The sequence below is a fragment of the Ipomoea nil genome, unplaced genomic scaffold, assembly GCF_001879475.1.
Source record: "Ipomoea nil cultivar Tokyo-kokei standard unplaced genomic scaffold, Asagao_1.1 scaffold0688, whole genome shotgun sequence".
NCBI lineage: Eukaryota > Viridiplantae > Streptophyta > Magnoliopsida > Solanales > Convolvulaceae > Ipomoea > Ipomoea nil.
The window spans coordinates 593,012-655,989 of record NW_017617116.1 but is presented as its reverse complement, the minus strand read 5'-3'; the positions used below and the strand labels follow the sequence as shown (position 1 = coordinate 655,989).

Sequence of the window (62,978 nt, the reverse complement as noted above, 5' to 3'; positions counted from 1 at the left end):
TTCTAATAACATGGGTAGAGTAAATGTATAAAAATTATATGTAGTCATAGTGGTGAATATGTAGTTCATATGAATAATGTGGTGATGCTAATTTGTAGATATAGGTGGTGACAGAGTATGTAGGTGATGATAGATGTATATTGGTAGGTGGTTGGAAAGATAATATGAATAAATAGATAAATGAAATTTGTATGTAATAATAATAGTGATTATAAATGAAGTTTATTTGCTACATATTTTATAATTCATGCATACAAAATGTTTTGTATGATTATAAAAGAAGCTTCAACATACCACACGAGCTCAACCACAAGCTCGTGTGGTTCATTTCTTTTGGGTGGCCATGAATTGTGTGCATACTTTTGATAGCTGTTATGAAATTTCCCAGTCAGGTACATATGATGAAAAGAGAAAAGGGTAAACTTAGATTGGTAATTAAGTTGGAAATGTTGATATTACACTTGCTTTCTTATTAGTGAATATTTTTTAATATACGAGTTTTAAAAAATTGTCTATAATATAGAAAACTGTAAGTCAAATGCATCAAACTCAACCTGAACTTGAACAAGCAATTGCTTGGTATATATGAGGCGGCAGGTTGTCTCAAGAAAGGAGGTTATGTGTTTGGGTTTGGATCATATACCCAATACTACTTCCCCAAGGTGGCGATGTAGAAGAAGTCGAGATATGGAGAATCATCCTCACATACAGCTTGTGAGGAAAGAATTAAACAATTAGAGCAAGATAACAAGGGCATTATAGAGCAAAATAAGAACATTATGGACTTGCTTCAAGGTTTATGTATTGCACATCCAGAATAGTTCCCATTTGTTGCTCCTACGGGGCCTACCGCCAATTGGGCTAGATAATCTCAAGATGAATGATGATACACAATCTCGCGTGTAATATTCTCAATAGTTCAATTTTTTACTAAGTAATTTTTAGAACTTGTAATGCTACTTGTAAATATAAATGTAGAAATATTTAGAATTGTAAAGTAGCTACTACTTTTTGAAATGTAAAATAGTTACTACTTTATAAATTGTAAAGTTAGATAACCTTTACATGCAATTAAAATTGCTACTTTTTGGTGTTGTTACATTGCTATAAAACTACTATTGCATAGTGGATAATATGCATTAAATCAATAGAGTAGTGAAATGTAATTTTTTTTGTAATTCAATTATTTTTTGAATGCCAGTGGTCGGAAAAGTCACTCTGTATTATTACGGTTTAATATTTGTGGTCAAAGTGGTGGTTGGAAATCATACTCCTTAATAATACGGAGTGCCTTTTCTGACCACCAAGTGGTCGGAACCTCATGAAAGCCTACATTCTCATGCAACGAATTTTTCTGACGCTTTTATTTTTTTAGGACGGTATTTCCAACCATTATATGTGGTGGTCGGAAATACCTACGATCATTTTTGCAGATCTGAAAAGTGGCCCGACAGAGCATTTTGGGAGGATGTAAATCATGGTGACTCAACTGAACATGAGAGGTTGCTCCCACACTGCCGCTGGTAAAACTCGATCCCTGGTCATTATTCCAAAGTTTCACCTCTATGACCAGTTGAGCTACCCATACGAGCTACTCTCATTACTCAAAAAATACAATATAAGGGGTACTTTGTCTCTTCCAAAGTTTATGTTTTTATCTTTACATATTTTCCTTTAATTATCATATTTAATTAAATCGAACCCTGAATTAATTAATTCCATCGATTCATAATTCATAGCCATTGGCCACAAAGCTAAATAACAAATACGCACATGAAACATAAGTTGGCTTAGAACTCAAATCGCTATCGAATTTCTTGAAACAATTTGCAACCAAAACCTTGGGAACATGTTAGAATTAACATTTTTTTTTTTTGAAAGGAGAAATTAACATTAATAACATGTGATTACGAATCCTCAATTTCTGAATTTCCTGCGTGTGAATTAGATTCCAATCCTTCTTTATTTGTGATTTTATCGGAAGACAAAATCTTCCAATTGGATAAATCCAACTTGTTTCTCTACAACTCATCAGATGCCTTCAGGAAAGCTACATTACATAGGCAATTTATATCATGGACCAAGGTATACATAACATTAATACATTATGGATCCTGTATCGAAACGACAAGGTACAAAATTCATACTCGTAAAGTATAAAATTTCATAACACAAGATACATACACATATTATATATTTACTTATTTTTTAAATCTGATTTAGTTACATAATTTGTGTTAATAAGCACAGAATTTCACAACACAAAACACACAAATTCATAACATAAGACACAATTACTAATTTGTTTTAAGTACATAATTTATACTGTTAAGGTACAGAATTTCATAACACAATACACAAAAACTCACAACATAAAATACATACACATGCACCAAGATCCACATTGCACTATAAACCTTGATCCATGGTATAAGGATTGAATTACATAAGAGAAAGCTAAAAAAAATATGCACTATTCAGCACGATAAATAATTGTTTTAATAAAGGTATGTCAAGATCAAACGCTTACTAATCAAGAGTTATAGTTACTAATCAAGATTTATATATGTAATTTTTAATTTAGTTTTATTCTCTTGAATATTTAAAAAATAAAATAAAAATTGGAGTGATATCGCCTATCGGACTAATCTATTCGAAACCAAGTAAAATCGATCTATGCTTCATCATCCTCCACATTTTAGGTGCTAAAGCTCATCACTCCTGCAGTCCTACGTAATATGCGTGTTTGTTTTTGTGTTTGATTTTAATTCGAGACATGTGAAGGAGAAAATTAATAATCCGAGTGTCTGAAATAATTAATCAAATAAGATTAATAAAATATGAATGACAATGAATGTATTCAAAGCCAAGCACCTTGTGACTTGTGCTCAGATGACATGTAGTAACCTCTTTCATGTAGGAGGTCATAAGATCAAGTCTCAATGGAGACGTTGGTAACTCTTTGTACTTTATTAGGTGGATCTCATTCAATCTTTGTCCAACTAAAAACTATGTTGGTCGACCTCCATCAATGCTAACCCCATCGGGAATCCTCGTGGCCCCATGGTTAGCTCTAGTTTGCATGTTTTGCCATAGGTCCACACCACATCTCTTGGGGGGTCAAGTCTAATATATTCATGATCATCAGCCCCCACCCACTCCCTAAGTTGCAAAAATTTGACAATGAAAGGGAGTATGGTAGTTGACCTCACTATTTAGCCCGATGGATGAGCCCGGTCAAGAGCAAACCCTTCTAATTGGGTGAAGATAACCTTGCATAGAGACGCTATATAATAGTTGAGGAGTCACAACCAGTCCCCCACCCCGCAAAGAAATAAAGAACTGATTTGAGGGTGAAGATCGAGAGATCGCAAGCCCCTTGGTCCAAGTTTTTCACTTAATGCCACCTTAATTGCTTGAATGGAATAGTCTTGGCACTAAGTGCAATCTCAACCTAATACCACATATATAAATGGGCATGGTGAACCTCCTTCATTTGATTGCCTGGGTGGATATATTAGGGTTCATCAATGTTTGAAGGTTTAGTAAAAAAAAAAAAAAAAAAAACAAAACAAAAAACAAAACAAAACAAAGCCAATTTTATAATTATTGAAAACTTTTAGTATTTATAAGAATAATCCCACATTTTCACTTTATTTTCTTGCAATAACTATCTACCACTGATCTACAGAGATAGATAGATTATATTAGTCATCACTTTTTACATAAGAGCATATATTCTCACTTGAATTCTTCCCTCTATATATATATATATATATATATATATATATATATATCATACTTACATAGAATATAGTATTATATTTTAACTAAAAAATATTACATGATTGATATCATACTAAAGTTACTCAAAACCAAAAGATGTATTTATATCTTCTAAAATATTCATCCCCTTTTGTAAAATATAGAAGATTAACTCGCGTAGAAACAACAAATTAATAAAAGTTCTACCAAATGTAATATAATATAATATTTACAACTTTACACCAACAAAATTTAATTTAATTTAATTATTTTCTGTAATCATATCTAAAACATAAATACTTTATTATTATGGAGTGTTTGGTAAATATATAGTTGTTAGCTGATAGCTGTTAGTGGGTTTGACTAATTGATAATATTAGTTTATTGTAGAAAAATGTTTGGTAAATTAATTGTTAGCTGATAACTAATTACCTGCAGAATGACTTTCTAAAAAAATTTATCGAAAAAGTGGTTTTGAGCAGCTTTTTGAATTTTAACATTTTATATCAATAAACTGTTACAAAAAATCTAATCAATCAAACATTCATATTGATTGTTTAATCAAGTCAAACAGCTAATAATAATCAAATAAGTTAAAATTAGTTGATAAACTAACTATATTACCAAATCGGGGCTATATAAAAATGTTTGTTGATTACTCCTATCTTATACTTTCGGTGGTATAGAATATATATGATAAAATAAAACTCCATATATTTAAAATAAAAAATAAAAGAGCATGGAGACGTCTCGATCAGTTTCCGTAAATGCAAAGAATCGTCGTCGCACGACATATCTATCTTTATAATTCTGTGTTTGTGACAACGTAAATCAATCGCTATCACTCTCCAAATCAAATCTTGACTTAAATAAAATAAAATATATATCCATATGAAGATCTCAAACGTAACCAGGCTATAAATACGCCTCCCTGCTCTCATTATTTTTTCATCAGATCAGACAAAAACCCAAAGATTTCCTCATAATATAATCCTCCAAGGCTCAAACCTTAATCAAACAAAAACCAATCAAATGGAGAGCAGTGTGCTAAGAATGGCGAAAAAGAATCCGGTGGTGATCTTCAGCAAGAGCTCTTGCTGCATGAGCTACAGCATCAAGTCCCTTTTCTCCGACCTAGCTGTCTACCCGGCGGTGTACGAGCTCGACGAGATCCCGACCGGCCGGGAAATCGAGCAGGCTCTGGCCAGAATGGGCTGCAACCCCACTGTTCCTGCGGTGTTTGTCGGCGGCGCGTTGGTCGGGGGAGAAAGTGAAGTTATGAGTCGTCACCTCCAAGGCTCTTTGGAGCCCATGCTCAAAAGGGCAGGAGCTAAATGGGTTTAACGTACTCTATTATTTACTTATAATAATAATAATAATAATAATATTAATAATAATAATAATAATAATAATAACGAAAAAAATTTACAATAAAAATGGTGTCTTGTACTGATATAAGTACAGCATCATTGGATAATAGTTGTGGATTTCTTTTAGTCACCTAAAAATAAAATAAAATAAAATATATGCAAGTATTCTAGATGATATTATAGTGATACTGTGAGATATATGTTGGACTAGATAATGTAAGTTTTTAAGGTCAGATGATTAAGCTAACTGGTTATTAGCAGAAATTTATGTACGAGATAATGCATGATTATGAGAAAGGTTATAGTAGATGCAGCTACAGCTACTAAATAATTTGTACTACAGTGGACATACAGCTTCTCTTTTGGTATTGCAAGCTGTTATTGAATGTAATTAAGTCCTTTTTGGTTACTAAATAATAAACTTTGCTTTATTCTTATGCCTCCTTTTCTTTTTGGCAATTTCATGGCAAAATTAATGATTTTGGACTGCTACAATTTCACTATTTTTATTAGATCCTTATATTTTTAATTATTGAAATATAATATTACTTCAATTACGCTAATTGTATTTCATTCAAACAACTTCTGGAAAGCAGTTAGAGAAATGAACTGACTGGCCTGGTCTTCTAATTGCATGCACCAAACAATATTACACAAATAGTCCATACGAGTTAATTGATTGTAAACTCAGTGTAATTAGAATATGAATATTTTGTTTGATAACCATTTACATATCATGATTTTTTGTTACAATATTGTAATTATTATAGAATACTATTATTTAAAAACTTATATAATGATAATAATATTATTATTATAACAATAATAATAATAATTATTATTATTATTATATACTTTTTATATTTTATATAAGGTATTTATGTCTTTTAGAAACATGTTTCATTTCTATTTCTTGAACCAACTAAACATTGTAATAGCATTCCCAAAGTCTATTCATTCGGCGAAGTAAACAACATTAATATAATTAATGTTCTGATCTGTTACTTGTCTATTTTATTCCCTATGGAATAACATTATTATTCCCTCAAAATTTATTTTGTGAACCAAAAATGTTGTTGTTATATTAATACTTATATAAAGTCATAATTAATGATATAATTATTAAAGCTTGTAAACATATATAATATGATTAATTTAACTATATATAATTTAATTTATAATTATTTATGTCTACGCATAAATCGATTACATGATCATGAATCATATCATTCAAATATATAATCATGGAATTTAACGTATGTAATGATAAAATATATAATATTTTAAAATGATTTATATAAATATATTATCATACAAAATATGTACAACATGCTAGTGGGTTATGATAAGGATATATTATATTATGACGGGTTACACAAATTATTTTGTGGATCCGAGTTCAAATGTTCACAATTTATCTTTTAAAAATTTACAATTTGTATATTACGAACACACAATGTTAACATATATATAATTGATGACTTTGTTTTGTATTCACAAGTTCTTTTCAAATATTGCAGTCACACAATATTAACATATTAGGATTTGATGACCTTGTATTGTATTCACAAATTTCCTTCTATAGTTGTTATGTGTTTTGACTTAAAAATACAATTTATATTTTAGAAGTTCATAATTTCAATATTAAAAATACATAATTTATACGTCGTTGAAGACCAGAGTCCACCTTGTTATAAGGTGGACCCTAGTCCATGGTATAACAACTCGACAAGATAGACATGCTTTGACAGCTCTAGTTTTATCAACCTTAATCTATCAATATCTTGTATATGATAGATTCAAATTTCATTAGTGCTTGTACTTTCATTTTATGCTTACCTTACTTATTATTGACATGATTAATAATATGCTTACTTTTATCCTCTAAGGGTGTGTTTGGAAACCCAGAAAATGATATTTTGGTATAAAATGAAAAAAAGTGAGTAAAAAAAAAAAAGATTGTTTTGTCTAAGAAAAATATCATCAGTTTTTGGAAAATCACTTCACTTTCTTTTTTTGGGAAGTCATTTTCTAGTTACCACACCACCACCACCACCCAACACCACTACCACCACCATCACCACACCACCATCGCCACCAACACCACCTCCACGGCTCCACCACCACTACATAGGTATGCCAACAGTTCGGTTCCGGTTCTGAATCGGAACCAAAACCTTGTAATAGGTTCCACATATTTTTTGTTTTTATTTGATTTTTTTTTTTTGTTTTTTGTTTTTTTGTTTTTTTTGTAAATTATATTTGTTTTTTTTAATTGTCCAAATTCAACAATTTATTTATTTATTTATTGAAAATTTTGAATTTTAAAATGTTTTTAAAAGATTATATGAAATAAACAAAAGGGTCAGATAATTAGCCCTTGAACTTTACTCATAAGGGCAATTAGGTCCTTGAACTTCAAAAAAGTCAATTAAACACTCAAATTTATTATTTTAGTGCATCTAAACTCAATAATCGATAATTTACTTGAAATAACTAGTCATCAAGAATCCGGCAAGAATTCTGACAATAATTTCGGCAACAAAAAATTTTCCGGCGACTATATTTAAAAAAAAAAAAAAGTTCAGCAAAGTCACCGTTCGTCTTCTCCGGTGGAGAAGACGAACCATATGGTTGTCTCTTCCATGGAGGAGACGACCAGATCTGGTCCCGGAGATTAGAAGGTCATCTCCTCTATGGAAAAAACGACCGGTCTGGTCATCTCCTCCATGGAGGAGACGACCAGATCTGGTCTCGGAGATTAGAAGGTCATTTCCTCTATAGAGAAAACGACCAGATCTGGTCCCGGAGATTAGAAGGTCATCTCCTCTATAGAGAAAACGACTGGTCTGGTCATCTCCTTCATGGAGGAGACAACCAGATCTGGTCTCGACGACCAGAAGGTCAGCTCCTCAATGGAGAAGACGACCAGTCTGGTCATCTCCTTCATGGAGGAGACGACCAGATCTGGTCGCTTTCTCCAATAGAGAAGGTGACCAGAAGGTCGTCTCCTCCACGGAGAAGACGATCAGATCGTTTTCTCCACCAGAGAAGACAACCGCTCGGGTCGTCTTCTCCGGTGGGGAAGGCCGAAAAATGGCACCGGTAAGTTTTGTTTATTTTTTCCGATCGTGAATAGTGGTCAACGACTAGAATTTAACGGTAACTTGTTGGTTACCGGTTAATCTGACATAATTGACTCATTTAAATAAGTTTGAGTTTTTAATTGATCTTTTTTGAAGTTTAAGGGTCTAATTGCCCTTCTAAGTAAAGTTTAAGGGTCTATTTGACCATTTTCTCTATGAAATATTTAAACTTCAAAGTTAACCTATACAAAAATTGTTAAACTTTAAAATATTATTTAAAGTTCAAATTTAATAAAATCATAGTTAAAATTTAATAATAAAAAAAATTTCGGGTTATGAACGAGAACCTTATGGTTGGAGTCGCTCGTATGGTTCCGATTTCGGTCCGATTCTAAACGGTGCACGGTTCGGTTCGAATCAAACCGAACCGTGATCATCCCTACCACTACCCCACCACCACCACTGTCACTACCACCACCATCACCGTACCACCACTACCATCAGTGGTGGATCCGGAAAATAATGTGAGTGGGGGCGTATTTAACTCCAGATCTCACTTCTAAGAAAAAATTGCATCTTTCATAATTCTGTCTGAAGATTTTGCCACGACTTTAGAATTGTCAATGATAAAATATCAAACATCTATAATATGGTCCAAATACATTATAAATTATAATACAATATTTATGATAGACTACAAGATAGTTAATGACCTAACCAAAACTGTACTTGGATAGGATGAAATTTTAAAACACTTCGATATGTTATAAAAATATTTATGATAAAATATAAATCATAATAATTAGATAAAATAGTTCGAATAGAAAAGACATTATATTCATAAATACTTTAATTTTAATTTTCTTTTAATTAGATCAACTTTAAATTATTCTAAATTAATTTGAATACGATGAAGTATAATATAAACTTGTTGACTACATTAAGTAAATGATTCACAAAAAAAGTAGACTTAAAAAATATTTAATTTATTGAATGGTAAGAAGAGCTAAAATAAAGATAAGAAGCTAAAATAAAGAAAAGAAGCTAAAATAAAGAAAAGAAGCTAAAATATACATGCAAAAAAAGTAGAATTAAAAAGAATACATTTAATTTATTGAAGAGTTAAAATAAAGATAAGAAGCTAAAAGCCTAAAACATATAAAAATGCTATTAGTAGGTTTCAGACCTGAGACACTCCATATCATATGGAAGTTTCAATCCACTAATCTATTGAGCACTTTTGTGATTTATACATATACTTACATATTAGAACTAAGTAAGGATTGTGTGTGTGTGGGGGGGTGGGGGGGGGGGGGGGAGGGGGACCACTGACTACAATTACCACTACCACACTACCACCACCACCACCACAACACTACTACCACCACCACCACCACAACACTACTACCACTATTACACCACCACTTCTTATTATTATTATTATTATTATTATTATTATTATTATTATTATTATTATTATTATTATATAACAAATAACACCACCACCACTACCACCACCATCAACACCACTATCACTACCACTATCATCACCATCACCAACACCACAGTACACCACCACTACCACTACCACCATCTTCACCACCACCACCACCACCGCCAAAAAGATATGATAGATATAAGTTTATAGTAATAATGATGGAGGCATTAATGTTATAATTAAATATTAACGGAGTTATAACGGTGTAGGGGTAGTTTTGTCTAACAAGAATGTAAGTAGGAACAACTTTGTCTAATAAAATTAAAGTGTACAATATTTAAAATAAAATGTATACATTTATTAGCATACAAAAATGAACATAACTGAAGAATATAAATTGGATTGAGACTTATTATATTTTGATTATAGATTTATAGATATAGATTAGATAGATAATAATCTTTAAAGAGCAAATACCAATTTTAGTCCCACGAGTATTAGTAAAATGACAGTTTTGGTCCACATGTTTGATTTCTACCAATTTTCATCAACGACTATTGTTTTAGTGCCAATTTTCATCCAAGACTATTGTTTTAATACCAAAATTCATCACGCCGGTCACTCATTCGTTTAAGACATGCCGAAATATGAAATTATTAAGGGTATCTTCATCTTTTTCAAATTAAGATCCCAATTTGAATATGAATAAAGAGATTTAAGCCCTAAAATCGATCCCAATTCGCAATTCTCCTCCTCAAATTAAAGTAGGATGAGGAAGAGAACTGCGAATTGAGATCAATCTTAGGGCTTAAATCCCTTTATTCATGCTCAAATTGGGATCTTAAGTTGAAAATAATGAAAATACCCTTAAAATTTTTAGATTTGGGCATGTCTTAAACAGAGGGGTTACCAACATGATGAATTTTGACACTAAAAAAATAGTCGTGGATGAAAATTGGTACTAAAACAATAGTCGTGGATGAAAATTGATAGGAATTAAACATGTGAATTAAAATTGTCATTTTGCTAATACTCGTGGAACTAAAATTGGTATTTTGCTCATCTTTAAATATAAAGTCATACTCTACCTAGTAGATCCGAACAAAGAGAGTAACATTTGGTTAGATGTGTACTTGTGTAGTTTTTTTTTTTTCCTCTCATTTGATGGCTACTTACATGAATACATGCTATGAGTATTACAAAAATACAATAATATAATCCCCTCAGAGCTTTCTCTCGTGGCTTCTTCTCTCCCCGTGCAAACCTTCAAAATTGAGCACCGAATCGATACAGTAGAGAGCTAGGGTTTTGCAGTAGAGACTGATGTCTCTGAAATCGTATCGGATTCCAGCTGCATTCGGGAGATAATTAGCAGAACTCGAATCTTCTCGATTCGGATCTGGATTTTCTGGAGTTGTAGCCAAAATGTACGGTAATTCTGGTGATGTCGAAGGCAACGACCCATCGGGGTCCCGGAAGGCTTCTCCGCCGTCCGCGATGCCATGGGTCCGTAATCTCCGACGTTACATTGGGGACGGGGCCGGTCTTGGCTCCGAAGCACTCATGGGTTAGTTCACTCCAAGTCTCCGATCTTATTTGATTGATTGAATTCCACATTTCTCTGCTTTTGTAATTCATGCCTATTTCATGTTCAATAATGTAATATGCACATATGAATGCGCATGTTCATGTGATAATCATGAAATGAAATTTGTGTAAACCTTGGGTATCGGATTCGGTGATATTGGTTTGATGGCTTCCTTCTTTTGATTTTAGTCATTTATGCTCAAAGATATAGGTCTCTTGAATGACTAATATTTGAAAATTTGGTCATATCATGAGCCAATTTGACAGTCTTGTACTCATCAATGTATTATCTTTCTGACTTCGTTGGCTCCTATTCCATTTTGTAGAGCTTGAAACAAAGAAGATCTTGCTTGATATTTTCAAAGAGAAACAACAAAAAAGTGCTGCAGCTGGCACAATTCCCAGCTTCTATAAGAAAGTAAGAGAAAAACGTTTTCCATGGTGTTACTGTGATAGTCTAACAGCCCTTAAATGTAACCAATTATTTATCTCTTTTATTCTGTGCTTCATTGCATATTATTCAGAAACCTGAAGATGGATCCATTAGTCATAGGGTTCAGAGGCTGGCAAAATATCGATTTCTAAAGGTATTGATTTTCCCTTGTTTAAAATTTTAATTGCAGTTATTACCAAAATTCTTTTAGCATTTTATAAAATGGTTTGTTCTCTGAATTTGGGGTTTCATTTTTGTACTTGATGTAATTTCAGCTTTTGTATTTATCCAATTAGAAATTGACTATTTAATAATATGCAGAAATTAGTTAAATATTTGGTTAATTTCTTTGAGGAGTGCAAGAAAATAAAATTAAGTATTTAGTCTTTTCATGCAGAAACAATCTGATCTTCTGTTAAATGCTGATGATTTGGATGCTATGTGGGTTTGCTTGAGAGAAAACTGTGTGATCGACGATGCAACTGGTGCTGAAAAGGTGTTCAATTTATCCTACATTTTTTATTCCAGATTGTTCTTGGAGTTAAGCATGCTACCTTTTTCAGAGCTGTTTCACTGCTTTTGTCCAATTGGAGCATGCTTATTTACATGAATGAGGTCACTTAATAACTCAATGAGCTTTCTTGTTGCCTGCAGATAACAACTCTTATCTTGTATAAATTAGCAGTCTTTCCTTCTTCTTAAATTGGATCTGTTTTCTGTCTTATGGTGCATATCCTTGGATTTTCTTTGGTGTTTATTTCTTTATTTATTTACATTGAAGCATGGAATTGTATTGAGTGCATCTTTCTTTTTGTAATCTTTTAGATGAACTATGAAGACTTTTGCCACATTGCCTCTGTCTGTACAGAACAAATAGGCCCTAAATGTCGACGCTTTTTCAGTCCTTCAAATTTCATGAAGTTTGAGAAAGACGAATCAGGCAGAATAGCTATTCTGCCCTTCTACCTTTATGTGATGCGCACGGTGGGTATTGTTAAGTTGTTTTTATTGAACTTCCCTTCTCCATTTCTTTGCTATTGTAACATTGTAGTTATGTTCAACAATGCTTGAGTTTTATTCCTGATATTTATGTGATTGGTGCTGCCCTTGTTGATGGGATTCACTATTTGTCCTGATCTTAATTGATAAGTATCTTCTATTTCAGTTTCCAGGAATTCGCATTGATGTATTAAAATCTGTTTATACCTAAATTGAGAGCCTAAAGATGATCCCTTTTGACTCTGTTCTCTGTCAATTTTATGGTGACATCCAATTTTCTTTCTTGATTACTTTTAGGTGTCACTGACACAGGCAAGGATAGATATGAGTGAGCTTGATGAAGATTCTGATGGCTTCCTTCAACCTCATGTCTGGCTCCTTGATCTTCCTAGCTTTTGTTTTAATCTTGGATTGTAGTCTTCGCTTCCTTATTCAGTTAGTGGTTACTTACTGTAAAGGTGCTTATGTGTAATGTTTGAACAGGAGATGGAGGCTTACATACGGGGCCTTATTCCTAATCTGGCACAACTACGTGACATGCCTGCAGCCTTTGTGCAAATGTATTGTCGCATAGCTGCACATAAATTTTTCTTCTTTTGTGATCCCAATCGACGAGGTTTGCCTCTTATACTGAGATATATGATGCTACTTAGGTTGGAAGTTTTTTCTTGTAAAAATGTTACTTTTTCAACTAAGCACACAAACTATCATGCTACAACAGGAAAGGGATGCATAAAGAAGATTCTGCTTAGTAACTGTCTTCAAGAGCTGATGGAACTACATCAGGTAATATGGCTGTATTGCTAGCTTAGTGACTAAGGAGCCATTGATAAATTTAGCATCTAGGAGTTGTCTCCTTGTAACTTTTTCAGTCTTTCAACGTAATATCATGTTTAGGTGTATCTGAAACTAGGAAGCTATATGCCTGTTCACAAGCACTGACATGGTTTTATCCCTTCTGATCACTAGGAAAGTGAGGAAGAAGTCACTGATGCTGAACAAGCTGAAAACTGGTTTTCATTGGCTTCTGCACAGCGCATATGTGGTAAGTATAGGGATCTCTTTATTGAGATAAATCCATGTTGATGTGTAGGTATCATTTTCTAGTTCTCCTCTATTTTGAATTTGCATCATTAAGCAGTGAATTGCATCCCATCTCGCCTTAATTTTCAATTGATTCTGATTCTTATAATCCAACACTTCTTAAGAATGTGAAATATAATGGTGAAGCAAGCTGGGTAGCAAGAAATTAGTCAATCTTGGTTTAATTAAACGCGAATTCACTTTATATATTTTCTTAAATAGTCTGGATGGTCTCTTAATCTGATGAAACTTTTTTAACCATCTGCATTAGAAAGAAGCAAAATAACTGTTTGTCAGTACTTCCAACCTTTGTGGCCCTTTGTGGATTGCAAAGTTCACCTAATGTTTAATTTCGAAACAGCTAGAGGATTTGATGTAATAATAGGATGAAGGTTGTGTAACATTCAGGGATTGCTTATACCACTTGACAATTTCTGTTTGTGAAATTAAAACATAAAAAACAATTTGTTTTCCTAGTTACACTAGCCTTCTTGGTCGTTCCTTCCCTCTTCACACTCTGGTGAGATTCACTTTAACTTAGCATTCTCCCTTTAATGAGAACAATTAATTAAATTCACTAATCTTATAAATGCATGACTCTAATTCTTTAAATATTTGCTATTAATATTTCATGCAACTGTTTACTCAACTATGTTCCAGTGATATTCAGTGCTCAGGTTCTTCATTAAATCTTGCAGATATGTTCCTTGCTCTTGATAAAGATATGAATGGAACATTGAGCAAACAAGAACTCCGAGAATATGCAGATGGGACACTGACAGATATTTTTATTGAGAGAGGTAAAATTTTATCATTTCTTCTAATGGTTAGGGACAGAAATGTCCAAGTGATGTCTGCAAATTCATATAGAGAGTGTTTGACACTAATTGATTGGATTTGCTATATGTAAAATTGTGGACCATTCTTGTCTTTTATATATATATATATATATATATATATATATATATTGTGGATTGGATTTGCTATATGTAAAATTGTGGACCATTCTTGTCTTATATATATATATATATATATGGAACTTCTATGGTGGTGAATGGCACTGGTGTTGTGTACTTGTGTTGTACTTTGTTTAATATTTTTTATTTGTCTTGCCCGTAGTTTTTGATGAGCATGTCCGACGTGGGAAAGGTGGAGGTGTTAATGGTCGTGAGATGGATTTTGAAAGTTTTCTTGACTTTGTTTTGGCCCTAGAAAACAAAGACACTCCTGAGGGATTGACATATCTGTTCCGGTGTCTTGATCTACACGGGAGGGGTTTCTTAACAACAGCTGATATTTATACTCTCTTCAGGTGAGAAAGTTAAAATAAAATCTATTGGATTTGACATATTGATACAGAACGCAAGGTTTATTTCCCAATTTAGTTAGTCTTTCATGCCTTCTTGTGCTTGATTGTATCAATGGTTGCTAGTCTATTCTGTTGGGCATTTATGACTTATAAAACTGAGCAAAGCAACAACCAAATGGAAGTAAAGAAGGGGAGTCTTGATAAGTTGAGATGCTCCCTGATTCAGTCTTCCTAAAAAGAAATTCTGGGATTTCCTGCTTGTGGTTCCTGAGCATGTTCTGTGAGTCTCAAGTTACCAGATACATGTGCACCCAATTAACAATCCTTTTGTATTAAAATCGCCCTGCCATTGTTTCTTTTGCTACTTGTTGATATAATGTTTTACACTTTGATATGGTGAAGTATTTATATGGAATGTGTTTTTGTGACAAACCAGAGATGTGCATCAAAAATGGATTGAAGGAGGGAACTATGAACTATGCATAGAGGATGTGAGAGATGAAATATGGGATATGGTGAAGCCTACTGACCCTTTGCATATAACACTGGCTGATTTGCTGTCATGCAAGCAAGGTGGGACTGTTGCAAGCATGCTGGTTGATGTCCGTGGTTTCTGGGCCCACGACAACCGAGAGAACCTTCTCCAAGAAGAGGAGGAGCCGGTGGAAGAAGGATAGAATGAATGATTTCCTCGTTTTGCACAGAAGAAGCTGGAGTAAGATGATGTTTTAAAGATTTTACAGCAATAGATTCTGATGTGTTGTTCTGTAATCTGTATGCAGAACACTATGGTTGTGTAGAGTTATGTTAAGTGTGTAAGCGGTAGAGTGTAACGGTCCAGAATTATATTATGTAAGTATAGCAGAAACAAAAGATGGGAACCTGTCTTGTATTCATCAACAAAGCCAAAGCAATAAGCTCTTTCCGAGTTGCATGCTAATGCTATTCAGTAAAATGCATATTGAAAACCTATAGCACACTCTGATCTGGTGAAAATGTCAATAATACCATCTGCTTTATTATTATTATTATTTTTTTTCATCCATGCATGCATATTCTATCAAATTTTTACTTTTTTTTAGCGTAAATATCTTTATCCGTTCATATTTTAGATGAACACGAAAATTTATTTTTAGAACACTAGGACATTTTTACAATTTTAACCAAACAAATATGGTAATCTAACATTTCTTAAAAGCAATTTTATTACCTGATTTGATTTTACATTTCCTAAACCAAAGTACGAAACAGTCCATATGTACTAAAGTTTTACTAAAGAAAAAACAAAATGAGTTCTAATACAAGTACTCCCAAGTCCCAAATCATACTCTCTCAAACCTCTATAAAATGTCTATATCAAAATTTTAAGTGTGGAAGTAAAAGTTGAAAATAAAGAATGAGTTACGAGAGTACATACATGCTATGTTTGGTAGAGCTTAGTTAGGAGACGCTCTATTTGGTAATGTTATAAGAGCTTATTTTGGAACGGTAGCGTTTCAAAATAAGCTAGTAGCTTCTTAACTTTGTTTTTCCATCTTTATCCTTATTATTTTAAAGAAATGACATCCTTTATCCTTCCCAATTAAAACCATTTTCTCTTCTCCTTTATTCGCAACTTTCACCGCTCGACAATCCCTTCATTATGAGATGCTAGATCAACGAAAATTTAAGTCAGGCCTCTATTGATATGAAGGAGATTCGCAACAATATTGTTACTTCGTTATGTGATGCTAGATCATGATTATGCTAATAGTTTTATTTCAAAATGTTAAATTTTTTTTGAAGACAAAATGTTAAATTTTAATATGTAAACAAACTAATTTAAATTTTATGAAAATGTCATTTTTAGTCTTGTTACATTTATTAGCTTATCAAAAAGCTACTTTTACCAACCAATATTAAACATCGCAGCTCTTCAGCTAGGTTTGCCAAACATAGTTATATAGGCCCTGTTTGATAAATGAATAGTTGTTAGTTGTTAACTGATTGTGTTAATTAGAAGGTATAACTAATTGATAACATTAGCTGGTAGAAAGATGTTTGGTAAATTAGCTGATAGCTGTTTAATATAATTTCTTTTCTAAAAAACTAATTGAAAAAATTGGTTTGAGTAGCTTTTTGAATTTTAACATTTTGAAATTACAAAAAACTAATTAATCAAACACTTATATTAATTTTTAAACTAAATTAAAAAATTAATAATGATCAAATAAGTCAAAATTGACCTATAATCTAACTATTTTACCAAACATAACCATAGTATTTTTCAAACAAAATGTAAAAGAAACAAAAATTTTGTAATACAGCACCACGTAGCAAGTTATCCGCCCATTTCCCTCTCGCCTTCTCAGCGGCGGGAATGCTCTGAGCTAAACATGGCGGCTGCCTCTCTCTCCGCTACTTCTCTATCCTACTTCTCTCTTCGCTGCCAGGCTCGAACGCCCAACCCTAAACGAGTGTTAACGAACACCAGAAGAAGAAAATCCAACCACCGCACTCTCAAGTCCGGTGAATTCCGGCCGCCAACGCCGCTCTCTACCTCCGCCGGTGACACCGCTACCACTTACACTCGACTACCTCCGAAAGAAGACTTCTGCGTCTCGCCTCCCCGTAATTCGGAGGAAATCAGGCTCTACGAGTCCAGCATTCCGTTCGAAGTGAAAGAATTCCGTTCAGAGGAAGATGCCGAATTCTCGGAAATTGATGAAAGTGAGGAGAATTCAGGGTTTGATTATGGTAAGTTTGAGTTGTATGAAGTTGATTCAGAGAATGAGTTTGATGGAAGTGATGATGAGGATGATGACGACAACGACGACGTAGTCATAGGTTTTGGGGATGGGGTGTTTGAAGGGGAAGGGGCGGAAGTGAAGGAGAAGGAGAAGGGCGTGCCGGCGGTGATGAGGTGTTTCGATAGAGCGAAGATATATGTGAAAGCTGGGGATGGAGGGAACGGCGTGGTGGCGTTTCGGAGAGAGAAGTTTGTGCCATTGGGAGGGCCAGCAGGAGGAGATGGAGGGAGGGGAGGGTGTGTTTATGTGGAGGTAGATGGTTCCATGAATTCGTTATTGCCTTTTAGGCAGACTGTACATTTTAGAGCTGGGAGGGGAGGCCATGGCCTGGGAAAGAAGCAGTTTGGTGCCAAGGGTGAGGATGTGGTGGTAAAGGTGCCGCCCGGGACGGTTGTTAGGGAGTCTGGTAATGGTGGAGAGCAAGGAAATGTGCTTTTGGAGTTGTTGCATCCGGGGCAGAGGGCATTGTTGCTGCGTGGAGGGAGAGGTGGGAGAGGGAATGCTTCGTTTAAGACTGGGGTGAATAAGGCGCCCAGGATAGCAGAGAATGGAGAAGAAGGTCCAGAGATGTGAGTATGCTTTTTCTGATCCTTAGTGTTCTTAAATTGGGATATCATTACAAGAATGTCTATTTATATTTGAAATAGCTTTTAAGGATTATCTTGCTTTTATTGATGATTATTGCATTTCCTAATTAATTACTAATTCCAGCGTCTAAATTCAATTTGTGCCTCATTACAATAGAACTTGCACTTACATTTCAGTTGAATGTAGAACTTAGAATGAAAAGTCCAAAACTTTTGTTCACTTTCCTAACTTTAAGTTCTGATGTTAACACGACTAGTAATGTTTTTTCCTTCCCATTAATGGTTTTTGGTGCATGTGCTCATCTTTGCATAGAAGTAATGGTCTTTTTGACCAGGTGGTTGGAATTGGAGCTTAAGTTGGTTGCGGATGTTGGAATTGTGGGAGCTCCAAATGCCGGGAAAAGTACTTATCTCAGCGTTATTAGTGCGGCTCAGCCTACTATTGCAAATTACCCCTTCACCACTTTGCTCCCAAATTTGGGCGTGGTTTCATTTGATTATGATTCTACAATGGTCGTAGCCGATTTGCCTGGTTTACTTGAAGGGGCACATCGAGGTTTTGGTTTAGGTCATGAATTTCTTCGTCACTCTGAAAGATGTTCAGTTCTGGTATAGACTTGCGCAGTATAGTTTTTTTTTTTTTTGTTGAAATTATTAATCCTTTATCATCTGTCTTCACAATAGCAAACATTATAGTGTCATATGATTGGGGAATTTATATTCAGCAAGAATTGTGTTATATTCTGATGATTTGGATGCAGTTGTTATAATTGTATTTGTTCGACTGCTCCAGTAATTTTACTTTGTGAAAACAATAGGGATGGTAGTGTATCTTCTCAATTCTTACATTAACTTTCTTGTGTTGCTTATGCATGATAAATCTTACCCCCATTCGCAGCCTCCATGACTGTAATTGGCATCTAATCTTTCCATATCAGTGAACAGTTAACTTTCCAGTTCCTGAATTTGGCTAATGCCTTTCTTTATATGCTTTCTTACTTTGGATTCTTTAAAGTTTACTTGTTTAACTGATTGGGGAACTATTATTTTGAGGAGTTTAGGTGCATGTTGTTGATGGGTCATCTGAACAGCCAGAATATGAGTTTGACGCTGTTCGTCTTGAGTTGGAAATGTTTAGTCCTGAGCTTGCTGAGAAGCCTTGTTTAGTTGTGTACAACAAAATGGATCTTCCAGAAGCATCTGAAAATTGGCTATCCTTCAGGGACAGCCTGCAAAGCCGTGGGTATGAGCCTTTTTGCATGAGTGCAGTGAAGAAAGACGGTACACATGAAGTGATATGCGCTGCATATGAGCTTGTTCGCAGGAGAAGAACTGCTGCTGAGGAAGAAGGTGAGTTACACGATAAACAATTGAGGGACCATATTGACTGAAATTGAAAATGAGGGACTAAGTTACATAATGGCCAACTTGAGGGTCCAAAAGTGTGATTATCCCTTTCTTTAACATTAACGTAATACAGAGTAAATAAGAAATAAGAACAGATAATACAGGAACAGTGTGCTCTTTCATTTGGGCATTCTGCTTCGTAATTTGATAATGAATTAGTTGCTTTATTATCAAAAAACACGAGTGATTTAGGTTTGTTCAGCTCCATTCACCACATTGGTTTCACAAACAATTTCTTTTGTTTCAGATGCAGTAGGTCCAGAAAATTTGAACTATGTGGCTGATACATTGCAAAAAGAGAAAAATGCTCCAATAACTGAATTTGAGATATCTCACGATGATGCTTCCAATACATGGCATGTTGTGGGATCAGGCCTGCAGCGTTTTATCCAAATGACAAACTGGAGGTAAGGAAAGTCCTATTTCTTCAATCTTCTTTTGTTGTACGTAAGTTATTCCCTGAATTATCTGCACATCTCTATTCCATGTTGAAATGGGAGCTAAGTTCACAATACTCTGCATTAAAGGCCATTGTTTCCATTTTCCCTCAATTGGGATGATGTCTCCAAAGTTTAAAGATCTTATTCTCATTGTCCGGTATCCTGTATTCGAGTTAGGCAGAGACTTAATGGGCTTTGAGTATGCAATGTGAAGATTCTGAGAGAACATTTCTCGGGGATAACTTTACAGCTTATTTTAAAAGATGTGATAATATAGTTGGCTTTTGTTACTTGGAACAGATATATAGATTCTGAGAGAAGATTTCAACATGTTCTGGAGGCAAGTGGTGTAAATAAATCTCTCATAAAACTTGGTGTAAAGGAAGGCGACACTGTCATTGTTGGGGATGTAAGTTTTTTTGATGGTTTAGTATTATGGATTACTTTTATGCTAAATTACTTAAAAAGCCAAATGGGTTTTATTTTTGGAAAGAAAAGGCTTCCTTCCATTCAGCTAGTATGAATTTTGACAGATTGCCATAGCTAAGTGGAGACTAAGAAGATTTGTTCTCGAGTTTTTATCTGTTTTACCTGAATATTAGATAAGGTTTAGTTGTATTGAGCTTCTACTTAAACTTTTACCCTTTTTACCTTGTTGGTAGATGGAGATGGTATGGAATGATGGCCCAAGCAACTCAGGTCCTACAAGTAGGAGGAAGTGGGCGACTGAACGGATTCAGTGACTTTCATGCTCGCCATTTCCTAACCCATTTTAGTCTAAGTTGTTCGTTTAAAGGCATAACTTGTGAAGGTTTGGTCATGCCTACCACTAAGAATCAATCCGCAAAATGGTGAACTCAATCACGGTTCCAGCTGCAATTTGGTATCTTCGTGACGGATGTTCTTTGAAACAGTCGTGCATGGGCGGACAGGACAAATGAGTAGTCCAGTGAGTTCACTATAACCATATCTCTGTTTGATACAGTATTTATAGCTATAGTTGTAATTTTTTATTTTTTATTTTAATAATAAAAGCTTTGAAGAATATTCCATTTCATTGTGTTACTTGGTATGGGATGACAATTTTTTCCTGTTTGAACACAATACTCAATTTCACCCAAATCTTTGCAGGAGGGAAGATCATATGAAATTTGTTTGAGTTAATTTGGGAAATGGGTTGAAATTGACACTCAAAACATTTAACACCTAATAAATACTCCCTTCCACCTTTAAAATAATGTTCTCTCTATTTTTGGGATGACGAAAGAAACTTGTGGCCATTTACTCGAGATCATGTGTGACGGGTTTGACTGAGCACGTGTTATAATTGACATCTTCAATTAAGAGGGGACAAGAGTAAGTTCTGTGATAACTTGCAATAGATGGAGGATGTGTTGCACCCTAACTCCACAAATTTTTTTGTTTGGTTCCAAATTTAATGGCAAGAGACACATGTCATTTACCTTCACTGTTTGTTTCTTTGTTTTTTGTTTTTTGTTTTTTTTTTTTCTCTCTAAATCATTAATATAATAGATGTTAGTGGTTCACATTAAAAAAAAAAAAAAATCATCACTAAGTTGGCAAATTAGAGTGCAATCTAGGGAAAGAAGAGAAGTAAGAAATAAATTTAAATTTTCATTTTCACTTGAGTTTTTAAATAGTTATGGTAAATTTTAACAGAACAATTAATGGAGGAATTAAAAAAATCACTTGATTGATAATTAAAAATTAAAATAGTATAGAGTAACATTTATCACACAAAATTAAAACTTCTAAAAATAGAAACGGTGACACTTGTCATACAAAATTTGAAATATTATCTTAGGCATCCCTATCAAGGGTTCTTAAGTGGTTTTCTTTCGGAATAAAAGAATTGGGAATGAGTTTTTAACTAATGGAAATGAGGGTTTTTATTATTGTAAATTAAATTTGTTTGTTGGCCCCATTAATTGGGAATAACTTGGGAAAGCAACATGCATGTGTGCGTTTGGCGTATCTGTAGCGCCCAGCTGGCACGTGTAGTGCGTTAAAGCAATTTCAAGTTTTTTCTTTTGTATTTTTTTTTCATGCTCTCTCATTCTCTTTTCTTGTCATCCCTGCAAAAACTCATTAAAATTCCTAACTGATATTGTTGCTCTTAGAGCATCACCATCAGCCGTTTTTATTTAGTTTTTGCATTTTTTTTGCCATGTGAAAGAGAGAGAAGGCAAAGAGAGAAGACCAAGGTCTCCATGCAAGTGTATGATTTTTTGTGAGACCCGCAAGAGAGAGAAACACAAAAAACAGGTGTTGTGGCTCGCGTTTGCGGCATAGACAGCGCCCAACCGGTGCACGCGTGGCGCGTAAATTGCGTAGCTTTTTTTTTTAAAAATTTTTTTTTGCGTGTCAGACTTTTTTTTTCTTTGTCTTTTTGTTACTTTTTTTTTTCCTCCCTCCTCTCTCTCTTAATTGGCATCTAAAAAATGATGAAAATTTTGGGGCAGATGAGGAAGCTCTTATAAATAAATAAAAGTATATACATAACTATCTCAATTAAATATAATATATACATGTTTTTTTTTTTTTTTTTTTAAGATTCAAAAAGCAAGTGGGGGCCCAAAAATGGGTAGCAAATCTCGTATCAGCAGCCGGTAAAGTTTGAATTTAATTCTTTCAGTTAATTTTATGTACTTTTAATTTAATCTACAGATGAATGCAAGAAATCGACAATGCATCATCTTCGAGTCTTGACCACAGTAAAAATCTTTGAGTCTCACAGTTACAATCAAACTTTTTACTGTTTGTAGGACATCACTATATTCATCTGTCTTCCTCATTTCTAAATCCGTACAAACAAGCCTTTCAAACTTTTGTGTAGTTGTACTAAGGATGTCAATCGGTCCATTCAATCAGTTTCGATTTAGTTTATTTAAATCATTATACACTAATAAGTTTGAGCAATTATTACATTACATTGTGGATCAAAGTCTACCATATGCATGGTTACAAAAATCGCGTCTAGTCGCCGATTAATCGGCGCCTGGCCGCGTAAAGGAACGCCGAAATCGACCTCCTCTGTGGCCGAGCGCCTATGCGGGCTAGGCTGCCGCTTAGGCGGCCTCCTAGGCAGTCTAGGTGGCCGAACCTTTTTTTTGGCAAAAAACTTCCTAAAAAATATTTAAAAAATTTTAAAAATAAAAATAAAAAAGCGGGCACATATTATAATTTATATATTATACATATGCACATATTATAATTTATATATTATACATATGCAGGTAACATATTATATACATTCACTTTATCTGCATACACACATAATATATTAATTGCAAATATATAATATGAATGTCGTCTTGAATCAACGCCCACAATGTAAGGTTGATCTAGTCCATGATATAATCTGTCAAGTTTGAGTTGATAATTTTTTTTTTTATCAAATTAAATTTTGTTGCCTCAATCTTAAAATCTTTGGTTATCAGATTATTTGGTTGAGTTCATTTAAAATTTTGTATATTTTAAAATTAATATGTATGTTAATCTTTCAATTTTAACAAACTAATATATTTACATTAATAAATATAAACTTTTTTTTTTTTCCTTAAAACTTCTCATTTCAAATTCAACTAAAAAAATATTCCGTATATTGTAACAATTATACACATTTTGTATAAAATATAAAAATTTATTTTTATATTAATAAATTTATTTTATTTAAAATTTTAACAAATTAAAAATTAATTTATTTACATTTATAATATAATAATTATAATAAATTTTATTTTCACTATTCATTTCAATTCATAAATACTCATTGAATTTGTAATAAATTGAGTGGTAACTTTAGAGAAGTTGGATGACTTATTGTGGTAAGCTTGTAAATTGAGGACCAAAGGTGGTACTACTTCAAACCTAGAGGATCTTTAGTGGAATTTACTCTAAATTATGTAAAATTTTATTTTAAAACATGATAAAAAATAATAAAAATAAAAACGAGGCTAAAAAGGAGCCAACAACGTATATGCTCCCACATATGCATTTTGTTCTACATCGATTGTGAAACAAAGAGTAATTATCTTGAGTGACTCGATCCATCTTACCATCTCACTAGATTTCGGGTTAGCGGCTGTTGTTTTATTTGTTTTGGACTATCAAGCTATTTTTTTTTTTTGCCCTAACATATTAGTCTTTTAATTCTTTTTCAAGCAAGCTTTCGATTTTTGAGTTAAAATTCGCATCCATACTCTTATCGTCCTTGCTATTTTCATTCAAAACATAGACTATCCTTATTCGTGTAATACTCTCTCACTTTCAAAAAATGATCCCACTTTTAATAAATATTTTTTTTAAAAAAAATATAGGAGAACCGCCAAATGGTAGCAAAAGTTGCTAAAATGACAGTTTTTTATGTCCTTTGTAAGATTTCTTTTGCAAGCTTTCAAGACATGTAAGAAAAAAAATAAATAATTAATTATTTTATACAAAAACATGTTATGTTACTTTGAAAGCACCAAAATTACAGGGATGAGATTAGCCTTAATTACATATCTTCTATAAGTATATATTTTATCCTATGACTTCCAATTTTACATTGATTGGTTAGACTCTTCTAGGGTACCATTTCGATCAATCTTGTGTGGCAGTTTTTTTTTTTTTTTTTTTTAATAAATTCCAAATCCATCTCCAACATTTGAAAAACCTTACAAAATTTGCAATGCTTTCAAATGTCCTTACACGACTTTTAATGGTCTTTGCACCAACTTTAACTTGCCATTTAGTTAGGTGGGGCTTATTAATTTGTTTTCAAGTATACCATTTCGAGCTATACTTTTGTACATTGAGAGACGGAGTGTGCTTCTTGATGGAATGGTGGTGGAGTCTTCTCTTGGAGTCTTCTTGCTTGGAAGAGTGATGAAGCCTTCTTGGTATATTGTGGAATGAGGCCTTCTTGGGAGAGTGGTTGTGGGAGAGTAATAGTAGTCTTTAAGTGTATAGGAAGAGTGCTTGGGAGAGTCCTCCCATGTGTGTATGAGTGAGTTGCCCCTTTCTTCTTGTCTTCCCCTCCTTTTTATAGCTAGCCCATCCCAAAAGTGTCCGTTGGACATTTAGTAGGGTAGTGATGGGTGATAATTAGGGGGTTATGAATAATAATAATAATGGGGTAATAAGATGGGGTAATAAGTGGGAGGTTAGGAATGGTGGGGTAGTAAATAGGACTTTAAGGGTGATAATGTAAGAATAACGGCTAGTTAGACCGACCCCCTACCCGTGCTGACCTCCTGGGTCGAGCCGACTCATCGGTTTGACCCATATCTATTTTTGGGCTTGCTCCATTTTCTTCTTGGGCTTCTCTTCTTCTTCTGGGCTTGATCTCTTTTCTTCTTGGGCCCCGAGCCCACGGGGTTCACACCCCATCAACTAGTCCCTCACTTTTCTATGTCTCGCGCTTAGCAGGACATGGAAAAGTATATTGTCTTGCCTCAAAATTATCCCCCTTGATTCTTGCCGACTCTTTATTCAAGATCCCACACGACTCCATCCTCATGACTTCTCTCCGTTTGCCATATGACCGACTGCTTCAGTGGATGCGACCCTCTGGCTTCGAGCCCCTTCTTTCTTTAGCCGTCCAAGTGAATCTCGGCTGTAACTTTTTCTTTCTTTAATAAACTTCTAAGGGTTCGGACCCTCGATTCCTTCTTTATTCGCCGAGTCCCTCAGTCGAGGCGACTCTTCGGTGGTAGCTCCTTTTCCCTCTAGAAATGTCTAAGGGTCGGAACCCTTGTTTCTTTTCTCTTTTTCCCTAGAAACGTCTAAGGGTCGGAACCCTTGTTTCTTTTCTCTTTTCTCTAGAAACGTCTAAGGGTCGGAACCCTTGTTTCTTTTCTCTTTTTCTCTAAGAAACGTCTAAGGGTCGGAACCCTTGTTTCTGTTCTATTTTCTTTAGAAACGTCTAAGGGTCGGAACCCTTTGTTTCTTTTCTTTTTTCTCTAGAAACGTCTAAGGGTCGGAACCCTTGTTTCTTTTCTCTTTTCTCTAGAAACGTCTAAGGGTCGGAACCCTTGTTTCCTTTCTCTTTTCTCTAGAAACGTCTAAGGGTCGGAACCCTTTGTTTCTTTTCTCTTTTCTCTAGAAACGTCTAAGGGTCGGAACCCTTGTTTCTTTTCTCTTTTCTCGCCGAGTCCCTCAGTCGAGGCGACCCCTGTAGGCTTTTTCTTTACTTAGAAATGATTTAGGGTCAGTGCCCCGTTGTTTCTTTAATTTCTCGCCGAGTCCCTCGGTCGAGGCGACCCATTAGGCTTTTTCTATCTCAGAAACAGTTTAGGGTTAGTGCCCCGTCGTTTCTCTCAATACTCGCCGAGTCCCTCAGTCGAGGCGACCCCTGTAGGCTTTTTCTCGGAAACGTCTAAGGGTCAGTGCCCTTGTTTCCTATCTTTTCTTGCCGAGTCCCTCGGTCGAGGCGACCCATTAGGCTTTTTCTATCTCAGAAACAGTTTAGGGTCAGTGCCCCGTCGTTTCTCTCAATACTCGCCGAGTCCCTCAGTCGAGGCGACTCCTGTAGGCTTTTTCTCGGAAACGTCTAAGGGTCAGTGCCCTTGTTTCCTATCTTTTCTTGCCGAGTCCCTCGGTCGAGGTGACCCATTAGGCTTTTTCTATCTCAGAAACAGTTTAGGGTCAGTGCCCCGTCGTTTCTCTCTATACTCGCCGAGTCCCTCAGTCGAGGCGACTCCTGTAGGCTTTTTCTCGGAAACGTCTAAGGGTCAGTGCCCTTGTTTCCTATCTTTTCTTGCCGAGTCCCTCAGTCGAGGTGACTCTTTTGGCTTTTTCTAAGGGTCCTAGCCCTTGTTTCTTTTCATTTTCTCTCACCGAGTCCATGCTCGAGGCGACTCCTGTCTACGATTCTTCTTCTCTGAGTAAACTTCTTGGACTCTTGGTACTTTTACTAACTCGAGTGACTCTCGGTTGTTGCTCTTACTTTTTCTTCTCTTTATATAGCCCAGTGTAGTTGAGAAATTCCATGTGCAAGTAAATTTTGGAAAAGTTTTCCTCGGCACATGTGACTGGAAACTAAGCCCGCAATATGCAGGAGGATCAAGAGTTGGCCTTGAAGCGCCTTAGTATTTCCCACCGAGCTGCAAGAATTCCAAAGGCATATTTTTATGAGGAAAAAATATGAATGTTGGGGCAAGAAGAGTCGAGCCCTGGCCTCCTGATTTTCTTGTATGGCTTTTACCATTCCTACGCCATTAAATTTGTTGCATTTCCACGGCATTGGACGTAACATATTTCAAGATGGTGCACTGGGACAGTTGTGGGCATGTTACGAGAAGTGTCACACTTATGGTACAGGGGCATTTGGCGAGATTTTGCGCAAAAGCTTCTTCTCTCTTCGACTCGGCGGACTCTGCATTCAATGTGCGATCGAGTCGACCGAATCTTCTTCCCGCATGGTGGATTTGGCTTCATCACCTCTGCTAGCATCCTTTCTTGATGATGAACACTGTTCCCTTACAGTTATTCGGTGATGAAGACCGTACGCTCAAAACTATATGGAGCAGGGGTTGGCTGTGACTGGGCGGTACATGGCCGCTTGGCGATTGCTCGGAGTTGCGTATGGGTAATCCTCAAAGGATCTGATTGTGTTGCTATGCTGAGATCACTATTTGCCATGTCTAGATCGCAATATTCTTATCGTCTGTCACAAGCCGAAACCTTGTTTTGTGTCTTCCCTATAAGCTTTGTTTTTTCATCATAAGCAGTTGGAGTTTTCACCCTCACAACTCGCAAGTTCACGTTCTTCTATAGAAGGCTTTTATGTGAATTTTTAGAAGCCATCCGGAATCATGTGTCCAGCGAGCATCTCCATACTTATTGTCCGAGTCCGCTGTGAGAATAGTCGGAAAGAGAGGCGGTATCCGAGTCCAACTCAATAGTCGACTTATTTCTTTTGCGTATCCGTCAACCGTGAAAGATCTGCATGGCGGCCTAGAAGCTGATATCCTGGCCAGAGAACTGCTGTTATCCTCTTTGTGAACAATATCTTCGTGATTCGAATACACCGCATCAATCCCCTCGCTTGATTTTGCTCGTGATAGTGGTGGGATAGTCTGGTCTGTTTCACCACTCCCTTGTTTGTTGGAAAGTGGCCGACTACATTGAAGCCTGGTGGCCGACTGCTCGCGATTGTTTTTGATCACTCAGTAACTCCAACACACCTCCTATTGCCATGTATTAGGGGGATACATGGCCTTTACATAAGGCAGTATGCACCAAACGATAAAATATCCCCTTGAGCTCCCCTTGCCGCCAGAGTGATTTGCGAATGCTCCGACTGCCCACTCAGCAACAGAACTCACCTTTCGTTGACCCTCGGTGCTCCGTTATAGTTTTCCAATGGCGAAAACTGTAACTCAAAAACTCCGCCGATTGCTTCCTTAGCTTGTTGGTTGCCGAGTGGCGAATATTGATGAATGCAAGCTTGATGCAGACAAGGGGTGTGGTGGCGGAAGTCAGGCAGGTCGCGTCAGGTGGCAGTAGCATCGCGCAGGCTTAGCACTGGACATCGCGCAATCCTAGCATCGTGCAAGACTAGCAGCGGAGTGCGAGGTGGCGACTTGACCCGGTTGAAAGTGGAGCGCGGATTACTTGGAGCTCCATTCTCATCATCCTATCGCCAAAGATGGAGCCGAAATTGAATTTGTAGAAGGATTATTCAATGCGGCTGAAGAGGAACCCTCTGTGATATAAGATGATCGTAAACCAACAGCTGAATGCAGGTTGTCGGCGGTGATAGTGGGTGGTAGAACCCGAAGCTGACGTCCCTGGAGGTGCACCGACTCCGGCTTTGATGATGTAACCGACTCCTTGACTGCCGAGTCCTCTCCTTGCCGACTCTGAACGTAATCAAGGCTGACTCCATGGATCCCGACTCCGCGGCATGCCGCAGGATGGCCGAGACGCCGAGTCCTTGACTACGGAGTCCGTAAGTCTGTCTTCCCAATGGACTGCCGAGTTGAAGCATCGATGGTCGACGAGGCATGTGTTCCTATCGCTGAACATGCAGTCGACGGATGGCGAGAGAAAAGAACGGTGATCAACCCGGCATCCGACTCGCGACGCGGCAGGCTATTCTGATAGTTAAGTGTTTTTCCGTCAGCATGATTCTCTCCTCCTTACTTGTGCATACACTCCCTGCTCTTTTTAGCCGTGGTATGCTCCAGCAAGTCGGATGATGCCAGGTAGTGGTTTAGGGCTTCTCCTTTAATTTGTTGCACTCCGTCGCAGGAAGAAATCAATTAAGCAAGACATCCCGTTAACAAGCATTCATTTCATTTACCTAACAGGTATGAATCTCCATTGAGGGGATGACGTCGATTCAAAGGACGGGGAAGCTTAAAAATGATGGAGGCTCAGCCGACTAGGGGGATCGGCGGTGATTTTCAAGCAGCCGGCGATGAGAATGATCTGACCGATTTTACTCCTCTGTTCGCCGGAAAATGGCCGACTCCTCTCCGTTTTCTGAAGGTCCATTGCGGCGGTTCAGGCGAGACTGAGTGGTGTTTCGCAGTCGACACTCGATCCTTAGCCACAGGCGGTCGGTCGCCAATGAACGGGGATGAGCTCAGCTGGAAATCGAGGTCTTGAGATAGGGTGAGAGAAGCCATCCCAGTTTTCTTCTTGTTAATTACAAACAAAGATTGCATACTCCTTTGTCACATACAGGTACAAACCAGAAAATGTTTCCTTGTGCAGCAGCCACGCATGATATGCCATTCTACTAAAAATCTCCCTTTTCATTCTGAATAACCTGGAATTTGCTAATGATAGCTCATCTCACGTTGTTTCCTCTAGCGAAGCATCTTAATAATCAAATTCAGTACAACAACTTTCTGCCCAGGGACAACCAGACAACCCGGAGGACACACTGCCGATGGACTGCTTTCTTTTGTGTATCATAATTGCGTGTATTTTTCATATTCATCATACGGAGTGAGGAAGATCACTTATTCAGCGTTCCGTCATCATTCGCGGACTCGGCAAAGTCGTTTAAGTAGAGGTCGCCGGGATAGATGGCCTCGGTCGCGGACTCAGCGGACTGGGCGAAATATTTTTCTACAAGAGTCTCGGCTATTGTAGAAGCTTCGGCGGACGACACGAGTCGGCAAGAAGGATCCTCCTCCGGTGACTCAAAATATTGTGTCGAGTATGTTATTTTTGGCAGAGAGGGGGGGAGTCGGCAGGCTCGAGCTCCTTGGGAGTGGCCATGCTTATTCTTTCTCTTCTTGCAAGTTTCATCCAAAGATTTGTACATCTCATCACTCTGGGCCTTGCTTGTATTGCCATTAACAACGAGTAAGTCTTATTTTTTTTCCCTGAAGCCGACTACACCTTGTTCATATGTCTAGGCAGCAAGTTGATGGGGAGGAACAAGAGAAGTTATCAGCCTGCTCTGTTGTTCGGCTTTTGCGTTGAATCTGCCTGGACACGACAAATTTGGCCGACTTGGCGATCCTGGCTTGGTCGACAGTGGTGGAGCTGGTCTGGAAGTTGTGTTGTCGCTTTAAGAACTCGATATAGCAGATTAACTCCCTCAGACATTTTGTGAAATAATCTCCATCAGCCACCTATTAACTCCATGCCTTTCCCCTAGGCAGTGTCCGCATGCATAAGGCAGACGGGGAGTCGGCCAACCCGATTCTCTCGGTGCCTTTGTATTCACGGATTTCTCAGCAACTTTCTTCATCCGAATTAGATTTGATACAACGCTATAGTGGTTTAAATGGCCCCCAAACTGCCTTGGGATTGCAAATCTTTAATTCTCCTCATCTTTCTTAGATTTTCCCTTTTCACGTACTTTTCCACCACATGTGATTTCACAAGAAAACATGCCCCCTTCCAATATACTTAATTACTACGTGCAGTAGATATGCAATTGATTTGCGCCGAGTCTGATATGTCCTGTATCGGCAGCCGACTATAACCCGTTTTGCAATTGATTTGCGTCGAGTCGGCGGGCTCAATTTTCTTGTTGTGATGGTAGTCTTTTCTCAATATAAACAAAGTCTTTCGCATAACCAAAAGAAAAACGGAAAAAAACAATTGTGACCACGGTGTCTACCGTTAAGGTCGTGGTGGGGGAATCATTTATTCGGCGTCCCGACTTCTTGATTCTCCCGGCCGAGTCCCTCAGTATGATGGACCGACCACTCTTCGCCAACCATTTTAATTTAAATACTACATCTATTTTAGATGATAATGGTTACCTCTCGTAGACCTCGATACGCAGTTTTCTTTGTTTGATTCTCTTCTAGTCCTCTTCTTGGTCCACGGTACTCCGTGAACCTTCTCAATCTTCCGTCCGTAGCGGACGCTTTCCGAAATTGCTCAAACAAAGAGGCAAACGCGACCTTTTGTCACGATCCCCACAGACGGCGCCAGTGTTGGTTTTAGGGTTTTCGGACCCAAGGAGGTCCAACACAACCTTTGGTTGGAGGATACACCTTTCATAATAAGGCTACTAAAATAGAAGAAATATGACTCGATGATTTTTACGTGGAAACCGAAAGGTGAAAACCACGGGCCTTTTTGGGCAGTGCCAAGCCTGAATTCACTATATATATATTTTGTAGGTATCTTTGTACATGTTGTAGGGCTATTTTGTATATAGAGTATGGACATATTGTGTAGGGAGAGAGCTATACTTTTGTACATTGAGAGACGGAGTGTGCTTCTTGATGGAATGGTGGTGGAGTCTTCTCTTGGAGTCTTCTTGCTTGGAAGAGTGATGAAGCCTTCTTGGTATATTGTGGAATGAGGCCTTCTTGGGAGAGTGGTTGTGGGAGAGTAATAGTAGTCTTTAAGTGTATAGGAAGAGTGCTTGGGAGAGTCCTCCCATGTGTGTATGAGTGAGTTGCCCCTTTCTTCTTGTCTTCCCCTCCTTTTTATAGCTAGCCCATCCCAAAAGTGTCCGTTGGACATTTAGTAGGGTAGTGATGGGTGATAATTAGGGGGTTATGAATAATAATAATAATGGGGTAATAAGATGGGGTAATAAGTGGGAGGTTAGGAATGGTGGGGTAGTAAATAGGACTTTAAGGGTGATAATGTAAGAATAACGGCTAGTTAGACCGACCCCCTACCCGTGCTGACCTCCTGGGTCGAGCCGACTCATCGGTTTGACCCATATCTATTTTTGGGCTTGCTCCATTTTCTTCTTGGGCTTCTCTTCTTCTTCTGGGCTTGATCTCTTTTTTTCTTGGGCCCCGAGCCCACGGGGTTCACACCCCATCAACTTTAGTTTTAAAAGTAAAAGTATTTTAAGGCTGCAAATAGCCTTAGAAGCAAAATAAATAAATAAATAAATAAATAAATAATACCAACTATCAATAAAATATATCAAAAGTTGGAAATAAAATGACTTTAAAGAGGTGACCAAATGAATAGAACATGACTCTCGTATTTAAAGGTCGCATGCTTGATTCTTGCTAACACATTTTTTATCGAGCTGAGCTAGCTTTTGCTTGCTTCCGAGTGGGAGATTTATTTATTTTTTTTTTCCTTTTATTAGAACAATGTATATCTTCTCCATTTTAAAATGATTACAATTGTTCTTAACATGTCGCACATAGCCATGCATTGCATGTTGCTCCAAATTGTTCCCTATCTCAATTCTCAAACAACTTTTAGAAGTGCGTAGTTCTAATGGAGACAATTACAGTAGCAAAATTCCCATGTTCTATTGAGGGATGATGTTCGGATTTTACATGACAATCTTATTTGACTAATGTAGTGTCTGCTCAGCTTTACATTTGTTATTTGTTAATTTTGATTAATGCTTTCTAATCTGTAAGGGATTGGAATACCCCAAAAGGTAATCCAAATATTAATATTTTAACACATGACTGGAATTTATTCCGTGCACATTCTCAAATAATGGTAGAATTTATTCTGTCGGTCAATTCTAGTTTACTAGGGCTAATATCATTGGATGTCTTTATCAATCATTGACGTTTAATTTTCAAACATCTTTATCATCTGGACTTCGAGATTTTTTTTTCTCTCTTCTTCTTTGGCTCTTCTTTCTTAAGATAAAATCATCTTTTATTCAAACCTTGTAATAACCCAATCGTTAGACCTAGACTTATATCTCCGGCTCATCCTTTTGGCCCAATTATTTATTATTTTATTACGAATTTTAATGATATCTGCTGCCCCCAAAATTTTATTTTTTAATTATTATACTCATTACTACTTAAATATTTCTGATTATCTAGTTTATGATGGACTTGATCCAATAAAATTGTCATTAACCTTGCAATTATCTATTAAAGATTTGTACTAACATAGCAATCATATAATTCCATCTCACTCATTCTCCGCAAATTATGCTATGCAACCGAATGCACCTTGCAAGGTGCATACGGTTGCAAAATGGCGCCGTTTTAGTTAAAAAAAAAAACGTGCGTCCCACCTAAAGAAGAAATCAGGTTCAATTTCCGGCAATAGCATTTTTATATATCCAGAAATTCATAACTATATATCCAGAAATTCATAACTATATATCCACAGTGAATGAATGAAGTAAAAATCCACAATGAATGAATGAATGAATGAAGTAAAAATCCACAATGAATGAACTAAATATCCAGAAATTCATAACTATATATCCATAAATTTATAACTATATATCCATAAATTTATAACTATATATCCACAGTAAATGAATGAAGTAAATATCTACAATGAATGAACTAAATATCCACAATGAATGAACTAAATATCCATAAATTCATAACTATATATCTACAAATTTATAACTATATATTCAGAAATTCATAACTATATATCCACAATAATGCTATTGCCGAGAATCGTACCTGATTTTTTTTTTTTAAAGTGAGACGCGAGTTTTTAGTCAAAACGACGTCGTTTTGCATCGTATGCACCATGCGCATAGTACATTCGATTGCACAGCATAACTATTGCTCATTCTCACATTCTATATATGCCCCAAAATTATCCAATTCTATGATGAGATTGGGCCAAAAAATCATCAACACCTAATCTAAATCAAACACTCCTTTAATGTATAGTATTTATATATTGATGATATATCAAATGTTTAGGAAATAGAAAACCAAAAGAAAGAAAATTATCAGGGAGGGTTGTGGTTGTGGTTGGTCAAAGACCTGAAAAAATGGCCCTCATCACTGCAAAGTTTTTCTAAGTCTCCTCATCTTTTAGCTAGTCTTTAAGTCCTTAGAGCTTTATCCCTAAATTCCGGAAGACCCAAACTAAATAAATATGTTTTCTTTTTTTTTTTTTTTTTGTTTACCAAATAAATATGTTTTGTCATTACAAAAAGTTTAGCGTTTCTATTTTATTTTAGTTTTCCATTAATTAATTTATGCTGGCTAGAATGTTTTGTGTTCCATATTATATATTATTTTTCATTATTTTAAAGTGTAGATATGATTGTCACAAATACTTAATTATATCTTACCCCAAAAGGCTGAATCCCCAACTCTAAGGGCCCCCACACTCCGACCCGACAGAGCATGTGGGATACTTAATTATATCTAATACAACTATATATGTATATCTATTTGTATCGAGTCCGGTGAGCACCGATGTCAATAGTAACTATTTGACATTGTAAAAATTAAAATTTTTTCATTTTTTTTTAGTAATGAGAGAAACTCGCAGTCACTATCTGAGATTGTCTATTGGATAAACCTCACCTTGTGATCCTAGTAGGCAAATTAAAGGACCACAATGAGGTAAACCAGTTTAGATTGCTCGAAACTAAGAAGGCCAATAAACTACTTCCACTAGAGTCAAACTTGTAATCTTATGATTACTATCAAGCGAATAGTCTGATCAACTTAACTAAGGTTACTTCAAACTTTTCAAATTTTATGAAGCTCGCTAACAAGTGACACAATACACACTAGGTATATTAATTAAATCGAAGTGTGAAATTTATCAATAAAATGTATGCATGCAAAACTGCAGTAAATTATTATTATTGCATTTTTACCTTTTACCCAAACTTTATAAATTTGAACGCAAATATAATCAAATGAACGGTGCATGCTAAAGTGCAACATCATATGTGTTTGTATTGTATATATAAAAAGGGCGGTGGTCATGGAATCTCTCTATCATATCATCAATTCAATTGTTGAAATACTTAGTGCAATAATCAAGGAGTCAAAGATTTTGTGATGCCACTCAAGCCTTTAGGATTTATATAGGAACATGAGATCCAATCATCATACCTTATTATGAAACAAATAGAAAACATCATGAGATCTTGTCATGCTATATTCATCACATTTTAAACTCAGATATCATTTCCTGCTTTCCTCAATGTTATGTCATTGTTGCATTATACTCCTCCCATCTCATTGTTGGGCCCGCAGAGGCCGGTATGGCCAAGTCTAACACCCAAATGTAAGACGATATAAGAAAATAAAATTCACTATTGAAAATTATTGAATTTTCGACCACCTGAAAGTAATCTTAAATCAAGTTGAAAACAAAAAGTGGTCGGAAATAACAACAAAGGTTTTTCCGGATATCAAAAGTGGTCGGAACAAGACTTTCGACTTGATTTAAGATCACTTTCAAGTGGTCGAAAATTTCATAATTTCCAGTAGTGATTATACTTTCGCTACTAGCTATAACTTTTGGTGTAGTGATAAGTTCTTGATTAACACTTAAAAAAAATAAAAAAAATTAATAACTAGTTCCTCATAAATTCTAAATATATATAAAAAAAAAAAGTAAATAACTCAATTGAGAGGGCACAGAATAGTGGCAAACATTATGGAATAATGAAATGGTAATAAAGACACAAAAAGGGGTTGACCCATTTGGGTGATGATTAAGGTTGTGTTATTCCCAAGGATGTTGTGAAATTTAAAATGAATGAAAGAGGGGAAAAGATAAAAGGATCCAGTTTGAACTGCTTAAGGAATGGATTACTGCCCCACTTAAATAGGTTTTATTAATTATTTGTATTACTAAAGGATTCCATGTGTTCCTTAAACTTTTCTTTTACACTTTTTTGACTCTAGCCTTTTGGTGGACACTTTTGGACAAGATAGACAATTTGCTTTTTCTTCCTTATTATTAGTGACAACTTCCACTTATTGTCTTCATGATTTCATGTGATCTCTTGAATAACTTTGCATGCCAAGATTAACAACTTACCCTAAATGGCTCTAATGGATATTTGACTAAATTGGTTTAATTTCGTGAGATATAAATATCAATGCAATATAAAATATTAAAAAAAACTAGAACATATATTTAGAGCATAAAATTTTGTCTTAGACTTATATAAAGCTTAAGGTTTTGGGAAATATGAAGGTTTATAAAATCTTCCCGTTAGCACATTCTGAAATGGTAGGTGTCCAAAAGCTATCATTCCCTCCTTTTTCACCGCATGCCATTGACCAGTGGGTAAAATTCATTTCTTTTTGAGTGAAAGAAATATTTCTAATTGGTGCAGGTCGAAAAAACATGTTTGCCTGTTGTCATATGATATCTTGTTGTTAGGTGTCCTTGGAGAGTGTGCCCAACAACTCTTATCACAAAAGGATAAGTAACATCCATCGTACATCGTACGTCTACCGATGGACCTTGAAACTATTGCAACAATTCATCAAGTCCTGCCTAAGTACTTATGAGATTTTTAGCTAAGGTCATATGATAAAACATCTACTAAACGACCTAAACATATGAATTTGGGGTCTACTGTTGACATATCTTGACCAGAGACGAGGTTTGCTGCTCTCGTCTACTGGGATGAACCAATGAGTTCTTATGAAACAAGGGTGAAATGATGATAAGAATCCTAATTGGTCTACCGATAATGAACGCAATCAACTATTTGAGGCTACCTTGAACATCTACCAGTGAGATCACTAACAAACTGAGACTTAGAAAGTTGCTAAGTCCTAATTTTGGTATATACAAGAATTAACCTTAAATGTTATTACAAGAAAAAGCTTGGGGAGTCTAAGTTTCTAAAATAAATTAGTCAACATCATCAAAATCTATACATAGATTATTCCTAACAACAACTTTATTTATTTATCCTAATGTAACAGTTAATATCATGTTTCGATAGCTGAATATTAGACTCGACCTTCCATTTACAGTACAACTAACCCAACAATAAATTCGATCTACATTGCATTCACTAATTTTAATTTGTATACTTACAAACTTTTATGATTTTACCTTTCTTCAATTTTTTTAACCTCTAAGTTGTTAACGCGTGCTAATTAAATACAGAGTAACATGGTTAAATTAACTATAAAAACTTGTACATTATTGTGCTTATTTCTTGTATATTTACAAATTATTTTTGATTTAACATTTTTTTTCTTTGTTCTTGATGTACTGATTATTTTTATTGTTTATATATCTTTATAATTTTACTAATTTATTTTCTCATTAGCCATTTATTTAATCACATAATGCACGATATTTGATTAATTTTTTTAGACTTTGTTTGACACGTCTATCTAAAAACTAAAAACTGAAAATCTAGTAGCTAATAAGCTAACTAATTAAAATTGAAGTGTTTGATAAAATTAATTGTTGAATTAGCTTATAGGTGTAAAAAGACATAAAAGGATAAACTAAAATATTAGGATTTTGATTAATGAAGGGTAGATGATGTAATTTTTGTAAATTAATAAAGATATAAAAAAAATTACGGAGTAAAAAGTCATGAACTTATTTTGAAACGCTATCTAAATAACCTATTATTTTAAACTTCTCACGTTTTTTACCAAACAGAAGCATATTAAAATAAGTTATAAACTAAGCTCTAAAATAAGCTCTACCAAACATAGTCTACTTATACCAAACCGCAGTCAAATTTCTCATGTTTTTTGCCTATGGCCCTGTTTGGTAAAATGGCTGTTAGTTGTTAGCTGATTGTGTTAATTAGAGGTATAAATAGGTGATAACACTAGCTGATTGTAGAAAAGTGTTTGGTAAATTAGCTGTTAGCTGATAGCTATTTGGTATAATTTTTTTTCCTTAAAAAGCTAATTGAAAAAGTTGCTTGGAGTAGCTTTTTGAATTTTAGCCTTTTGGAGTTGCAAAAAGCTAATTAACCAAACATTTATATTGATATTTTAACTAAATCAAACAATTAATATTGGTCAAATAAGCCAAAATTGGTCTATAGGCCAATTTTTTACCAAACAGGGCCATAATAACACTTGTCTCCCCTATCTCTAAATGGTAAATAATATTGTTAAATGTAATAATTTATACATTATATTCACTTTCTTATATATTCAAAAATCTTTTCAATTTTGTATTTTTTTTTATTGTTCTAGATATATTAATTATTTCTATTAGTCATATCTCTTTATAATTTTACTACATTTTTCATTATTCATTTATTGAATCGCATAATTTGCGATATTTAACTAGTTTCTTTTATAATAACATTATTGAATAGTAAAAACTAGCCCACCTCTAATTATTGTACTAAATTTTAATAATCACAAGAAGAACCAATTTGGCAAGTAGTAATTGTCCTATAACCCCTCCCTTAAAAATCATCTACAACAAGACAACAAGATAAGAATACTTGGTGGATTTATTTTGCATAGAATCCGGAAAAAACATGTGTGTGTACATTATCATATCATCAACAAATGTTACACCCAAATTCAAATGTTTGAGACTTCCTAGAAATATGCAGCCAAAAATCTATGTCCTTATTCTCTATTTCCGATTAATTATATATATATGTTCTTCAATTCCTACTACTTTTGTTCCACTCTTTCAACATTGATAAAGTTTTCAACGCTATTAGTCTATTTCAATTTAATTAAGATTTAGTATATTATTTTAATTGCAACTAAAATTAACTTTGATTTATGAAAGGTAGTAGTTACGGGCTACTCGAAGGTGCACTCGGAGTGAACTCCGTCTTGCAACCTTGGTTAGTAAAAGAGGTAAATCAGTCTAGGTTGTCCATAATTGACCGATTCAAATCAAGTAGGCCAATAGACATCTTCCACGAGGAGTAGTCGAAGTTAAAATCTTGTGATTATTAAATATCAATTTGGCTAGAGTTGTCCCAATAACATAAAAATTAACTCGATCGAACTTTCTTAGTAAGAGTGTATTTTAGTCTTCGCTTTTACTCAACTTCAAAATTAATAAGATTTGGTATCAAAACGTTTTGAAAGATTACCACATACTTTTAACCTCTCGATGGCCGAATTTACAGTGTTGCAAAAATCGCGCCTAGGCGCCTAGCGATAGGCGATCGGTCTCCTAGGCGCCCTAGGCGGTCCCCAGATGTCTAGAGGGCGCCTAGCGAATTTTTTCAACATTGCGAATTTAACATTAAATTTTTTACATGACTAGGTAAAAGTCACAAATTTTCAAAAGTTAAGGACCAATTCTTATTGAGTTTGAAGTTGATAATTAAAAATAATAATAATAATAATTGAGGAAAATAAATTAAAATTAACTCTTCAATTACAAGCAATCATTACATTCGAGTTAATTGGTACTTATATAATAAATATAAACAGTAAAAGAAAGGTAAAAAAAACATTTCGACCAATAACTTTAGCTCGGAAAAAGCTAGGCTACTTATTAATAAACCCAAAAAATGTGGTTATAGAAATTTAAGAATTTTTTGCAATATGATATCTAAACTAGCTAGGAACTTTATTTTAATAGGAATTGTACAGTTTGTACTGATCTAAGAAGTACAATTATATTGAAAATTAGTTATTTTCTTTTAAAGAATATTGAGAAATCCTATTAACTACTAAAATGAAATTTATGATGTGTTAGAACTTTATAATAGAGAAAAATCACACTTTTAATTGTTTCAAGTTAACTTAGTGTATCTCTTTCAATTTTTACAAATTTGGTCCTATATTTATTAAATGAGTTGTAAATGCAATCTCTTGACTAATTGAGATTAAAAGTTCCTTTTGTATTTAGAGTCTATCTTATGAGAAAATAAAGAATAAATTGTGACCATACCCGCCGAGATAGCTCAAGTAGTGATTGTCCAATCAATGTTTAGCCTTCCTTTTTGCCGTTGTCTAGGATTTGCACCCCACTGAAAACCTGAAGAGTCAATGGAGACTTTGACCAAACTAATCTTAGTCTCTCAATTAGTTGAATGACTGAATTTACAATCAGTTAATGATTAAATAATTAAATTTGTAAAAAGAAAAATTGAAAGAAAAAACTAGATTGATAACTTGAAAGCTAAGTAATTGAAAGATAAAAAGTACGATCCTCGAAATTAACCTTTTCTACTTAGAGAATCCACAATAGTTGATTCTCGTTGTAATTTTTAAGGAGGTTTTGTAAGTGTGATTAGGAAAGAGAATGTGAGAATGAGAGAAAAAATAAAAAAAAAATAAAGCAAAAACTGATTTAAAAAAAAAAAAAAAAAAAAATATATATATATATATATATATATATATATATATATATATATATATATATATATGTAAAAACAATTGTCAGGCGCGCCAACTGGCCACGCGCTCACTGGGCGCAGTAGTGAGCCTCACACAACTTAGGCGGGGGGGATTTTTTTTGTTTAGTGGGTCCCACTTTCTGAAATATCTCTTCATTTGCATATGCTTCCCATTTTTTTCTCTCATACACTTTCTTTCCTCCATGTCATCATTGAATATTGTACTAAGAACTCTAAAATAACCACCAATGGCCGTGCTCTTAGAACTTCTCCCAAAAGGTTGAATCACCAACCCCAATGGGCCCACACCTAGACGCGATAGAGCATTTGGGAGGATGTAAATCACGGTGATTCAATGTCACAGCAGATGCCAATGCACACAAGGGATTTGTCGACTGAGCATAATCCCCACAGTGACGCCGCCAAGAGTTTTATTATTATTATTATTATTATTATTATTATTATTATTATTATTATTATTATTATTATTATTATTATTTTAGTTAAAACTATATATAGCAATAGAAAAAGGCACTAAAATATTATTCACTTTTCAAGAAAGATTATATTTAAAAGTGGTTGGAGAAGAAAAAAGGGGAAGTCTATCAATGAATGACAACTTGACTGTCCATTCCCCTTCTTCATCACAGTCTTTAAAATCCATGCCTCACCCTTCATTCTTTCTCATCACTTCTCATCTTACTCTCTTGCTTTTCCCCTCTACATTCATTCAACAAAATCCCATCCAAAAAAAAAAAAAAAAAAAAAAAAAAAAAAAATCCTATACCAATTTATTTATATTTATTATATATTCAATAATTTTGCATTGATTTCTAATTACTACAATAATGTCTTCTTCTTCATCATCAGAGCATCCATTCAGCCTGTTTGAGCCCATCCGTACACCCACCGGATACACTTGGCTCCAACGCAACACCTCCCTGTTGTCTCAGCCCAGCGAGAAGCGTGGCCGCCGCAGACAGGCGGCGGCGGAGCCAGGGCGGTTCCTGGGTGTCCGGCGGCGGCCTTGGGGCCGATACGCCGCCGAAATCCGAGACCCCCTCACCAAGGAGAGGCATTGGCTTGGGACCTTCGACACTGCTCAAGAAGCAGCCTTGGCCTATGATAGGGCTGCCCTTTCCATGAAGGGCACCCAAACAAGAACCAACTTCATCTACTCTCACGACTTCACCACCACCACCAAAACCTTATTATTCCCTAATTCTCCTCCTCCTCCTCCTCCTCCCCTGCAAAACCCTAATTTCAACGACTCATCACCAGTTAACAAACCTCAAAATTCTCCATTATTATCCCTAAATGACACTGAAAAAAACCCTTTCTTTTTCTCTAATAACGAAGAGAATTCTGGGTACTTGGATTGTGTGGTGCCGCATAGCTGCTTGAACCCTCCTTCCCAAGAAACCACCAAGAACGCCATTATTATTCCGACAGAGAAGGAAAACGACGACAGCAGTCAAACGGCGGCGGATTTACGCGGAAACCCGCCGTCGTGCTATGATGGGATAATTGGCGAGAGATTCTGGTGGGAAGACGAGCAGCCATGGGAGCTGGAGGCGATGATTACCGCCACCAATAACAGCGATAATAACCGCACAATAGTGGAGGTGGGAAATGCATGCATGGGGAGTTCATCGTCGCCGCCGTCGTCGAGCTTTGATGGATTGATGATGATGGGTGGAGGAGCTTCATCGTCGTCGCCGAGATTCTCGTTTCTTTTGCCTGATTTTGGCTACTCTAATCTTTTCTAAGATAGATCAGATCAGGGGTGTTTCAGTGTTGATATATGCATGGAAGAAAGAATCTCAAGTATCCATTTCCTATATATCCTAATGAGATCATTAGTATTATTGGTGTTAATTAGCTTAGTGCATGGAAATCCATTTCAATTTCTTTCATTTTGGGATGTAACTTAATTGCTTAATTATATTGTCAACCAGGCCACTATTGTATTTTCTTGCCCCAAAAAGTTGAATTCTCAACCCCAGCTCAACAAAATCAAATGTCAGTGTACACAAGCTAAGGGAATTGTTGCTTTGGACATAATCGTTGTTGAGTTTTGGTCTCTTGTCACATAATAGTTGTTGAGTTTTGGTCTTTTGTCTCAAATAGTGCTTGAACCAATGAGTTAAATTCGCGTGAACAATATTGTATTTTCATTCCATTCCATACCAAACAAATCAAAGAAAGACAGCCTAACTAAACAAAATCGAAGTGATACCATGTTTTTTAGTACTATTAACTCTGTTAGGATGTAGTATATGTTCATAACTACTCTTGAAGCAGAGTCAATACCGCCCCACTGACGATCGAACCCATGACCTCCCATTTGGGAGAGCCATCGAAGTGATACCCTAATTAAGGAAATTATGATCAAATTAATAATAATAATAATAATAATAATAATAATAATAATAATAATAATAATAATAATAATAATAAAATGCCCCTATCTCTCCCGTTGCAAAGAAGTTAATTTTCAAGACTTTCAAACAACTTATTTAAAATGGTCCTAAATTAGTCAAATATAGGCCTCTATTACCTTCATGAAAAATATGACATATATAGTTTGATAATTCTTCCTTCACCTTCACAAAAATAAAGTATGCCATAATTTGATCATGCTTCCTTCAATCCCTCTAGCTCGATCAACTTTGTATTTATTTGGATTAACCTCGTTTCTGGCTTAATTTATCTCTTTACGAGAAACTAGAAATAGGTTTAGTCCGTGATATAGTCTAACAAACTCAAGAAATTTATTATGTTATTAAAAAAAAAAAAAGTGACAAAAATTTTCATTCCATTTTAAATGTTATTATGAGGTTTAAAATAAAATGAGAATTGAAAGCATATATAGATTAGTGTGATTACATTAAACAGGGAGACACAATCCCAGGAGCTCTCAAGCATTGGTTTTGGGCAGGACCAATTCAACGTACGATAAAGATGACGTAGCTCCAAGATTTCTTTGTCAACATCACTAGCTCGATCTACTACTATTTTTATTTAATAATTTAATATAAACAACATACCACCTCCGTCCCAATTTTTAATGCCAATTAGATGTGACACCCACTTTTTAAACGAGAACAATAAAAAAAAATATATTTTATTATATTTTCTTTCAATTTTTAACCTCCCCCTTACGGCATATATGTTTCATTCAATTCCAGTATCTCATTTGTTAAAAGAATAAAAACTTCAAAATTTCTATTCAGTACAAAAATAGAAATGAAATAATAATAAATAAAAATACAAAAATACCCATATCACCTTTTGTGTCAATTTTTTGCCAGCTTGTCCACTAGTTTATTCTACTCTCGGAAAATCCGGGAGAATTTAAATATCCATTATAAATATTTATTTATTGGCAAAAATATTATATAGTTTCTATAGTATACAACTAACCGTTTCGAATTAAAAGAAAAGTTTAATTAAACACCTCAACTTTGAAAATTTATGCAATTCTCATTGTTTTTCATGTAGGTTTTCACTACATAAATCTAAATTTGCACGGATAAATGATGACTTGTTAAAATTTTAATTTATTTTTGAGCAAAATTTCGCTTATAGTCCTTAACTATTATAGCATTTTCAAATTTTTCTTAAATATGATGTCATAATGTCAAATTATTATATATAAAATAAAAAATTATTTTAATTATTATTTTTAAAAATTAAAGAAAAAACAATTTTTTAAAAAGAAATAATAGCATTGAAATTTAACAGTTATTATTTCAATGCTATTATTTCTTTTTTGAGGAAGGAATAACAATCCAAAAAAATTTCAGTTGTTAACAACTGAATAACAATCCAAAAAATTTTCAGTTGTTAACCACTAATCTTTGTTGTTAACTGTTACATTTCAATGCTATTATTTCTTTATTTTTTAATTGTTTTTTTTCTTTTAATTTTAAAAAATAATAATTAAAATAATTTTGTATATATAATTTAACATTATCACATCATATTTAAAGGAAACTTGAAAGTAACCAGTAAAAAATAATATTTGCACAATTTTTGTGTTTTTAATGGTCCAATTACACTTTTTTTTTTGTTCAATAGTTCAATTACACAATGTGTGAAAGTTCAGTGACCTATTTGACAAATTTTTATAAGAAAAAATATAATACTTTTGAATAAAACTATAATACTTTTAAATCAAAATATAATATTTAAGGATTGAAATGTTACTTATGAGAAACACTATAATACTTATGAAAAACTCAACACTTCTCACAAATAAATATCCATGAAATGGTTTCATATGAGATTTTGCCTATTAGTAATGATTTCCAATAATACTTGGTACAATAATGTATAAAATGCATTATGATACCAAGTGCAGTCAGCACCTTAAAATACTTCTTAAGTTATAATTAAATAAGAAAAATTTAATTGTTAACGAAAAGTTATTTCTATAAACTCAAAAAATGATGTAAATTCTAAAATACCAAGGGCTTATCCCTGAAAATAGAGTGACTTTTCTGTGACACGGTCACAAATCCTTATTCGTGCAACAAGTAATATAAAAATATAATACGTATATTGAAAAACGTAATACTAATCAGAAATAAAACATTTACTACATATAAGGAAAAAAATGTAATATTTTTAAATCAAAATGTAAAAGTATTACATATTTCTTTAAAATATTACAATTTTCCTTACTAACAAACACTTTATTTATTATTAATATTACACTTTCATATTGACCCGACTTGTGTCATGGACACGGATACGAATACGTGAGACGCTCTCACACAAATTTTTGCCCTAAAAATAATATTCCTAAAAATAAGAAAAATTAGAAAAAGAAAATAAATACATACTTATAAAAATACCATTCCATGGCAGAATAATTCCGAGAACCAAACCCAACACTCCCCTTTAATAAAACAAATAAAATAATATAGAGAAAATATTAAAGAACAGATTATGGCTACCAAAAACTTGTAATTTACCAGTATTTCCTATTACCTACACAAAAAGAATCAATTTCGGAATACAAAAAATAGAAAAGACAGCCCCAATGTAACAAAGAACATTTTAAAGTAATTTTACATTCTTAAAATTTCCCATTATCTAAGAATTTAGAAGGAACAAAATCTTCAGAAATGTAACCCCAAAAAAATGAACCAAACACTATTCCTAAGCCAAAACAACCACTAAACTTAAGGATGATCAAACATGTTGGAAAAAACATAAGCAAATTGGCAAATTCTTTTGCATCAACTATATGCTATAACGGGAAAAGTAAACAAAATCTTAGAGAAGCATTGACCTTTCCTAACTCAACGATCAACGTTCACAGCACCATAAAGCAATAATCATGAGAAGCATATAACGATAAGCGGGAGAAAACAAGAAGCATTTATTACAAAGTTCAAGGTTTTCGATAAATCTGTTGTATACCGTGATAACATTTATCAAGTTGCCAAAGAAATTCACATACATACACAACATAAGTATGGATCTTATCCATAAACGGCGGCATTTAATTGCCTCGCAGTTTTCATCTGCCACAACAATGCCCCAGCCAAAAAGGGGGAACGAACAAGGAGACTTTAAAATTAAGTAGAATGTCAAGATGGAAGCTTGCTCCCGAGTCCCGATTTCAAAAAGGACTAGATAGACGGGAAGAGAGTCAATTTTCAAAAGGGCAATGGTGTAGGAACAATCGTTTGTTTCTTGTTCCGAACAAAGACTACAACATAAATAGGCAGGAAGGCACAACAAGGTCCAAAATTTTGGAATGGAAGCAAATTCTCCTAAATGGAAGGCGGGTGTTGTTATTCAAAAGCTAGCTACAGAGAGGGAGGACTATATTGCGGGTTGATGGATGGATCTTCTAGAACTTCCACTTATTCGATATGGAAAATTTGCCAGATATAATGATTTTATGAACACACAGATGAAGAACAGAGCTACTACGTGTGAACTATGATGACCAAGAGAAGAAGCTTCCTAGAAATGATTGACTAGCACCAAAAATTTAACGCTACTTCATGGTCATTGAGCAACGAAAAAACGAAAATCACTCAATCGTTTTAGCTCGATGAGTGAACCTCACCTCCGTGGCCTGTGCTACCACTTCCACTCGAACTCTGCCCGGACGGTTGAACGCCCGAGTGGGAAGCAGGACCAGTGTTCGAAAATATCGAACCAACCGCACCACTTGAAGTGCTCATGGAAGACGTCTGGGTAGAGAATGCCTCGCTCCCGGATCCCGAAATAAGTTCCGGCCTCAAGTCTGAAGATGACGATGATGGAGCCAGAGTTCCAATTGAAGATCCAACCGGGTATGGTGCAACAGGCATATCAGCAAGCGAAGATGCAGATGGACTATAACTAAGCGCTCCCATCGGATGGTCAAACTTGCAGGAAGGACCGAATTTACATATCCCATTTTGAGCATAGTGAGAGCATATCGGTGCACCCTTAAAACAATGAAAAGTTAGAAGCAAAATCAATCATTAGAGAATTCAACAAAGATAAAAGCAAATGTACATAGGACTAGAGTATGTAGTAGTTGATCAGTATTAGTAGTTGCATTTATTGATCAGACTGCATATTGAGATGCTTTACCGGGCGTAGAGGAAGACCCATCGGACTAAGCAGAAAATTTGTCTTTGTCTCACTGAATTCTGGTGGATGATGGTATCTACATGAAGATCCAAATTTACACTCCCCAGTTTTCATGTAGTGTTGACATTCTGGCAGCCCGGGCCTTTGAGGATACGCATGTTCTTTCTGGTTGCCTCCCGAAGGACCAGCAGAAGAACCAACTGACATGTATGCTCCAGAATAGGCAGGTGCTGGAGGAGCTAATTGTGTTAAGCCATATACTGGTCCAGGTCCAGCAGGTTGGGTACTTGGGGAGGCAACGGGATTAACAGGTCCCTATGTGACAGAATTTATATCATAAAGATGAGGTTTATGAGGTAGTAGCAAGTAAACTCTAATTCAACAACTAGTTTGGTTGGTGTGAGTGGCCGTGCACTCTCATCCCTTAAGAGAGGTCGGGAGTTCGAACCCCTTCTTGTATGAAAAAATTAGTCCGAGTATGGTATGGGCTTAAAGGTGCCTCCTACAGTTACGGCCTGCTTAGGACACCTCATGGCCTAACCAAAAAAAAAACTCTAATTCAACAACCAGTTTGGTTGGTGTGGGTGGCCGTGCACTCTCATCGCTTAAGAGAGCTTGGGAGTTCGAACACCCTCTAGTATGGAAAAACCAATCTGGCCAACACTTTGCCCCTTAATTGGGCCGGCTCGGTGCGAATGGGGATTAGTCTGAGTACGGTACGGGCTTAAAGTGTCTCCTACAGTTAGGGCCTGCTTAGGACACCTCATGGCCTGACCAAAATTAAAAAAAAAAAACTCTAATTCAACAACATAAATAGTATAAAGTTATAAATGTCTACCGGGTATGGGGTCCAACCCCCTGGAACTGCAACCATCCCGGGGGGAATCAGCATAGGACTATATGTTCCCGGGATATATGACCCGGGGGGAAGCAGCCCAGGCCTTGAAATCGGCCAGTTGCCAGGCATTACACCGTACTGCTGAGAGGATTGAACAGAGGGAGACTGCACGGTTGGAAAAATCCCAGGTGCAGCAACAGGTGTTGGTGGAAGCAAAGGTCCCGGTCCAGCAGTTGGTAATGGCATTTGTTCACCAACCGGTGGAGGATGATGAAATTTACAGGTGACCCCAAACTTGCAATGCCCTGTTTTTACATAGTATGAACATTCCTTTTCACCCTGTTATAAGAACTTTATAAGCCAATTCACCACATACTTAAAAAAGCAGGCATCATAATAGCCATACTAAAAATTTAAAAAAATTAGAAACTGTAAGTAAGCAGACCGGCCGCAATGGGTATCCATAAACATTCAATGCCACCGGGGCTTGAGATCCACCTCCCTGTCTTGGGTGGTGATACTTGCAAGAAGCACCAAATTTACACATCCCCGTCCTCATATAGTACTACAAATTCAAATTTAGAGAAAATCACAAGTATTCAGGAATCCAAATATTAGAGGCAATAAAGAAATATTCTAATCAGAAACATTCTAATCACAAGTATGCAGAAGTCTCTTCAGTAAGTGATAGAACTGAAAAGCAAGAATGTGTATAGTATATACATTCAAGACAATTCATTGTGTACAACATCAAGAATTCATGATTCTAGAATAGATAATGAACAGAGAAATTAAGTTCAACCAGTCAGATTTACAATTTCTATAACAACAATTTTAAGTATGATCCAAGTTTAGATGATGAAAAAAAATTTCAGAAAAGAGAAATCATCAGTACGCCATAGTAAGTATAGACACAAACTTCTGTACAACATTTGCACAGAACAAGAAAATGAATAATATTCCGACAAACCTCCAGTACTATTTTATTGTATATAATAATATGTAAATGGAAGTTCAAAATGTTCAATAGTGATTCAGAAGAAAACTTAAGGACAAGAAGCAAGAATGTTTGGACTTCCTCCAATAAATAAACTGAAAGACAATCATATAAGAAAGTAGAAAAGTGTTATTTAGATCAAAAGGAGAACTTAGAGACATTACGACCCAGAAAAAACACCAATAATATGACAGTATTTACTTAACATTTCCACCAATAATCTACCAAAAACTAGAAAAGGATGAATTTATAGTGCCCTTAAAATAATTGTACGATTAGAATCCATACCATATTCTACCAAGGGGCAAGGGAACTTTCCACCACCAATTATTATTTTTTTTTTTTAAAGGCAGAAGCATTCAAATGAAGACTTGAATTCATAGTTCAACATTAAGAATTTCCAATCCAAAGATCCAGACAGGAAAACTATGCACATTCACATCTATCAGGGAAGGAGTTAACACTTTCTAATAAGCATGAAGAAGAGAAGCAGAAAACCCACAATGTACCAGAAAGCTAGCAACACACATCTTCTTAAATGAAGCATTTAAAAATATCATACAAAGTGCAGTTCAATAAGAAACATCAATACTTGATCAGATACTAAGGGAGTAAGCTTCCATCTACAGATGAAATCTTGAAAAGAAGGAAAAAGATGAATTCAAGAAAAGAAGAGGAGAAGCTTAAACCTTCTAGCACAGCATCCAGAAGTAACATACAAAGTATAGTTCCAACTTTCTACAGTACAACCAATACAACAACAGTTACCAAAAACCAATAAGTTCCCATTTACGTACAATGTCTCTAGAAGGAAAGAAGATGAATGCAGATAGGCAGAGCAGAAGCTCAAATCTTCTAGAGCCAACAACAAACATTAGAAGAGAATAAATATCCTCCAACTCCACATTCTACATTGCTCAATCATTCAACAAGCACAACAATTCCACAGCTTATAGCAGGCATTTAAGGAGTTTTACCTGGCAAACAGGTTGACCCACTCTTTCTGGGTACTCCCCTCCAGTAGGCCTCATAGCTCTCACAGCCTAAATCAGTGGAACAATCAAATCCAGTCAGCGCATGCCAAAACTTCCCATTTTTACCCAAAATTTTAAGAAGATACTCCAAAAGGAAAGAATCCATCTTAACACTAATTATAATCAAATCTATGCAGAAACACCAATTAAAACACAACCCGACCACAAGATCAAACCAATTATGCCTTCGAATTGGTGATCATAACAATTACACAACAGAAACCCTAAAAATTGAATTTTTACCCGGAAAAATTTCAAATTTCGGCAAGAATCTTTACCAAATTACGGTCCCGGGGATGATTGAACCGACAACGCGCGCCATAGCCACAGAAGCCAGTCTTCAAGTAATACATACAATCGGCCTCGTTGGGCCGCTCCGGGTACGATTCGGTCCCACCGCCGAGCGACAACCGCCACATGGGCTCTGCATTCACAGTTGAACCACTCAATCCCCACTCCACAATTTTTTTTTCCCTGCGAAATTTACAAGAAATTGAAATGCAACTGACCTTCGAGCCCCGTCTCGCCGACAGGCGTCGTCCATTCCGCCACCGGATCCACTGGTGCTCCCTCCATTACCTGGGTCCCACTGTACCTCTCCATGTTTTCTCTCCCTGTTCTATATAAACACCTATACACAATATTTATATATGATATAATAACACCCCTATATAACTATGCTATATACGAATATATGTACGGTTTATATATATCTAATATGCATCTGTAGACAGAGTAAGAAAGAGAGTGAGTGTGGGTGTGGTCGTAGAGCTCGGGAATGGGGTTGATCAATTCGCCAGGTGGGAGTTTGGTGGCTTTTAGAGAGAGAAACTGAAAGAGGGTTCTGAAGTGGTGCCTTTCTCTCTCTATATATCTCACACCCAGAGTGTGTATCTCTTCTCTCTCTCTCTGTGAATTCTCTTTCTCTTCTCTTTGGCAGACCCTTTAGGCTTTACCTTGTTGTGAGCGAGGGGGAGGGGGGAGGGGTGGTAGTGTCAAAGTCGTTGTGATCTCTCACTTTTGGAAAAGGGAGTCGGGGTTTTTCTCCCATTTTTCTCTGCTCCCTATTTTATATTTTCATTCTGAAATTCAGATTTGAGAATTGAGATGATGGAAAAGAATGTTTTGGTCCAAATTCATTTTTTAAATCTAAGAAATTCACTTATATTGATAAATATAAATAAGATGAAGGTGAATTTTTTTTTTTTTTTGAATGACAACAGAAACTCGTCATTACTATTTAAGATTGTGCATTGAGTAAATCCTACCTTGTAATCATAATCAGTAAAGGACTACACAGACAGTCAGACCAATTTGGCTCCCCAAAGGCAAGGATTTTAAAGTTTAGAAAATCTTTACTCATAATAAATTTACTAACAACAAAAAATTGCATAAAACACTTGTGTGAGACTGTCTCACAGATCTTTATCTGTATAATGGGTTGGGTCGGTCAGATCAACATACAAATGTAGTACTTATATGCGCAAATGTCATACTTATATGCTCAAATGTAATTCTATTCCTGTAAACCAAACACTATAATTTAAATTCTCACTTTATTCTTAGTAATTCATCTCCCATGGAATTGCAATTCCTTTCCCATGTAATTCCCCCTCCAACCAAACGCCCGGTAAAATATTGTTTTTTTAGTAAGTTCAAACTTTTGACCTTCCATTTGAAAGAGTTTATCGTTTGATCACAAGGTCTTTAACAAATTAAAATGTTGTTAATATTATATTATTTTTATATTATATTTTGAAGGTGAGTTTGAATTACAAGTGTATTTATTTCATAGACCATGATCCACTTTGCAAGTAGGATCTTAGTCTCAAAATTTTACCATCATAAATTTTTTATTTGTAAACTTATTTACAAATAAAATTAATGTATCAAAATATATCATTAAAAAAAAACTTTGAAATTCTTTTAAAAAAATTCTAATTAATATTTTTTATATGTCACATATTCATATTTTTTCAATGTTTTAAAAATAAATATACAGGTACATAAAGACATTACTTTAATATATATAAATTTGTTTTATAAAAATAATTTGTAAGACAAAATTTACTATTATAGATATATAAATTCACTATTATAAGAACATAGAGTTATTATTGTTTGTGTCATTGTTATGTACCTAAAATATTACTTGTATGTACTTATAATATTATTTTTTACGTACATGGGTTCATGATATGATTTGCCGAATATCAAGGATGTAGAGAAACTAGTGGGTAAATTAGAATATGACAATAGGTCATACTTTTAAAAGTGATGAGAGTATTGCATATAGTCTATAAGGATTTTTATCATATTGCTACTTGCTAGTATTATAAGTGTACAAATGATACACATTTTATCTTAATTTAATTGGCTAATTTATTTTACAAAACTTACGTTATAATCTTGTTATAACATTTTGGACTCCTTTCAATGCTGCTGTCTCAGTAAGCACAAATAGACACAATTGATGTGTCCTAATGAAGCACACAAAGTCAACGACGCCTCCACTGAGGCTCAATCTCATGATCTCCCACATGGGAGAGGTCACTACATGTCATCTGAGCACAAAGTGTTTGGCATATGTGATTAATTCAACTTATATGTGATTAACCAAATCACATTTAACCAATGGTTGTAAAGAATTTTTTTGGTCACATCAAGATGTGAAGATGTGAATATTAGAAGAGTGATTTCCATTTTTGGTTCTAGATTTATAGGTGGCAGTTCACTTTTAGTTCTTTTTTTTTTAGAACATTCATTTCTGGTCCTAGTATTATTGTGGCATGACCAATTTTGGTCATCTATCAAAAAAAAATCGTTGAAATTTCATTAAATACAAGGACATTTCGCTCTTCAATTATGAATTTTTCAAAAAAATACATAAAAAATATAACGGGTCAACGCACTTTGTATTAAAAATATCAAAACATCTTTCTATTTAATGAAATTTCAACGATTTTGTTGATAAAGGACCAAAATTGGTCATGTCACAATAATATTAGGACCAAAAGAGGATGTTCTTATAAAAAATGACTAAAAATGAAATGCCACCTATAAATATAGGACAAAAAATGGAATTAACTCATATTAGAATGTGAAATGCGGAGGGAAACAATCATTATTCTATAAACATTGACAACTAAATATAGAAAGTTGCACATCTTATCAATGTTTAGTCAAATTGCTCAAATTATAATGTTACTCTCATGTCACTTTCTATTTTTTAATAACTTACATTATTACATGTGACATTATTATTAAATAAATCATGAAATTATATAGAAATTTTCTTTAAAAAAGTCAAATTCTCAATTAGTGGAAGCATACATATTACTAAATACTATTATATCTAATTTCAAATAAATTTAAAGTCGAATATAATTTTCAACAAAGAGCAACAAATATTATTTGTGTTTGTTATTTTGACAAGTTATAATCAGACCTAGTCCTATCATTTAATAGGCCCAAGGCATGACAAAAAAAGTTAAGTCCTATCCTACCTTTGAAGTTGATATATATTTTCATACCTAAATTTTAGACTACAGGAAGGAAAAATACTAATATCAAAAAACTTGAAATAAGATTCACAAGTGTTTTCGTACATGCAAAATAATAGATGACCGCATCAATGCCTTCATAAGTAATTAATTATAGTTTATAAAATAATTAAATGATTTAAAAGTAAATAAGCTCATAAACAATAACATTGTTATCATAATAAATAATAAATAATAAATTAATTATTATTAAAAATTTATAAAACAAAACTTATTGGTCGAGGACAAAAAAAAAAATTAAAATACTTCAAAATGCTATAAAAAAAGGTATTAATAACGATGAAATATAGTTAATTGGATAAAATAGTTCGAATAGAAATTAAAACATATTATAAACCACACATCTTCTTATTTATATGATTTTTATAAATATAAGTAATTTGCATACGATGACACATAATAAAAACTTCTATATTACATTGGTGAGATGATTCCTAAAAAAGTAAAATTATCTTTTAAATTATTTTTTCATAATTGAATCACAAAATATATTTCATATAAATTAATTACTCAAGTTAATTAATTTTCACAATTCATAAATCGTCAAAAGGATTTTATGTTCTAAAATATAAGGGAAAAATATATTAAACAAAAGGATTTAATCCTTTGACCTTTAACATAATAACCACATGACCCCTACCAATAAACTACTTTACCTTTAATTAAATTTTATGTATATTCTTTACCTATATATTTAAAGGATGGTGGGATGGCCCCTCGAAGCATGGGCCCAACCCGCCCCTTGCCCAGGACCAGCCCTGGTTATAATAAATAATGCCAATATAAAAATTAAAATAAGTAAATAAAATATATTTTTAATATCGAAGTAAATAAATATAAAATAAAATTGGTTATTTTTAATATAATCAAAATGACTTGTGATAAAAAATAATAGTAATGATGAGTATTATTATAAATAATTACGATAAACTAAAAAAATATCCTAAATTTTTTTTATATTAAACTAAATTATGTATTCTTAATACGATTTTGATGATCATTGATTAGTTGATAAAATTTAATTTATTTTTTTGTTGAAAGTTGCATGTCTATAATGGGTTTACTAATGTTTTTGAAGAGTTATCTTCAAAAAAAAAAAAAAATGTTTTTGAAGACTTATGCAATGAAGTTTTAGTGTTTGAATTATATGTTTTAGAGTATATAACTGTGACTTCAATTGTCGTTATACGTAAACTTTTTCACCAAAACTCCATTGATATTTTGAAATAATATTTTTTCTTATAAAATTGATTAAATAATTAAATTTTTGCATTTATATTATCAAACTGGAAAAAAAACTAGATATGGTGATCAACTTGTAATAAAATTTCTATTCAAATTGAAACGATATAGTTTTGAAATCGAAAATTAAAATTTATGATACTAACGAAAAATGTTTGATTTATGTAAATAGGAGACAACATATTTTTTAGGATAATTCTAAACACACGCACACGCACACAAATATATATATATATATATATATATATATATATATATATATATTGGTGATCATATGAGAAGTTTGAGAACTAATATTCCCATGAGCACGTGATAACTAATCATGACCTTTGATTTGATGTTGTGGACGACAATGATTTGATCTGATTTTATTGCTTATTTATTTATGTGGGGTGGTTTAGTAATTTTTAGTGCATATAAAATGTTTTAGTTATTATTTTTTGGAATAAGGTTCAAATTGGCCACTGAACGTAACCTGAAAATGCAATTAGGCCACTGAACGAAAAAAAAAAAAAAGTGCAATTAGGCCATTGAACACTCAAAAAATGTGCAATTAGGCCACTGGACTCTCCAAACGTATGCAATTTTACCGGATAGCAGGTTACCTGCTTACGTGGCAGCTAAGTTGACATTTTTAATAATTTTTAAATAATTTTTAATAATTAATTTTAATAATAAATTTTATAAAAAATTGAAAAAAATTAAATAAAAATAAAATAAAGTCGTTTTTATTTTTTAAAAAATTGTTTTAATAAAAATTTATTATTAAAATTTATTAAAAATTAATTAAAATTTATTTAAAATGCCAACTCAGCTGCCACGTAAGCAGATAACCTGCTAAAATTGAGAGTAACCTGCTATCAGGTGAAATTGCACATTTTTTGAGTGTTCAGTGGCCTAATTGCACTTTTTTTTTCGTTCAGTGGCCTAATTGCATTTTTAGGTTACGTTCAGTGGCCAATTTGAACCTTATTCCTTATTTTTTTTTTAGAGTTATGCATGATTGTAGAAGTAGTATTTTTGGTATATATATTAGGATTCTTCCACCTTTGTGTGTACACTCATTTTATTCTGCGCTTTTTGAGGTTGTGTGCAGACGTGCTTTTTGTTGTTTACATATCAGTGCCACTGCCACGTGTTAAAGCATCTGACAGATTATTTGCTGAATTTTGCAAATTAATAATCTTCTGAACTTCTAGTTCAACTTTGTCATCCCATGAAATTTCTCGACATTTTGTTAAATGTTGACTTTTATCTCCCCCTAATATCGAGAAATGATCTTCATAAAAAATGCAGTCAGCATACCTCGCAGTAAATTGATCCCCTGCCATGGGCTCTAGATATTTAATGATAGAGGGAGATTCATAACCAACATAAATACCCAGCCCTCATTGCTGGCCCAGAGAGGTACGATGTGTAAGTGGTAGTGGGATGTAGACTGCACAGCCAAAAACACGCAGATGGGAAATGTTTGGTTCAATGCCACGTACTAGTTGTAAGGGGGAATATTCATGATATGCACTGGGTTGGAGTTGAATTAAAGCTGCAGCAAGCAATACTGAGTATCCCCAACAAGAAACTAGTAAGTTGGACTTCTGTAATAATGGTCTAGCAATCAATTTAATACGTTTAATTTAAGATTCGGCTAGACCATTCTGAGTATGGACATACGGTACATGATGCTCCACTTTGATGTCCAAAGCCATACAATGATCATTAAAAAACAGTCGATGTGAATTCCCAGCATTGTCCATTCTTATGGATTTAATCTGATAATTAGGGAACTGGACATTTAGTTCAATAATTTTTACAATAAATTTAGAGAAAACTTTGTTGCTCGTGGACAACAGACTAACATTAATCCAACGAGTAAAGACATTAAAGACCCTGAAGTGTCTAAATGGTCCAGATGGTGGATTCATTTATCTACATATCTTTTTAGTTAATTCATTAGTCTATTACTCCAATTAATAGTTATAAGCCTCTCATTACTTCAATTTTTCAATTTAAAAATAAATTTTAGTGACAACCCACGGTAAGAGGCTATGACCAATTTGTTCTCTTCCCAAATGAAGAAGAACACGAATACAAGCAACATCCATTTTTAGCAAATTCTCTTCAATCTCCTCCAACTTTCCCAACGTAAGAGGAGAAAGATACCATTATTGGTGTAAGAATACTATGACAAGGTACCCACCCATAAGGCCATAAAATAAAAATTAAAAAATTAAAAAAAAATCAACAAATATTTAGCACATTATAAATTAATTATTAAACTCAAAATTTCATCTTTCTGAGACTTAAACGTTAATTTTTGTAATAACGTTTTTATTGTTTAAAAAAAATTAAAATTAATATGGAATAAAAAGTTGACAATGAAAATAGAAATGAAAATTAAAAATTAAAAAATTTTCCATGCTAGCCTAGTGAAGGTCCAGAAGGTCCGTCTTCAAGTTAGGGTCATGGTCACTTCTACCCACCACGGATTAACTATATAACATTTTATCTAGTAATAAAAGATTGTTATACATTTTTTATATATAACTAAAAATGTTATTTTAAAATTATCTATTAATTTAATATTCCTTTAAAAAAGAAATTCTTTACACTAACTGTTTTTCTTTTTAGTTTTTGGTTTTTGGTTTTTACATATAAAGAGAGAGAAAAATCAATCATGAAATTTATTACTACAAGGTTTGTGCTAAGCTTTCTTTTTAATTTACCTATTCCCTTTTCACTTTTATTTGTATGATTAGATTAACAAGATTCGGACTGATGTTATTTATATTTTAATTTTTTATAAAATTAAGTTTAATATTTATAATATTAAATTTATATATTTAAGAATTACACTAAAAATACTATTAGACACAATAAAATTAAATTAAAAACATTAAGAAATTAAAATACTAAAAAAGAAAAAGAAAATTGATTTGAGTAATAAATACTAAATATGACAAGTAAAATGAGATAGAGAAAATATTATTTTTTAGTACGTGAGGTTGTTATAGAATGCAACAAATGTGTATACCTACATTAAAATTGCTCATAATTTGGTTATGGACCATGCTACACATAGATACTTTTATCAGTAACAAACCGTCACTCCCTATTACATAAGATTAAATTATGTTTTTTTTTTTTTAAAGAAAATTAAAATTTAAAAATATATATAGTATCTAACATTTTGCCACAAAAAAAGTGATGATTGTGACTTGTGAGTAACAGTGGTAGGGTGCTTACAGTTGTGACACACAGTTTTCAGTGAAATGACAAAAACAGCCCTATATTTATTATTTAATATTTGAACACATGTTTTATAGAATCTTGGTGCCATCTATCAGCCGAAAGGCAATTATAATCGTGGAATTTGTGCGTGTTAGCAATATTATTATTATATGTTACATATTTGACTAGTCTTTGTAATAGGTTAGTTCGAGAAAATTTCAATTTTGGTCCATTGACTATTAGAGTTGTGTTAATTTTAACACTTGACTTTCAAAAATATTAATTTACTACCCTGACTATGTAATTTCTATCAATTTTGGTCACGCCGGCCAAATGTGACCGGAAAATCATAAATCAACCTTTGAATTGAATTGGAAGGGGTAAAATTGTCTTTTCTTGTTAATTTCAATTTGGGGATCGGAAAATGATTTGTTGACCAAAATAATCACTGTCAATCTCCGGCCATCTGACACAAGCAGCCGCCGAAGGTTGACAAATCATTTTCCGATCCCCAAATTGAAATTAACAAGAAAAGACAATTTTACCCCTTCCAATTCAATTCAAAGGTTGATTTATGATTTTCCGGTCACATTTGGCCAGTAATTTGGCTGGCGTGACCAAAATTGATAAAAATTGCATAGTCAAGGTACTAAATTAATATTTTTGAAAGTCAAGTGTTGCGTTTAACACAACTCCAATAGTCAGTGGACCAAAATTGAAATTTTCTCAGGTTAGTTCTCTATGGCCTTCCTGATAGATAGGATTAGTTTACGCTGATTGTTTATAGTCTATAGTATTATAATCTCTATTCTATTGGAATTGAACTGTTAACGTTTATCTCATCTGGTATTAGATAGTCCAGGACGTTTCTCTCTCCTCTCTCCCCTCAAACGCCGATTACGACCCTCCTCCCCTATCCTAAACGCCGGCCGGCTACCTTCGGGAAATCCCAGCTATGTCAACTAATTCATCCAAACGGACTGTCACCGCCAACGGCACATCCCCTCCAGCCACCACCCAAAATCCCCTATCAAGTGCTCACCATTTCGTTTCGATAAAGCTTACATATCAGAACTTTCTTTTTTGGTGAACCCAGTTGGTGTCGTTCCTCCGTGGTTAGGAGCTCCTCGGCTATGTCGACGGGGAGATGCCATGCCCACCGCCCACTATCGCCGTTGTTCCGGCCTCCGGCGACTCCGTCTCCGACGCAACCACTGCGGCTCCGACGCCGAATCCGGCGTACAGAGCCTTGATTAAGCAGGACCAGTCCATATTATCTCTGATCATATCGTCACTTTCCGATGAAGTGATGCATTTGGCCATCGGGAGAACCATGTCCAGAGAGGTCTGGGAGTCCATCGGGGCAGCGCTGGGCAATTCCTCGCGAGCTCGGTGCCTGAGCCTTCTATGCCAATTCCATTATCTCCTGCAGGGCCACAGCAATGCGGTATAATACTTGGGCCGTGCTCAATTGTTGGTGGAAGATCTTGCGCATTCTGGCCGTCCTATTTCGCTCGACGAACAAAATATGTTCGTGTTCTGCAGCTTGCGTCTAGAATATCGTGCCATGGCTTCTTCTCTCACGACGGTAGGTACACCCGTAACAATTCCTCAGATCTCTGATTACCTGCAAGTGCAGGAGTTTATACACGCCGAGGACTTCCCGGCCGGATCCGTCAGCGTTGTTCGTTGGTCAAGGTCGCCGCAATGGTGGTGATGACGAATGAGGTGGTTCGGGTAGAAATGGTCGCGGCAACCAAGGCCGTGGTAGGGGCGGTCAAGGCCGCGGTCGTGGAGGACGTGGTGGTGCACCGCGTTGCCAGATATGCCGCTCGCAAGGACACACCGCGGTCTACTGCTACAAACGGTATGCACCGCAACCGCCGGCACAGGCGAATTTGGTAGTCTCCAGCGATGACTCGGCGATAGCAAACTCAAAGGCGGGATGGTTTTTGGACACCGGGGCGTCGGCCCATGCCACCCCCGATGCATCCATGATGTCGCAATCGGATGAGCACACCGGTAGTGACGTCCTCCGTGTTGGTAATGACGCAGGTTTGATAATTTCGCGCGTTGGTGATGCGTCTATACCATCCGAGTCAAAATTGTTACATTTATCTAATGTCCTATATGTCCCAAAGTTATCAATTCCTTTATTGTCTATTTACCGGCTTACGAACGAAAATAATGTGTTTTTTGAATTTCACAAAGATTGTTTCATTGTGAAGGATTCAATCACCAGGGCAGTGCTGCTTTGAGGTTCCACATCGGGCGGCTTATACAGGCTCCTGGTCTCTCAGTCACATTTTGCATATCTCACTTCCTGTGCAGCTCCTACGGTCTGGCACCCCAGGTTGGGCCATCGGCATGCCCATGGTCAAAACTGCGTCTTACAGTCGTGTCCGGTTGCACCAAATAAAGTCAAGTCGTTGGGGTCGTGCGCTTCTTGTCATCTCGGCAAAGCTTCTAGATTTTCATTAGATAGGGTTTCCTATTCCAGTAAAAATATATTAGATTTGTTATATACCACCATCTGGGGCCCTGCTCCTGTAATCTCTGCTAGTGGATTTAGATACTTTTTGCTATTTGTAGATGATTACTCCCGTTTCTGCTGGTTTTATCCCTTACTGGTAAAATCTGACATATATAAAACATTTGAATCGTTCCATGTCATGGTAGAACGCCAATTTTCGCGTTCTATCAAGTCTATTCAATCCGATCTAGGCGGAGAATATCGCAAGCTATATCACACCTTTACTAAACTTGGTATAACTCACCGTCAGTCATGTGCATACACGTACGAACAAAATGGCAGAGTAGAGCGCAAAAACTGGCATATCATTGAAACCGGGTTAGCCCTATTAGCCGAAGGTTCAGTTCCCCAACAATATTGGGACTTTGCTTTTGAAACGGCTACCTGCCTAATCAACTATTTACCCACGTCAGTCTTGTAATTTGAGAGTCCATACACACGGTTACACAAAACTCCACCACCATACACCTTTCTCCGAGTCTTCGGGGTGCCGGTGTTACCCTTATCTAAAGCCCTACAACCGCCACAAGATAGAGTATCGCTCGGCACCCTGTGTCGTCTTAGGGTATCCTACGACCTTTATGGGCTATAGATGCATGAACCTAACGAGTGGAAAAGTCTATATCTGTCGTCATGTGCGCTTTGACAAGTTTATTTTTCTTTTTTTTTTTTCAGACTCAACTCTACGCAACAGTTCTCAGTCCGTGCCACCCGCAATACCGTGGGCCTCTGGACCGGTCGTGTCACATGTTCCGTGCATCACTCACTCTGCACCGACGGACTCTGGCCATATGAGTCTAACTAGTCCGGTACCATTGGCCCGAGGTCCCTCTCCCTTGGCCATTGAAGGGCCTGTTCAAACGGCACCAGCCAGGGCTCGGGCTACCCAAACTCAGCACCAAGAACGAGGACATGTGATGAGACTCTGACACATGACACGAGGCACTGGCGAACAATTTCATGCTCTAAATCTAACTACTGACCCTACATGCTATTCACGGGCTGTTGGGCATCCGCAGTGGCGTGATGCTATGGGCTAGGAGTTCAACGCCCTTTTACACAACAATACTTGGAAACTTGTACCGGCTAAGCCACACATGAATGTGGTTGGTTGCAAGTGGGTGTTTCGCACCAAACGCAATGCGGATGGCTCTATAGAACGGTACAAGGCTTGTCTTGTTGCGAAGGGATTCAATCAGGTTGCAGGCGAGGATTTTTTCGACACTTTTAGCCCCGTGGTCAAACCGACGACCGTCCGCCTTCTGTTCTCCTTGGCTGTGTCACACAGCTGGACACTGCGATAGCTAGATGTACACAATGTCTTCTTAAATGGGCATTTAGCTGAAACCGTTTATATGAAACAGCCACCAGGGTATGAGGATCCCACGCATCCAGATCACCTGTGTCATCTTCAACAGTCGCTATATGGTCTTAAGCAAGCTCCTCGGGCTTGGTTTAATAGGTTACATGACTTTTGATCTCTGCAGGTTTCTTATCCTCCAAGACGGATGTTTCTCTTTTCCACTACTCTGCTGGCGCATCCTGGGTATATTTGCTTGTATATGTCGACGACATTATTATGATTGGGAACGACCCCACACTCATCTCTACTCTTCTACGTCGCCTATCTACCACTTTCAAGATCCGAGATCTTGGTACACCTGAGTTCTTTCTAGGACTTGAGACCTTGAAGGTAGATACGGGTTTAATGCTCTCTCAACGCGTTATATGAAGGACATTCTGAACCACGTTGGCATGTCTGATTGCAAACCGCTGGCAACACCGGCTGCCGTTACTCAACCTGTTACACCCTCCGATCAACCGTACGACAACCCAACTCAGTATCGGCGCATCGTTGGGGCACTCCAGTACTTGACTATCACTTAGTCGGATCTGTCCTACGTTGTCAATCGCTTGTGCCAATTCATGCACTCTCCAACTAATGATCATTGGGGTCTTCTGAAACGGGTTGTGCGGTATATCAAGGCCACTCTCGACTATGGTTTACGCCTCTCTGTCTCCGCCATCCATGCCTTTTCGGACTCGGATTGGACCGGGTGCTCGGTCAACAGGAAAAGTACGAGTGGCTATGCCGTTTTCTTAGGGACTAATCTCATCTCTTGGCTATCCCGGAAGCAGCGCACGGTAGCCCGGTCATCAACTGAAGCTGAATG

The 62,978-nt window shown here is 35.3% G+C and overlaps 6 protein-coding genes across 7 annotated transcripts; 5 read left to right on the top strand and 1 right to left on the bottom strand.

Moving 5' to 3' along the window:
• The first annotated feature begins 4,730 nt into the window (after positions 1-4,730).
• On the top strand, positions 4,731-5,150 carry LOC109176164 (monothiol glutaredoxin-S2-like). The gene has a single exon (XM_019325608.1). The coding sequence runs from the start codon at positions 4,798-4,800 to the stop codon at positions 5,107-5,109; it is 312 nt and encodes a 103-aa protein (XP_019181153.1). The 5' UTR covers positions 4,731-4,797; the 3' UTR covers positions 5,110-5,150.
• A 5,677-nt stretch (positions 5,151-10,827) lies between these two features.
• Positions 10,828-16,040, top strand: LOC109176163 (probable serine/threonine-protein phosphatase 2A regulatory subunit B'' subunit TON2). 2 transcript variants are annotated; one of them, XM_019325606.1, is made up of 12 exons: positions 10,828-11,226; positions 11,573-11,664; positions 11,771-11,833; positions 12,077-12,175; positions 12,505-12,663; positions 12,976-13,047; positions 13,162-13,294; positions 13,400-13,464; positions 13,648-13,723; positions 14,460-14,561; positions 14,881-15,073; positions 15,507-16,040. In XM_019325606.1, exons 1-12 carry the CDS (start codon positions 11,085-11,087, stop codon positions 15,745-15,747), a joined length of 1,437 nt encoding a protein of 478 aa, XP_019181151.1. In that variant the 5' UTR covers positions 10,828-11,084; the 3' UTR covers positions 15,748-16,040. The 2 variants fall into 2 exon arrangements, with proteins under 2 accessions (XP_019181151.1, XP_019181152.1); XM_019325607.1 differs by lacking the exon at positions 12,976-13,047.
• A 1,328-nt stretch (positions 16,041-17,368) lies between these two features.
• LOC109176241 (GTP-binding protein OBGC, chloroplastic) lies at positions 17,369-21,392 on the top strand. Its single transcript, XM_019325699.1, has 6 exons — positions 17,369-18,428; positions 18,782-19,055; positions 19,508-19,796; positions 20,101-20,260; positions 20,594-20,702; positions 20,956-21,392. Exons 1-6 carry the CDS (start codon positions 17,446-17,448, stop codon positions 21,034-21,036), a joined length of 1,896 nt encoding a protein of 631 aa, XP_019181244.1. The 5' UTR covers positions 17,369-17,445; the 3' UTR covers positions 21,037-21,392.
• Positions 21,393-41,611: 20,219 nt separating this feature from the next.
• On the top strand, positions 41,612-42,532 carry LOC109175382 (ethylene-responsive transcription factor ERF086-like). The gene has a single exon (XM_019324645.1). It carries the CDS (start codon positions 41,612-41,614, stop codon positions 42,530-42,532), a length of 921 nt encoding a protein of 306 aa, XP_019180190.1.
• A 3,593-nt stretch (positions 42,533-46,125) lies between these two features.
• On the bottom strand, positions 46,126-51,322 carry LOC109176139 (zinc finger CCCH domain-containing protein 34-like). The gene is made up of 7 exons (XM_019325579.1): positions 50,748-51,322; positions 50,517-50,662; positions 50,182-50,247; positions 48,653-48,772; positions 48,208-48,546; positions 47,370-47,684; positions 46,126-47,221 (listed from the first exon to the last, which is right to left on the bottom strand). The coding sequence occupies exons 1-7, from the start codon at positions 50,839-50,841 to the stop codon at positions 46,832-46,834; spliced, it is 1,470 nt and encodes a 489-aa protein (XP_019181124.1). The 5' UTR covers positions 50,842-51,322; the 3' UTR covers positions 46,126-46,831.
• An 8,946-nt stretch (positions 51,323-60,268) lies between these two features.
• On the top strand, positions 60,269-62,691 carry LOC109175381 (uncharacterized mitochondrial protein AtMg00810-like). Its single transcript, XM_019324644.1, has 6 exons — positions 60,269-60,326; positions 60,500-60,624; positions 60,864-60,901; positions 62,169-62,176; positions 62,292-62,497; positions 62,539-62,691. Exons 1-6 carry the CDS (start codon positions 60,269-60,271, stop codon positions 62,689-62,691), a joined length of 588 nt encoding a protein of 195 aa, XP_019180189.1.
• The last annotated feature ends 287 nt before the right edge of the window (positions 62,692-62,978 follow it).

What these genes read in the sequence shown, in the direction of transcription:
- LOC109176164 (XM_019325608.1), top strand. Translation starts at nt 4,798, where the DNA reads ATGGAGAGCAGTGTGCTAAGAATGGCGAAAAAGAATCCGGTGGTGATC.
- LOC109176163 (XM_019325606.1), top strand. Translation starts at nt 11,085, where the DNA reads ATGTACGGTAATTCTGGTGATGTCGAAGGCAACGACCCATCGGGGTCC. An exon ending in ATGGCTTCCTTCAACCTCAT is followed by an intron (nt 13,048 to 13,161) that starts GTCTGGCTCCTT and finishes ATGTTTGAACAG; the next exon opens with GAGATGGAGGCTTACATACG. An exon ending in TTCTGCACAGCGCATATGTG is followed by an intron (nt 13,724 to 14,459) that starts GTAAGTATAGGG and finishes TAAATCTTGCAG; the next exon opens with ATATGTTCCTTGCTCTTGAT.
- LOC109176241 (XM_019325699.1), top strand. Translation starts at nt 17,446, where the DNA reads ATGGCGGCTGCCTCTCTCTCCGCTACTTCTCTATCCTACTTCTCTCTT. An exon ending in CTGAAAGATGTTCAGTTCTG is followed by an intron (nt 19,056 to 19,507) that starts GTATAGACTTGC and finishes TGAGGAGTTTAG; the next exon opens with GTGCATGTTGTTGATGGGTC. An exon ending in AACTGCTGCTGAGGAAGAAG is followed by an intron (nt 19,797 to 20,100) that starts GTGAGTTACACG and finishes CTTTTGTTTCAG; the next exon opens with ATGCAGTAGGTCCAGAAAAT.
- LOC109175382 (XM_019324645.1), top strand. Translation starts at nt 41,612, where the DNA reads ATGTCTTCTTCTTCATCATCAGAGCATCCATTCAGCCTGTTTGAGCCC.
- LOC109176139 (XM_019325579.1), bottom strand. Translation starts at nt 50,841, where the DNA reads ATGGAGAGGTACAGTGGGACCCAGGTAATGGAGGGAGCACCAGTGGAT. An exon ending in ATCCCCGGGACCGTAATTTG is followed by an intron (nt 50,248 to 50,516) that starts GTAAAGATTCTT and finishes CCACTGATTTAG; the next exon opens with GCTGTGAGAGCTATGAGGCC. An exon ending in ATGGATACCCATTGCGGCCG is followed by an intron (nt 48,547 to 48,652) that starts GTCTGCTTACTT and finishes TTCTTATAACAG; the next exon opens with GGTGAAAAGGAATGTTCATA.
- LOC109175381 (XM_019324644.1), top strand. Translation starts at nt 60,269, where the DNA reads ATGTCGCAATCGGATGAGCACACCGGTAGTGACGTCCTCCGTGTTGGT. An exon ending in CCGTGTTGGTAATGACGCAG is followed by an intron (nt 60,327 to 60,499) that starts GTTTGATAATTT and finishes TTCATTGTGAAG; the next exon opens with GATTCAATCACCAGGGCAGT. An exon ending in CCTACGGTCTGGCACCCCAG is followed by an intron (nt 60,625 to 60,863) that starts GTTGGGCCATCG and finishes TGCTATTTGTAG; the next exon opens with ATGATTACTCCCGTTTCTGC.